At 29.2% G+C, this 72,089-nt stretch overlaps 3 protein-coding genes across 5 annotated transcripts; 2 read left to right on the top strand and 1 right to left on the bottom strand.

Moving 5' to 3' along the window:
* Nucleotides 1–36,237: 36,237 nt before the first annotated feature.
* On the top strand, nt 36,238–48,372 carry LOC100206000 (uncharacterized). Of its 3 annotated transcripts, none has more exons than XM_065815094.1 (6): nt 36,242–36,438; nt 36,603–36,710; nt 36,868–36,906; nt 46,465–46,554; nt 47,038–47,206; nt 48,131–48,372. In XM_065815094.1, exons 1-6 carry the CDS (start codon nt 36,346–36,348, stop codon nt 48,223–48,225), a joined length of 594 nt encoding a protein of 197 aa, XP_065671166.1. In that variant the 5' UTR covers nt 36,242–36,345; the 3' UTR covers nt 48,226–48,372. The 3 variants fall into 3 exon arrangements, with proteins under 3 accessions (XP_065671168.1, XP_065671166.1, XP_065671167.1); XM_065815095.1 differs by having other exon boundaries at nt 36,243–36,438; nt 48,143–48,372; XM_065815096.1 differs by lacking the exon at nt 36,868–36,906 and having other exon boundaries at nt 36,238–36,438.
* Nucleotides 48,373–51,038: 2,666 nt separating this feature from the next.
* LOC136089896 (uncharacterized) lies at nt 51,039–51,923 on the bottom strand. The gene is made up of 2 exons (XM_065815992.1): nt 51,764–51,923; nt 51,039–51,643 (listed from the first exon to the last, which is right to left on the bottom strand). Exons 1-2 carry the CDS (start codon nt 51,921–51,923, stop codon nt 51,039–51,041), a joined length of 765 nt encoding a protein of 254 aa, XP_065672064.1.
* A 5,551-nt stretch (nt 51,924–57,474) lies between these two features.
* On the top strand, nt 57,475–58,967 carry LOC136089319 (uncharacterized). The gene is made up of 2 exons (XM_065815276.1): nt 57,475–58,455; nt 58,598–58,967. Exons 1-2 carry the CDS (start codon nt 57,496–57,498, stop codon nt 58,766–58,768), a joined length of 1,131 nt encoding a protein of 376 aa, XP_065671348.1. The 5' UTR covers nt 57,475–57,495; the 3' UTR covers nt 58,769–58,967.
* The last annotated feature ends 13,122 nt before the right edge of the window (nt 58,968–72,089 follow it).

Consider the following 72,089-nt stretch of genomic DNA (forward strand, 5'->3'; position numbering starts at 1 on the left):
TAGAGCATATGAGTATTTTGCTATGTGACGAAGTTTGTATGATTGTTTTATATGTATTGACAACAAGTTGCCAAGTTTATATGTATTGACTACAAGTTGCCAAGTATAAGGACTTTAACCCTGCTGAGATATATTGATAAAACTTTTTTTTTTGCTTGAAGCAACTTTTGTTGGTGTTTTTTATTGTTGGTGATTTTTATTGTTACCATTTTTAGCAAAAAAAATTAAAAATACAGTTATCTTTCTAATATATAAATATATACTTTGTCATGGTTCTGCTTGTTATTGATACTATTTAATATTACATAAATATTCTTAATGAAATTTGAAATACGAAAAGCATGATTATCTTTCAACAATTTTTCGGTTTTCTTTTTATATTTCCGTTTTTACTAGAGATTATTATTAAAAAACATAGACTGCCATTACACCCTACCTAATATAAAAATATATCAACATAAGTAAAAGTGAAAGTTTAATCGGCCTTCAGTTTTTACGGCATTTTGCGCGATGTCAAGGCCTGTTATTATAGAAGTCTACATCATTGAAAAAGTAGGTTTTTACATTTTTGTTTTTGTTTTTTTGTTTAACTACTTATCCTTATTGATCACTTTTTTTCAAGATTCTCCTCAGGGGTTCAAGCTCATTACGCATAATATGTGTTCAATTACGCATAATACGTTAGTCATTGTAAGTAATAAATTAGGAAATATTGTAGTTATTAATGACTTCAAACTGGCTAATAATTAAAATTGCTTGACTAATAAGGTTCCTTATTAAAATTGCTCTCTCTCTCTCTCTCTCTCTCTCTCTCTCTCTCTCTCTCTCACACCATATATATATACAGGGTGTTCGGGATAAATTTGACATATTTATAATTGATTATATTTTTTTGTAGATTAGAGGTATTAATACACACTACAGGTCATTTAAAAGTTTGAACCCTTCTTCATTCATATACAAGATGTCAGAAAGGATGGATGACTGGAACCCACCTGAATCATGGAAGAGAATAACTTGCATCATGATGATTCGTGCCGGCCATCAAAATAAGGATATTATGACTGCTGCCCAATGCTCCCTGAACACTGTAAAAACAATCAGGTATGAACTAGAGACTTGCAATGGTGACTACGAGGATGTAGTAAGAAGAAAGATCCCTAGCAGACGATCTGATTGCGTTCGTACAGCAGAATTCCTCGCAAGTCTTCAGGAACAGGTGTTGAAGAATCCTCTACTATGAAGCTTGCACTCAATGAATACATTCGCTACTACTCATACAAGCATCCAGAGGATGCAACATTAATTTCACGTGACAAAACCCGAATTCCAATGCCAGGGTTCTTCAACACCTGTTCCTGCAGACTTGCGAGGAATTCTGCTGTACGAACGCAATCAGATCGTCTGCTAGGGATCTTTCTTCTTACTACATCCTCGTAATCACCATTGCAAGTCTCTAGTTCATACCTGATTGTTTTTACTGTGTTCAGGGAGCATTGGGCAGCAGTCATAATATCCTTATTTTAATGGCCGGCACGAATCATGATGGTGCAAGTTATTCTCTTCCATGATTCAGGTGGGTTCCAGTCATCCATCCTTTCTGACATCTTGTATATGAATGAAGAAGGGTTCAAACTTTTAAATGACCTGTAGTGTGTATTAATACCTCTAATCTACAAAAAAATATAATCAACTATAAATATGTCAAATTCATCCCGAACACCCTGTATATATATATATATATATATATATATATATATATATATATATATATATATATATATATATTTATATATAATTGTATTTATATTTTTTTTTTTTAGAAAATGTTTGAAGAAAGTTAGAAGATACTAAAAACCTTGGTATTATACAAGCCGAAGCGATTTAATTAATTCAATTGACAAAAAACGGCGTGTAAATCGCAAAAGAAAAAATAATATTTTTAATATTCGTTTTGGATGTATTGATTAGTAGCATTTATTTTTAAATAAATTTATTTTGCAACACGTTTTTTAATTTTATAAAATTTTGTCATAATAGTTTAAGGTAAATCCCACATAGGTTATAGGTGGAAAACATCACATGTAAAAGATCAAAAATGCTACACGTTTTGAATACCAAATGGGATAAAGTAGCAAATACCAGATTAAGTTCGGCCTCTCTGAAAGCTTCGATGATTAATTTTAAATTACTATTTAAGTAATTTTTAAATTAAAAGAATTTTAAAAACTATCATAGAAGCATTCGGACTTTCATTTGTCTAGTATTGACTACTTTTATACCATTTGGATTAAAATATGTGGCATTTAAGATCTATAACATGTAGTATTTTCCACCTAAATCCCATGTAGGATTTACCACATAAAACCCATGTGGGATTTACCATATGAAACCCACATGGGACAAAATAATAATCCCCATATGGGTTACATATGGTAAAAACCCATGCGTATCCCATATGGGATTTACCATATGGAATCCGTGTGGGATTTACCATATGAAACCCACATGGGACAAAATAATAATCCCCACATGGGTTACATGTGGAAAAAATCCACGCGTATCCCATGTGCGCTTTTTCACTGGGAATGATTAATAAAGTGAAAAACAAATGAATTTGAGTTTTTATTTTAAGTATTAAATGTTATATAATTAAAACTAATTTAATAGTTATTTATTTTACAATTTTATTAAAACTATTTTATTAAAATAATTTTGAAATAAATAATGTTAAGAATTTTATTTTAGCCTCTTCTTTCTTTGTAACACACCTTCAACTTAAGAGTCACTTTTCAGCCTCCTAGAGAATTTTAAAAAGATTAACAATGTACCTTAATCTTTTTATCTCACTATTTTCAAGAAGGGTTCCCAAGTCTTGAATACTAAAAAATAGTAAGGACAAATGTGTGTATATATATATATATATATATTATATATTATATATATATATATATATATATATATATATATATATATATATAGTATATATATATATAGTATATTATATATATATATATTATATATATATATATATATATATATTATATATATATATATATATATATATATATGTATATATATATATATATAGAGAGAGAGAGAGAGAGAGAGAGAGAGAGAGAGAGAGAGAGAGAGAGAGAGAGAGAGAGAGAGAGAGAGAGAGAGACACACACAATTATTTTGTACAAATAATGCTTTTATAAGATTTGTGGCTATGAAAATAGCCGTTTTTAATTCTTCTTTTGATGAGTTCATTTTTTTGTTCCAATTTCGGCGTGATAATTTCTCTTTGGTAAAGGTCTTTGGTTCAAGATTAATATCAAGACTTTTAGTTCCTATAATTGGTTTGAAAGTACATTGGTTTCGTATCGTATTGTTATTATACCCAATATCATGTAAAGATGGGTTATCCTTTCTTCTTCCAATGGCTCGTTGTTGGCCAAAATAATTTTCTAATGAATCTTGACATAGCTGTTCAGTTAAAACATATTGGACACCCATATTAAAAAGGTATTTAATTAAATCAATAACTGAGAGAACAGTAATATTGATTCCTTCATATGTTGGCCAGGATAAAAACATATTCCCGTATACTTTGCAACAAGACCTAAACAATAGCGATTAATCATCGGGTTAGAAAGAATTCCATGTTTTAAAGTATTTAAGTATTTTTGCTGCTCATCCCAAAATAGCTTCATAAATGGATTGATTGTTCTATAAGTTTTTGATATAAGTGAAACCAAGTCTTTTGTAGGTCATCACTGACAAGATGAGAGGATTTACTTAATTCCTTTTGCATTTCTTTTATGCTCTCTTTTAGCAATTTATTTTCTAAACGATAATTTTGTAGGGTTAATTTTACACGTTTTAGTGCAGTTTTAGAAATTGGAGCTCTAAGTTTAGCTGGAATAGTAACTTATCACTATTTTTTTGAAAAGGTATTTTTTCTTGACACTGAAGCCATTGGCATGCCTTACAAATTTCATCCTTAGTAATAATAACTTCGCTTGAAAGAGATATGATATTTTCTGTTTGATTTAAAGGTAAAGAATAACTATTAAATAATTCAAAATTTTTAAGTATAACATGAATAAGATATCCATAAGAACTAACTGATTTATTTGTAATACCAGGGCATACCATATATGATAACAAAATTGAAATAAGGTTAGAAATAGTTGTTTTAAACATTGATCTTTTTAAATGCAAGTATATTTTATGATTATCTGGTTGAAGCCATAAAAATATATGAATAATAAGTGAGAGGCTATCATCAATGTAAATTTCGTACTTCGGAACAGTGTGAACATCACCCATCTTACTCAATTTTAAAAAGGTTTTTGAAGGTTAATACGTTTAACCAATTCCTTAAAAGACTTATATGACTTACTATTAACTGCTTTATCAGATATAAAAGCAAAAGCTGATCTCTTTAGGGATATAGAAGAAGCTGATCCTCGTACTTTGGGAATAAGCAAACATGAAGAAGGGCAATGCAATGAAAAGCTTTGAACTGGAAGATTTAATGTAGGTAGTGAACCAGGCTTCAGAGTAGTATTAATTGGATTGACAATGAACATGTTAGCCTCGTAATGCTTTTCGCAAATAAAATTTTTTTATTTGGGTCTTTAGGCTTTCGTCAATTACTCTATCTTTAGTTATAATGTGTATAAGTTTTTTTATCCGTTCTTTATTGAAATCATCATCGGTGGATGGTAGCTTAAAAATTGAAACACCTTTTTTTTCTCCGAAAAGTACCACAACCGAAAATTGAACAATTAGCACCAGACATTTGCAAATACCAAAGATAAAACAACCATCTTTTTGTAAATATTATTCTTAAGCGAGTCTTTGTTTACAAACAGTGTGCACTAGTTAGTAGTCAATCCCAGTCATTTTTTAAATATCTAAATTTTTATTTTAATTAACGGTGCGAACAATGTTTACTCAAAATGGCTGCTAATTTTTCCAATTGCCATCAAATGGTTTAGTTTTAGTAATGGTTTAAGTTCAAATGCTTTAGTTTTTAATATCGGAAGTTTAATTATTTTATTAACTTTAAACTGTAAATATAGAACTAGTGTTTTAATAAAAATTTTCGAAGTATTTATTTAAATAATTGTTTATCTTAGGAGTCAAAACTGACGCTGTCTACGTTCTTGCAGAGCATAAAGATGGAACAGCGTCCGCTCTTAAAATCTTCTGGATTTAAGTTTGCTGATGACCTTTCTGGTTGGGACGTAGTAGGCGCTTTAAAAATTACAGAAAAGGCTCTATCAGAATAGAAATTAGTTACTTTCAATGAAACTCCACTTGCATTAAAATCCATTCCAATCCCAGTATGCGAAAGAATTATTCTTTCAAACGAAAAAGATACTAAAAAAGAAACTGGAACAAGGTAAATGCTCTAATGCCCACACGATGTACAAATGGAAGTAAAAACACTATGTACAAAGGGAAGTAAAAAGGCAGATTAATGAAACTAATATTGAGGCGTTTAGAAATTATTTACTCAAAGTAAACTGGAAACAACTCAATAATTGCAAAGATGCTAACATAGCTTATGATTTTTTTTACAATGAGTTTATTAATGCTTACAATAAAGCGTTTCCGATGGAGGAAATAAAAATTAAGCTTAAAAACCTGCAAAGTCCCTGGATTACAAAAGGGCTTATTAAATCTTCAAAGAAAAAATAAAGACTATATGAAAAATTCTTAAAAAAAAAACTTATCAAAACGAAAAAAATATATAAATTTACAAAAACCTGTTTGAAAACCTGAAAAGAAAAGCAAAATAAAATTATTTCTCAAAATCACCACAAAATAATATTGGTAATAACAAAAAAACTTGGGATATGATAAAGGAAGCATAGAAAAAAATAAACAAGATCATGGTAATACTTTACCAAAATATGTATACACTGAAGATGAAAGAACAGTAATTAATGAATTTTTCTGACCTTTTAAAACCGGAAAGAGCTGTTCCAATTTTTAAAGACGGGGATATTTTTAAATTATCTACCAATAGACCTATCTCAATACTTCCATGTTTTTATAAAATTCTAGAGAGAATAATGCATAATAGGCTAAACAATTATTTTATAAAACATAAATTGCTTAATAATAATCAGTACGGATTTAGAAAAGGGCACTCGACAGAACATGCAGTAATTAAATTAGTTAAAGAAATTTTAAACAGATTTGAAAACAACCAATATACTCTTGGGGTTTTTATTGACCTCTCAAAGGCCTTCGATACTGTGGACCATAATATTCTTCTTTACAAACTTAGAAATTATGGTGTCAAAAATAATAATTATAAATGGTTTTTTTCCTATCTTAATAATCGCAAACAATGTTTATTTTTTGAAAAAACCTGTACTAAACTAGAAAACATTTCTCGGCGAGTTCCACAGGGATTTATTCTAGGGCATTTATTATTTATTATCTATATAAATGATATTTACTTATCTTCTAGTGTATTAAATTTCAATCTTTTTGCTGATTCTCAGGTTTTTTATACCCACACTCAGGTTTATTATACCCACTCAAACATAGAGTCAATCTTTATCACTATGAACTGTGAGCTCGACAACCTCAATGAATGGTTGAAATCCAACAAACTATCTCTAAATAAAACTAAAACCAAATATATTCTTTTTTCTAAATCCTCCAAATCTGAAACTTTGCCCCTAAAACTCCTAAATTTTTTCAATAGAAAAAACTAATTTACAACGGACATTCTGCATTAAATTTTTAGGCTGTTTTCTTGACGAACAAATAAGTTGGAAAGACCACATTAATTTAATAGAAAATAAAATTTCAAAGAGTATTAGAATTATGTACAAGACAAAACATATGTTGGATAAAAACTGCTTAAAACTTATTTATTTTCATTTATCCATAGCTATATCAGTTGTTGTAATATTGCGTGGGCCAGCACTTATCCATCAAAATTAATGCGTATTTTAAATAAACAAAAACAAGCCATCCGCCTTATATTAAATGCTAATAAATACAGCAGTGCCAATCCACTGCTTAGAAAGCTTGGAGTGTTTAATATTTATCAATTAAATATTTACAGTATTATTTTATTCATGTTTAGATTTAAATATCGTATGCTGCCAAATATTTTTGACGACCTTTTTGTTATTATAAATCATAAATATCAAACAAACCATTCATTGCATAATTATCATTAAAAAATTTATACTTTTCATTTATACATAGTCATATTAACTATTGTAATATTGCCTGGGCAAACAATCATTTATCTATCCTAAAAATTATTTATACAAAACAAAAGCAAGCAAGTAGATTAGTTTTGGGCGCAAGTAGATACGAAAGTGCCGAGCCGTTACTCAAGGAAATAAATGTACACAAACTAAATATATACCATAACTTGTTAATTATGTTTAAACTTCAAAATGAAATGATTCCAAAATATTTTTTTAAAAGTTTCACTCGAATTAATCATAAATATAAAACAAGACATTCAATGAGTAATTACTACATCCCACTAACATCACTCAAAAAATCTGACTTCTCGACTATATGCCGGGGACCACGCTTGTGGAATTCGATTCTTGACGAAAATATAAAAAAAAATAAAATCTATTGCTACATTTAAAAGAACTATAAAAAAACACTTACTAAATTTAAACATTACGTACATTCTCTAATTTTTTTTTAAAAAATTGAAATAATTTTGTATTTTTAATTTTTATGTACTTTATTTAATTTTAATATTGTATTGAATATGTATATGCATATGAAGCGAATTAAGTTTTTTTTTTTTTTTTTTTGTTTATTGTCTTTAATACGTATACGAATATGTACAGATTTGTAATTTTTTATTTGTTATTTTATATTTTAACTTTATCTTAAATTTCTTCTTTTTTTAACTTTAAGTTCTTTTTTAACCTTCTAAAAATTTCTAACCAAGAAACCTTTTTTTTTTAAACTTATTAATTTCACTCTTTATATAATATTGGAAGATGTAAAATTTTATTGTATTTTTTTGTATTTCACATAGGGGCTTGATGATAAGTCATTTTGACTTCTACTTGCCACAGTCAGCTTGTAATTATATATATTTGTTTAAATTTATAGATAACATTTTAAAATGTGTAAAATGACGAAAATAAATTAAAAAAAAAAAAAAAATCAGGTACCAAAAACCTTAACAGTCTAATTTCTCAATAACATACCGAGGGTATGTTATTGAGAAATTAGACTCACTCCTTCCAATTGAAAGTAAAACTATAACTTCACTTCAAACTTTTGAAGTTATTTTAAAAAAACAGTTACTTGATAATGACATCTCAAATTCTATTTTATTTTTAATATCTTCTTTTTTAATTCTTAATATTTTTTTTCGTTTGCTTAAAAGCAAAATATATATTTTTTTGCTTATTTGCCTAAATTTGTATTTATTTCCTTTTTTTTTATACATATATATTTTTATGTATGTAAAAATATTTTTTTTTTATGTATAAAAAAATGTAAAATGTTTATTTAAAAGTATTTATTTTGTTTTATTGATACTGTAAAATTTTATAATAGATTTATGATAGTGTAAACGATACAATGGGCCTAGATGATAAGACTTTTGTCTTCTGCCTGCTCCGGTCATATCTTAACTCAAAATATTTTGTAAATAACTTATTATGAAAATGACGAAATAAAAATTATAATAATAAAGGTGTGTTGAATCGAGTTATAGTATTGTTAATTTAATATCTGAAATTAATTCAAAACGTATAATTCGAGACCCCTTAGCTATCGAAGCTGCTGTACTAGGAGCTGGTAAAACTTTCCTGGTTAAAAAATGGTTCAATTGCACTGGGAAAAAAGATACCACTGTTATTGTTTGCCCGTGGAACGCTCTCGTAAGTCAACTAGTAAAAGAAGGTTTCCGAGTTATAACTCATCATGAGCTTTGCGGGCGGTTTGCAGCTGAAACCGAAGAAGGTAGAAACTATAAAAAAGCACATTTCGAAGAAACTTATTTATACCCAGTCCACAAAATTGGCTGGATAGCCGAATTCATTTCAAAAAATTCTTATATAAGATGAGCTTCACGATGGCTGGAGACCCGGGTCAGCAAGATCCAGTCTCACAAAAATTATCTTTTAATAGTGGTACTTGGTACGCGCAAGCCTTCGCGTCCCACGAAGAATTTGTCTCCGCGTGAGTAAGCGAGTTAACGATCCAGCAGAACGAGCAAGGATGTTGTAATTTTGCAATCAGCTACGCTCAAAAAAAAAAGCCAGTTGCCTTTATTCTGCAAGAAGCCAAAAAATAAAAATTAATTTTGAAAATCTTGTCAAAGAAGAAGCGCAATTTCCACAAATTACTGCAATGAGATCACATATGGCTTGAGTTGATCACTGGGCCCACCCGCTTATTGGTAAAACCGATGTCGATAAATACGCCGTTGTCTAAGAGCTTTTGGTTTCAATAGCTTTCATTGCAAGGGTGATCAAATTTCAAGCAACGAATCTTATTCCGTTGCTTCAGTCGACGAAAATTTTCTTACTTTAACCTCTCCTGACGGAAATAAGCAAGAAGTAGCTTTAGCAGTAGCAAAACGGTATCTTAAACGTCCTTTTTGTAAAACTGCTCATAATGCTTAAGGGCATAGTCTCGGCAACAAAATATTTATACATAACTTTTCAAGCCACATGGTTTCGCACAGGTGGTTACAAACTATTGTAAGTCGATGGACCACTTAATATAGTCTTAGTTAAAAAATCTACTGGCGTCTGCAAGAGCCAGCGCTCTTGCAAAACCCGCATCAACGCCCGTCGAGATGCAGACCGTGCTAAATATTTTGTGTGGAATAAAAACGATTACATTACGCCAGAGTGGATTGCTACTACCTTAATTCATCGTCGATACAGCTGTCCTCTATCTTTTGAACCTTTAAACATTGGCTGGAGCATTGACAGAAAAGCAAATGACCTTCCTCACATTAAGGGAAACTGTAAAATAGCGTGCCACGATTGCCGATCTGCAAGTGCTCACCGTATTTAAATTTAAAAAAAATAAACAATATAAAATAGCGAGTATTAAAAAAGTTTTTGAAAATCCTCGAACCACTACAAGAAACCCTGTAATTCTTGCTAATCGCGCTGTAGTATCTTACAAATCTGCATTAGCTTTCATTCGAGAGCTTCTGCCCAAATAACTAAAAAAAATGTAAAACCTTGTAATATTGACTACACCCCAACAGAAAGGGTTCGCGGAGAATATCTTGCTAATGTAATTTGTTTAAAAGATTACGCTGGTGTAAATAAAAAAAGAGAGTGTATTTTAATTCTCTTAGAAGTAAATAGCTGCTTACGCGCGCAGTATAACCAAAGCAACCTGAGCAAAAACCGCAGAGGCCCTTACCAATATTTTAACACAAAACAAAGAAGATTCTCGCAGTGGAATATTTGCGCCAATTTTAGCCATTCGAAGCGATGGTGGACCTGAATTTGCCGGAGAATTTGCTTCCCTTTCAATCACTAAACATAAAACACAAAAAAGGCTAACACGCCCGGCTTGAATGATTAGATCGATGCCACGGTATCTTTTGCCATTAGATCAGAGAATTTTTCGCAATGCGTAACCTGCAAAACCAATAAGCAGTGTTCATTTTTTCTACAATATCATTATACGTTTGTAAACTCATTGGTGGTGGAATATTCATGACATTACAAAATGTCTCTATGGCACTATGTCCTTTACCAATCTCTCGAAAAGCTACAGCTGATCTAGTATTAACATCAAAGATTTTCCTTCCTCTCTTTGAATCAGAATTGGCAATCTCTTTAGAGCTATACAAGTTTTTTGACCATTTACATACAGCACAATGCAAAACAAATAAATGTGACAACCCTTTTTTAGATTCAGTATCATGAGCAAGATACACTTTTGATTGACAACTGGGACATATTCCGATAAAATTAACAATTGTTTGCAATATATCTGTGTTATTAAAACATAACATTCAATGTCATCTACAGTTTCAGTTTCTTTTATAATTGACGATCAGTTTCTTTTAAAATTGAAGAATCTGAATGCAGCTTCCTGGCTGATGCTGAAGCGGATATAATGAGTGGTGTTGTTGTTTGTGTTGATGTTTTGTTTACATCTAGAGACAATCCTGTTTCTGAAGAAAGATATATCTATTGATTTTTTACGTCCCCAATACATTCGAACAGATGTTTTTTTTTCTTTTCTTTTAGAAGTACCCATATAAAAATACTATAACAAGAAAAAATAGCTCTTAAGAAATACTGTTTCTCTAAAACAAGCGTGATAAGTGGTTTGAAATTATATCGCTTTGTCATTATATAATAACTTAATATAAAGCTACATACACCCTGTCTTTATAAAGGATAATAAATACAGAATCAATACAACAAACTACTTTTATAGGGTCAATGTAAGGGTAAAATGTTGTTGCTAAGGGCGTTACTATGATTTAAAAATAAAGTACTTGTATAAACTTCAAATTATTAAGCCTTTAGGAGGGTTTTATTAAAAGACATTGCGATAAATAGAATCTAGAGTAAATTTTGAATATAATAAGTATAGTTTTCAATAATTGATTTTTTCAGTATTTAACTATATACCACCACTTAAATGAAAAAACATTTGTATCGTTTGTATTATTTGTATAAAGCATTTGACAATGACCTATTTTTCCTGTAGTATTGAATCCAATTTATTATTTTAGGGGTTTTATGGAAAAGTGTTTTAACCCACATTTTTAAAATTTTTCTGGTAATCACTGCCAAAAATACAACAAGTATGTAGTTTGCTGTGGAAAGAGTACCGAATTCCAAAACCCATATAGTGCTACTACCCAGTCCACCTACTAAAGCCGGTACTGCTGCTACCTGTAATCATATTTACTTTAACAAAAAAATAAATTTTGAATTATGGAAAAGTTGCCTTTCCCACAATTAACGTATTTATATAATTAATGAAGCATTAAGATGTACTTTTCATTGAGTTTATCATACAATAATATAGTTTCCAGTCTCAATATTGTTTAGGCAGGTTTTTGTTTTCTTGTTTTTCAAAACTAACATGTACTTTTTTATTTTTTTGCCATAAACATTTCATACCGTAAACATATGTAACTTCAAATAGCAGGGGCAAGAAGAAGACAAATTGTCTTATCGCCAAGACGCCTAATAAAAAGTAAATTGGGGGTAGAGTAAACAAAAAATAAAAGTGAGCGGTTTAGTAATTTTTTTTTTTTTTTTTTTTGCAATGTGAGGCACCGTATTGTAGAGAATTTCGTGCTCAAACTAAAGGTGTAAAAATTGTTTTGAAAAATTTATTTTTGCTTTAGCAAATTTTAAAATTCTTACGGTTGTAAAAATCGAAATTTTTTTTTCAAAAAAATCATCTCCAAAATTCCCAAAACTAAAGTTAAATTTTACTAAACTAAATTTGAATTTTCAAAGTGCGGAAAAAAGTTATAAGCGAAAAACCGTTATAAAAATTTTTCGGGGGAAGAGTAAACATGCACTTATGCATTAAGAAAAGCATGGCTGATTTAGTTAATAGTTATTAATTTAGCCGCGAGAATCTTACTGAAAGACTTGAAGGTAATTTGAATAAGTTGTATAGCGCCTAAACTAAAACAAGACGATTAGGCCAAAAAATCAAAGCAATTAAAGAACAGCAAGATTCACTTGAGTGAAGCTTTAGATGAAACTCACCAAATGCAACATTTAAAAAAACCCAGACAAGACAAAGACATCAAAAGGTTACAGAAATTGCGAAGAAACATTCCCAACTCAAAGCAACATGTGGTACCAATGTAAAGATTTTAGTTTTGTGATTGTGTTTACCCAAAAAATACAAAATTGGTGAAGAGTTTTTTTGCATGAAAAAATGGCGTAAACCTGCTTCTGACGATGATGTTTTGCATTAAATTTGTTAAGGATTGTTCAAGATTTAACTTCAGTTGTAAATATTTTGTTCCATGCCTTTGGTCCTCTTATTGAAATTAAATTTGTTTTGAATAACAGGTTAAAACTTATTTATTTTGAATAAAGCGTTAAAAAATTTTGGAATAATACTTTTAATAATTTTGAACATAAAAATTAGGAGATGATAAATATTTATTTGGTAGATATTTAGTATATTTAACTTAATAAAGGTTGAGCGGATGTATAACGGCTTTCATTGGATATAGTTCTCATTGCACGTTTTTACATATTAAAGAGTTTTTTTGATTTATTTTTATTGGTATCATGCTATATTAGGGTATTTAAGATAGGAATGAATAAAGGAGAAATATAAGAGTTTTTAACCTAAGAATATCGTAAAATTTGTTTAAACCTCGAAAGTTCTTAAAGTTTTACGTGTTTCTAAAAGAGGGAACATATTTGTAAAACATATTTGTAAAAATAAATGGCATTTTATCTGATAACAGATGAAAATAAAACCATACGAATCTTTAGAAAGCAATCTATTTGAAATTGAGCTCACTACTTTGATTCCTGACTAAGTTACTTAAGTTGGACGGTTAACCCATCATATTGCATGCTGAGGAAATTATAAAATCTTATCCAAATTATGTCACATCATTATTTGCAAACGAATACTGTAAAATCCCATAAACATAAACCCTGAAAAATTGGACTTTTACTAAGTCGGACAGATTTTCAATTCTCTCGAACTTCCTCTATCAAATTAGTATAAATCATCCGCTTAAGTCGTACTGTTTTGTTACGTCCCTTTGGCAAAAAACTTTGCTTCACTAGGACTTTTATTTTGAACTGCATATAAGTGCACATAATACAATAATAAAATTTTAAGAAAGTTAAGAATAATAATTAAAATTCAAAACTTACAGCGTTCGAAATTTAAATAAATATTGCATCAATCATAACTCATCAAACTGAAGATTTTCATTGTCTTTTCTGATTATTGGTAAGTCTTTTATTTCTTTGATAATATTGCTGATATTGTGTTGATACTTTTTAAGTCACTTATCAGAATAAGTTGGACATTTTCTAAAAATCTGACATACCGAAAGCTTCGTTTAACTGGGACATTCGTTACGTGGGACTAAATATATCTATTACCCTTGAGAGTCCGACTTAAAGGTATTCTACTGCACTTTTATTTTGCATTTTTGTTTAGCTGCTATCTTTTTTCTGAAATTTGAATTAACAGTTTTTCTTTTTTAGATTTTGTAAAAATTTTACGATATGAAGAAAGTAAAATACAGATACATTTTGTGCGCCAACGAAAATAATGTTCAATAATATAAACTTTTACTTCAGATTTGTATAAGAGTATAATCATAATAATAGTTTTGCTACCAGCAATGGGTTTATTAAAGCAAAAATATCAGGATGCGAAGGCTAGCGTCACTTTTTACCCAGTGGCTACGATGAATTAAAGATGACCTCTTTTGTATCAGAATCTTGGGTAAACAATATAAAAACTGCAAAAAGTGAGTTACCTAGATTCTAAGTGCATCAAGGGCAAATCCAGACTTGCTACGAAATCTTTTACTACGAAATCTTAAAATCTAAAAATCGTCCATCTTTCTACATGGTCTAGCTTTTGCCCTTGAAGTGTATTCAATTTAAAAGAAAATATTTTTTAGTTCATGGAATTGTGAAATAAAGTTTCACATTTCCATGAACAAATTATTACTACGTATTTTTCCTTTGGTAATACATGCGCGTGACGTTTTAGTAGGGAACCAACAAAACTTACCAAAGACTACCAAAAAAAAAGTAATACTTAAAACTGCTCTATTTAAACAAACAAAAAAAAGTCGTCAAAAAAATAAGGGGGGGCATGGTCTTTTGGCCCTACGTTGTCGTGGCCCACTTGCTCAACTCTTTTTAAAAAAGAAGGCCTAAGAAAAATATTATTATTTAGAAAAATGCATAGATGTTAAGTTGGTCTGGGAAATTCTAAAAGTTAATTATAGAATAAGAATTTGTATTTTTCTAAATAGCCATAAACCCTTATAATTTTAATTACCTGTTATCTTATCAATAAATAAATAATTGTTTTTTCAATTAATTGTATAAACATTATAATATTTATCTATTCAGTAAAAAAATAGAAATTAAAAAGCTGTTTCAAAGACAACAAATGCTTTACAATTAAATAGTTTTGAACTTTAGACCCTATTTTTCGCTAATTCTCTCCGACGACGTTTTTTCTATTTGCGACACTATTTTGTTTTTACTATTTGCGACACCATTTTGTTTTTATTGTTTGCGACACTATTCCGATTTTAATATTTGCGACACTATTTTGTTTTTATTTTTTGTAACACTATTCCGTTTTGACTATTTGCAAAATTATTCCGTTTTGACTATTTGGAAAACTATTCCGTTTTGACTATTTGCGACACTATTCCTTTTTTATGTTTTCGACACTATTCCGATTTTACTATTTGCGACACTATTCTTTTTATTATTTGCGACTCTATTTCTTTTTTTTGTCTTCACAAATTCATTAAATTAGTTTGCAACACTATTCCTTTTTATGTTTTAGACACTATTCCAATATTACTATTTGCGACACTATTCCCTTTTCGCGTTTTCGACACTATTCACTAAAAAGGCGTAAAGAAAAAAAGTTTTCTGAGGCTTTTTTCAGCTTTGCGATCCAGAAGGGGAAAGGAAGGGAAAACTCCTTCGTTCACTGGGAGGGCGGAGGTGCCCCATTTACGACGACTTGATTTATAAAAAGTATGTAAGCATCAAAGTGTAATTAATCTAATAGTTATCTAATTACTTTTTTTAGCAATGCTAATAATGTCTTTTGTGTAACTGAGATTTTAATATATGTGGTTTTGTCAAAATTTATAATCCACATTTGTTAATGATATGGGTCTCCAATTTCCTATTTTGTTTTTGTTTCGGTTTTTTTTGATATTTTGAAATTTTTTTTGTAATATTCAATTGTTAAATTTTCTGAACCAGGGGATTTATAACTTTTCATTTGCCAAAGAGCTTGTTTTACCTCGCTTTTAGAAAATTATTTTTTCGACATTTTGTTTTCTTCTATAGTTATTTTCTTAACTTTGGCGTTTGAGGACAAAAATTTCCGAGAAGGTTTTTCATTTTCTTTAAACTTGCTTAAAACTCTATGAATATTTTAAGATGCTACACAATATCTTCAAGTTTTAATTTTAATTCATCGTGTAACTTTTTCATATTATTAATTTGATGGATTTTTTTTATGCATTTCTTAAAAGTTCGATAATTTTAAATTCTTTTTTGTTCTTTACCGGCTTCCAACTAGTCCTTAACACTTCTGTAAATGTACTTTTGCTCTCTCGTTCCAAACCTTTTCTGTAAGAGTATTTAATTGTTCATTTTCAAATGTTTATTGTTCAAAACCCATATTCTTGGCTTAATAAAAATATCATTCACGTTTAGAGTCACTACTTGAGCTACTAGTGGTCCGTTAATATGGTTGGTTCAAAAAAAGTTTTTATATTTTGTGCATATACTTTTTCCTGACATAGAAGCGATCTAATCTTGAATGGGAAACACCGTTAGTGGCTGCAAAAGTATACTTATGCTTGTATTAAAAAGGATTAAAATGTCTCCAAGTGTCTTCCGTTTCTGAAGATTTAATAACATTTTTAAAGTTTTATTAGAGGGACATGCACTTCTAAACATCGCTGGGTTACTGTCCTATTTCAACAACGTCATATTAAAATCTCCACCCATAGCAATTTAAATATCATTATTGAAAATCTTTATTACTTTTTTCTTTTTTTTTAATATATTTTGCTGTTCATATAAAAATAAATAATAAAATTACATTGAAACTTTTACTTTATACAAAGAGTTTATATAAAACAGACAGGGGCTCAAAGAAGATATGGATGACTGGTATTACCACAATCTTTTCAAAGAACCCCTTTAAAATAACATTTAAAGCCCTCATGGCTTTAGTAAGTTTATAATAAAATAATTTTTCTAAAAAATGCTACGTGAAGAATATTCGTTAAAAACTCGTATGTATGTGTATGTATATGCATACATACACATATATACATATACACATAAACAGACACACACATATACAAACATACTTACATACATGTCAGAAATTACGGAGATGCAATTTCATTTGCCGTTTAAAAGAGAAAGTGCTGATCAAATTTTTATTCTGTTATTTTTTAATTGATTCCATAATGAATTCCTTTTTTTTTTAGGTGCCATAAGAAGTCTTTACGGTCTTCTCACAGAGCACCGTGGATACGGCGGTGCTCTGTGATACAATATTTTAATTTATCAGGATATATGCTATTCTAAAATGAAATTGCTATTAAATAAAATAATGCTTTACTTATACTATTCATAATATAAATAGCTGCGTTACTGGTTATGTCGTTTTATCCACATGACTTGTTACGCGTTTTTTTGTTTTGCGTTTATTTATTTTTCCATTAGATATGGAAAAATGAATAAGTCACGGATTTCTCTCCCAAGTATTTATCAAACACTTTAGTTGACTGAACAATGTTAGGTGCAATTGAGGCGCTTACATTGACAAAATGTTTGTTAAATTTTTGACATATATTTTTTTCACTTGTTATAGTTTTGCTGTTAATAGTTATTTATTTTGGTAAACAAGAGAATTTTTTTTCTCTCTTCCAGTTACTTCATTTATAATAGACCAAGTTTTCTTGATATCAAACTTATTTTTATCCAGCTGGTTAGAATAGTACTTAATTTTAGTTTGTTTGAAAATATTTTGAAAAAACTTTTTATATGTTTTGTACGCATTTTTGTATATGGCGTTATCAGCACAACTATTCTAGTACTGATAACTCACACCATCAAGACATGCTACTGCAGTTCTCCCACACACGTACACTACATAGACTATTTACATTACATACACAGCTATAAGAACTCAAAACAGTTCACAACTCTCACTAACCCTTGTTATACTGCAACAAAGAACTGCACTTATCGACACTTACGTCTAAAAAATTACTTACAGTTGTATGAAAGTTGTACTGAGCCCCACTAAGTGTCCTCTAGTCTCAATGTCAATTCAGAAGTCTGTGGCTTCTGAATTGACAACTTAAAAAGATACCCTGGTGTAGACCCAGAATGGAACTTTTTTTGGGATACCAGTCTCGGGCGAAAGTTGGAGGTCTTCTTGTGTTCATACTGTCCCATAAGGCGCGAATCCATACTGTACTCGAGACACCCATGACACACTTATATCTATAATGTATGCTAATTACCCTAATACTAATACAAATTACATGATAACTACTTACAAAACGAATAATTCTGCTACATCACTGATACTGTTTATACATCACACTTACGCTCGATACTAACGACAATTTAGTAGAACAACAATTAATGACTCTTACTTATCTCGACTATTGTTTATTGTTATTGTTTACTTTTACAACATTTTACTTAGATCAGTTTTTTAGTATTTTTCTTCTTTGTGGCTCTTTGTAAATATTATTTATTAAACAACCTATGCCATTAATTTTTATGGCCACCTAGTGATAATTACCTTTCAAGTCATTACCTGAGATATTTGGTTTTTTATGGTTTTGCTTAAATAAAATTTCATTTTTCACGTGTGGAGAAGGAAATAAAATTTCAAATTTTATTTCCTTCTCCACACGTTACAACTAGTGCGCGTATTTTAGCTTTGTTGAGCATTTCAAAATTGTTTTCTGATTCTGAGTCGTTTTTACTTGTAACTTCTTTATCTTCTTTTGATTCCGCGTTTTTAATTTTAACAGCGTTATTGTTCATTTTTTTGCTGTTTCTTAGATATCACCTCTACAAAAGGTTCCTCAACAATTATTAATTTCTCTACTGGATGCGATGCTTTATTTATAGCTCCCTCAACCCCTTTTTCTCCAGTTTTCTCTGTTTTGACTCGGCGTGCTTTGTCGAAAGCCGTTTCGTTTTTTGTTTTTTTTTTATTTTCTTAAATTTTTCTTTTAACTTCTGCATGTTTCTGCGAGAATGGTTAAATCAATCTGAATATCATCTAAATCATAAAAAGTATTATTAGTTTTTTAGTATAAATTGAATTATTTACCTCTCCTCTTGGTTCTGTTTTTTCTCTAAATTCTTTTTGCTTGTGTTTTATAGGAACGAGATTTGACTCGAATTTTAATTGAGTTTTAGTTGTAGGTGCGCTGCTTTCTCCTGGTACGTGAGATCCTCTACATAGTTTGCAAAAAAATTCTTTTCAGACAAATATAAGCGCAATTCTCTGGCTAAATAAGATAAACTTTTCGCAATTAGACACGACAATTTCTGATCTAGTCATTGTTTTTGCAACATTTATTATTTTAAAAACGACTATCCATTTTCCATCTTTGTGATACGTAAGATTTTCAATTGTAACTTTACCTATTATTACGTATATTCCATCAATAATTTATTTCTTTCGTTTATATATCGAGAGTTTCCAACTTGATGATAGTCCATTCGTAAACGAAACACAACAATACGTTCAGTTATATCGATATTAGTTCTTGTTGCACTTGCGAAAGAGGTAAGTTTGGTATTACAGAAAAAATTTGATGTAGTCTGATTTTTTACAAAATCTAGATGAGTAGGAAAAGCTTTTTTTTCAAAAACGCCATTTTTTTCTTCAAGTTTACTAAGACTACTTCCTTACACAATAATGACATGAATTCTTTGTTAACTTTTCTTCTCGTTCTTTAACACAATGTGGCTATAATTTAAAATGTGGCTATGATTTAAAATTTGCAATTATTATATGCAGTTCAAGATTTTACATGCAGTTTAAAGATTTCATATGCAATTAAAGATTTCATATGCAGTTTAAAGATTTAGCAAAATCCTGGATTATTTTAACTCTGAAAATCTCTCTTTTACAAACCCAAACTTATTAAGAAATTTAAATGTAAGTTTTTTACATTTGGAAATAATTACTTAGTTTTGTAAAAAAAATATTTAAAGTATAATAATTAGACATGCCCCATGAAAATGATGTTAAACTTGCACCTTGTGACGCAAAATGAAATGACTCATTTGATTTTGATACAAGTTTTTCTAATAAAAAGTTATATATGTAGAATTTAAGATATTATTCTGGAAAACAAAAATTATTGAAATCATAAAACTTTAAAAATGCTGTGAAAAGGTAAAAACAATTAACAATATTGAGGTGCGTTACTGGTCGTAATTCTATTATAATTGTTAAAATAACGTATTAAAAGTTTGGTCAAACTATAATGAAGAATTTCAATCTTATAACAATAGTTATAAAACACAAAACAAGTTATGGTCTAATTATAATGCAAAATGTTCATTTATAATGCTTACGGTATATTTTATTTGTTATTATTAATCTAAATTATTTTCTATATGAGAGAAAGCCATTGGTGAGCAATTTTTCTGTGGTTCCTGAGGAAGTCTTTTAAGTATAAAACCATAAATAGTTAGTGAAAATTAAAAAGTTGAACATTGATCATCATTTTTACTTTTATACAAAATATTGATTTTGTTAGAATTTGGAGAATAATGCAGGTGATTTTTATTCATTGCTTATTTGCACTAACTGCTTTCATAAGTTGTGAAGAAGATAATAAAGCTGAAGATTACACTCATCCGTTTACATGTAAGTAACTTTTTTTTTTCAACCAAAAAGGTTTAAACTTTAAAACTTTTTAAAACAATAATAAAGTAAAATGAGCATATAATTTTCTATATAATTTAAAATTGTCATTTTTTTTTTTTAATTTTTTTCTTTTTTAATTTATATTCTTAGAATAGCAACAATATTACGAATAAATATCTGTTTAATTGTTTAGGTGATTATAAATATCTGTTTACCTGTTTAAGTGATTATAAATATCTGTTTAATTGTTTATGTGATTATGGAAAATATGTGTGTGGATATAAAAAATGCTGCAAGTCTTATTCAGATGAAGAAAAGCCATTTAAATGTATTTAAAATGTGTCCTTTTTTTTATAGATTATATTCTCTTTTAGTAATAAAATAATAAAAAATAAAAACAAAAAAAGTCAATAATTACACTTGTTTAATCAGTCGTAGGAAACATATATGCTATAAAATTAAATAAATCTGTCTTTATGAATTCTAGGCGACTCTGGAAATCATGTTTGTGGATACAAAAAGTGCTGCAAAATATAATGTTTGAAGCACTTCTTGTATCAACATGATGAAATTACAAATATGGATACGAATAATCCATATGCGGATACAATGAAAAAACGTAAATATCATATTGTAGTTTATTTCTCTCCTCCGGCGTCTGCCTTGTAGAGATATTAATAATGAATACAATGGCATTAATTATAAGACGGTCCACTGTTCCACTACTAAGTCACATATAAAACTCACAAGAAAAACACACAAAAAAACGTAAATATAAACGGATTCATTTTGTATAAAATCTTTTAAAGAACTTATCTCACAAGATATTACACTAGCAAAAACTGTCTAAATTGAACATGTTTATAATTTAGGCTACGACGGTTATGTTTGCGGGTATAAGAAATGTTGCACAACAATAGTAGAAAAACCTTTCAAATGTAAGTTACAGTTTTAACAATAGTGTTTTTGTATTTATTTTTTTTAAAAATGTATGTTGTGATTCTAAGATAACAGTTTGTTTTTTTTACTGTACAGGTGACTACGGAAGTTTTGTTTGTGGACACAAAAAATGTTGCACGGCTATCGTAGAAAAACCGTTTAAATGTAAGAGTTTAATTTAAATGAAATGTTTGAAATTTATTATTAAATGATATTCTAAATTTTTATTGCGGGTTTTTGACGTATTATTACAGTTTTCAAGTAGTTTATGACATAAACTAAATTTTATCAAATTTTAGCAGACTATAAAATATCGCAGACTTATATTGCTAATCACACTTCTTTTTTATTCTTGAATACTTGTTTTAAGTATGTGATTATAATTCTAATATTTAAAACTTCTAACTATTGGAACGCACGCAAATCCTAAAACCTTTTTTTACCGAATCCAACATAATGGTTTTTTTAAATATACAGGTGACTATGGAAGTTACGCTTGTGGACACAAAAAATGCTGTACAACTATTGTAGAAAAACCATTTAAATGTAAGTCATATGTGATAAATGTTGCTGATTTTTCTTTTACTAATTTATTTGAAAAAAGTTATTAAGTTTTTGATACACAAGAATGATGGTCACCTTACAATTATAAAGTAAACAAATACGATGTTAACCAAACTGTTTCAGTTTAATTTTTAAATTGCTTGTTGAATTTTGAATTCTAGGTGAGTATGGTAATTATATTTGTGGATATAAAAAATGTTGTCCTAATAAGTACTCAAAATGAAATTCAATATCAGGTAACAATTTTAGCTACGTTTCACTGCTTTTGATGTTTTAATTTTGATGTTTTAATTTTGATTTGAAATTAAAATGTGAACAAAACAGTTGAAAAAACATATTTTTATGATTTCTTAAAAGTTTTTTTATTTTTTAGGATAAAAAATCAAGATATCGCATCAGCAAAAAAACAGACATATTTTTATTCGTATTTGTACTCTTTTTTAAAATGAAAAATATTCTAAATAGAATTGTTGCTTAATGATAGTACTATTGACGAGTTAAAAAAAATACAGAATAATTCTTCTCTTGTAACTTTTTTTAATTTTGATTTTTATTAATACAAAGTATTTCGTCGTAGAGCAGACCGAGGCGATTTCGCTACTTTTGCTACTTTGTTGTCTGTTCATCCTGATACGCTTTAACCTTATACCCGATAACTGAAGAAAATTGAATAAACCATATTTAGTTTGACCGCGTTTAAAAATTAAAAAAAAAAAACTGTTTATACTCACATACAACAGTTTGTATTTAACATCTTTATCGAGCGATTTCGCCGATGTAAAAAGAGTTAAATCTTTATTATATTTTATCGAATTAAAAACATTCTGTGCACTTGTCAATGCAAAATCAGATTAAACATTCACATCCATGACAAGAAACACGTTAGAGTCACTGATAAATCCACCCATGGTCAAATCGCACACATAGCAATGAGTTGTTTTTTTTTTGCTCTTTGATTTAATCGGTTGCGTTTGATTTAATAATGATTTCAAACAATAGGATTTCCTCTTCTTTGGGCGACTTGCTTTTGTTTGATTGGGCAAAAACGTCCTTTTGAGCCTCTTGCTTTTTTTTTGTTTGATAGAGAACTTTTTCTTCGAGTCACTTGGATTGGAAAACACATCCAGAGATTTTCTATTCTTTATTTTCTTTCTTTTCTCTTTTCTCTTGAACATTTCAATGTTTTTCAACGCATATAACATGTGCAAAATGAGGTTTTGTGTGAGTTGGGTTTGCAATCTTTTTCGGAGAACAAACGATTGTTCTTAGTAACAATTGTTTGTTCTCGGAACAAACGATTCACACAGCCAACAATAAGTCCTCTTTACACAACGATCTTTTCTCATACACTGTTAAAAACAAGATGGAATTAATCGCGAGGTAAAGAGATTGTTGATCCGTTAGAAAGTTTTCTGAAAAAAAGTCTCTAACCATTTTTGTTTTATTACCTTATTATAGTGTGTATTCAGCGAACGATTACTTCTAGGTAAACATACTACTTCAATGTTATTAAGGAAACAGAATTCAACAGCTTCCGAATAAATGTGACTTTGATGGTCATCTAAATAGAGTTTTTTTCATATCTTTTGTCGGTGATTATTGAAATGTCTTAAATAACCAATAAAAAGTTTTATTTAACCTAATTTACTGCATTTTAAAGAGGTTTTTTTTGGAAACTTAGAAGCATCAGGAGAAATTTTTCCCCTAAAAATCAAAAATGGAGGTAGACTGTCCCCTGAGGCATTAATAGTTGCCATTAAAGTTGTTAATGTTCCTCTCTCAGCTATGGTGAGCTTTTGAACTTGTTCTTTGCCTTTTTTTAATAAAACCTTAGTAGTAGATTGCACCAACATCAAATTAGTTTCATCACAATAATAAACAAGTACTGGTTTATTTTTAACATCAATATCAAGAGCAACTGTACCGCTATCTTTAAAAAATTCCTCAATTTGTTCTTTATTAGATGCTTCCGTACGTGCTTTAGACAATCCTTGCGGAGCGTAAAAAGTCAATTGAGGATATTTACGTTTGAAGTCATTTGATACTAAGTGATATTTATGCCATGTAGTAGGCAAATGTTTTTGAAGTAGTCATTGACAATGTAACTTTTCGGCATATAAATAAGCATTATACTTCAACCACTTTGTTCTTAATGGAAAACCACGATCTGCCATGAGAACTACCAAGTAAAAAACCTTGTTTAACTAATACTTTAATGCCATTTTTAACAGCTTGAATAGCCTGTGGAAGTTGGTATCGCTATAGGATTTCTTTTTTTTAGGGAGATACCTGCGTACCATTTAAAACATAGGTAATATAAGCAACATACCATCTGAAACACAGGTAACTTAATTAGGGTAAAAATGCAACAAGACAATTATTACGAGTTATTAAGAGTTGTATCGTAAAGACAGATATTGGTAACCATTTTCATATTATTTTTTTTTACAACAAATGCTGAAAGCTGTTTAAAAAACTTTTTTGTGATAAGACCATAAGGGCTTCTTAGGGCACGTAAAATAAGCATAAAAAAAATAGTTGATTTGACTAACAGTATTTATAAAAAAGATTTGATTCCAACAACTAGACACTGGGAGTTTTTGTAGATCTATTGAAGGCTTTTAAAACCCCAGCCGGCATTTGGTCTTAAAAAATCGTCCTTTGAATGTTCAAAAAACGTTCAGAGCGTCTTTTGAACGTTCAAAAGACTTCTTTTTCCGACCAAATGCCGGCTGGTACTATCGATTATGAAATTCTTCTCAATAAATTGCAAAACTACGGAATTTTGAACTTCAAGTGGCTTAAGTCTTATCTTCAGAATTGTAAACAAGGTGTTACGTATGACTTAGCTAGTACATAATTAGAAATTATTAGTTATGGTGTCCCCCAAGGCTCAATACTTGGCCCTTTGCTATTTCTTATATATATAAATGATATCCATTTATCTTCTGAATTCCTAAATTCTATTTCTTTTGCGGATGATACTAATATTTTCTCTTCAGGTAACAACTTAAAGTTTTTTTCTACTGTCAACTCTGAACTTGTAAATCTCAACGACTGGTTTAAAGCTAATAAAGTTTCCTTAAATAATGGTAAAACGAAATATATTTTATTCACAAAACTCTTAAAATCTGATATCTCACCCCAGATAAACAACATTAAAATAAAAAATTGAAATCTGGCTAAAATGAAAATTTTAGCCAGATTATTTTGATTATTATTTGGATTGAAAGAGTCATATTAAATTAATAAATAATGAAATCTCTTCAACTTTGGGGTTCATGTTCAAAACGAGGCACTTTTTGAGTAGTATGAGCCTAAAATGTTTATATTTTTCATTTATCCATAGCTATATTAGTAATTGTAAGCTTGGGAAAGTGAGTCATTCCATGTCTAGTAGTCCAGAGGTCCCTACTCAACCATCTCAGATGGTTTTTTTCAGTATGTAGCGAAACATATATAATGAACATTGCCAAAGTTTCAGGTCAAAATGTTTGTTATTTCGGATTTTGTGGCACTTTTTGTAAGGCTAACCCAAATTTTAATATCAGTCAGTAGCTAAAAGTCGTATTTTGGGGACCTTATATTTTTTCAATGAAAGGGTAGTAGTGTATCTTGTTATCTTAGTAAACCAAACGTGCAGGTTGTAAATTATTTAATACAACACTTACATCATGTCGAGTATTTAGTCTATGGTTTAACAAATAGTGTCACAAATTCAACACCGTAAATTTTTATTGTTGTTTGAAAGGTCATATTTCCAGAACATAAGGTTTTTCAGTATTGTTATTTTTTCTGAAGGTTCTACGTACTAATATAATGATATGGATAAAAAATCAGCTCTTTTAAAAATGCTCATGGTGAGTTACTCTGAAACCAATATGGTGACAAAAGTAAATTACCCTAAAACAACATGTATTTGAAGTCCTAAAACTTAAGTTGGGCAAATTTTTTTAATTTTTTAGTTGGATCATTAGAAAGTTCTTATTTTACACTTCTAGAGATAATGAAAATCATGTTGGAAAGATTTTTTCTATGAACGAAAAAAACTAGGTCAATATATAGATTTTTTAAGTTTTTACGATTTTGTATTAAAAATAAGGATTTATTATACTGCATTAAAAAAAAGCCTGTTCTACCAAAAACAAAAATATTTTGATATTCAAAAGATATATTTTGCTTGAGTTTTTTCAAAAAAGTAAACAAATCTGCAATATGTAAAGCGCAATATTAAAAGTAGTGCATAACTGCAAATAAGTAAGTTTTTTGACAAAGTTCAATTTTAAAATTTTTTTATAATTTGATTCAATAATTAATTCATTTTAAGGGGGAGTCCATTAATTTTATTGCGATTTTGCCTTCCCCTCCCTCTTGTCAAAAATTTGTCAAACTTTCAGAGTAGTCCCTCCCCTATGAAATTACGACAACAATTAATTATCACCCCTCCTTGAGAAAAATTAAAAAAAAATTTTAATTCAACTTTTAATTAATGAACATTTTTTAAATATATATAACCATTTAAAATTAAAAGGCCTGCTCTGAACAAAAGAGGAATCAAAGTAAAAGTGATTGCTACATGCAACACTCTTGGTATAAACTTTTTCCAGTGTGTGATAGAATGAAAAGGAATTAAATTCACGCAACCTTTCGAAAAACTACAAGTCAATTTTATGTCAATAATAAAAAAAGAGAAACATTAAAATTTTGATAGAGGAGAATATTCCTCGGTGTTTTCCTGAAATTCTTATTATGATAAAGAAATCGTAACTATTGAAATTTTGACAAGATCTTCAAGTTCTTCTTTCACCTAACAAGTTTATATTTTTAAGTTGTTATATTAAGATTAATAACTGCAAACTTGGTATTTTTAAAGCACTTTTTTAAACACGGTTTAAAATTAGTGGAAATATAGTTAGTGCCATTAATATACAGAAGGTTGAGTGAGTGTGTAACACAAGACTACAAACGCTGCCTAATTTTTCTTTTTTTAAGTAAGTAAATATATTTAAAAAAGTGACGTTGTTGACGTCAACTTTTCTTGACCTCCCCTTTCCCCCTTGTCAAAAATTGTCAAAAACTTTTTGATTTTAAAAACTGACCATTCAATGCAATTTTCACACTCCACACTGGCATTGCTTAGAGGTAGGGTATTATTATTTGGTAATAAACCACTAATAGCAGCTATTTTTTCAGCAAATAAATAACGAGCATGATCTCTGTTACAAACACGTTTTATTCTTAAATGGAAAATTCCAATCTCAGAAAGGCTAGTATTAATAGTGTCACTTGGCGATATTAATGACATAGATGATATACATAATATATCATCTATGTCATCAATATTGTCAATTTTTCACTTGAGTTTGCGGTTGAACAAGCTTTTTGGCAGATCGGACACAATTTTTGACCTGGACAAATGGCTTTATTTGTTAACTTTGAAAGACAGTCTGCAGTTTCAAGTTCAACACATCTCAACCCTTTAAGTGAGCAACGATTGGCCTTACCAAAAGGATTTAAACATAGCGCTGTAAATTGTCTATACTACCACAGCAAACAGTTCAGGAGTCTGGAGCCATAGCATGCCATGACATGAGCAATCAGCTGACAGGTGACAGCACACAGGCAGAATTTCGTTGACAAGTGCCATTTTGCAGCGGACAAAACAAGTGCAACTTTTTTGGTTTGTTTCATTTTCTTAAGTCTGGTCCGTGTCAACGTCACGGAAATTTTTTAATAATTAAAGGAAGTATCTAGAAGCTTCCAGAAGAAGCATCTGGAAGCATCCTGAAATATACAGAAACATTCAGAAGCATCCAGACGCATCCAGAAGTTTCCAGAAGCATCGAAAAGAAGCATCTAGATCTTCCAGAACAGGTTCACACAGGTTCATTTTACTATATAAGAGACATGTAAATCGACATGTAATTCATTCAGTATATGGAAGTCAATCAGTCAGTATTATCAAGACAGTTTATCGAAGTGAGTTTCATCAAAGTGTTTTATCGAAGAACATCAATAGAAGAAGTGAAATACAACAAGTGTTTCATTACATTGATACAGTCCACATCCAACCAAGACGTTGTGTTCCACAGAGCATTATTGTATCATCACAAGGTAAATGTAACACGGTAAGCCTTGAGAAGCGTGATTATTTATTTTTATTATTTGTATGACTTCAAGTGCAAAAATGGCTCCCGACAGTCTTGAATTGGAACTAAGAAAGAAAATTGTTGACGATTACGTAAGTGGAATGTCACAAAAAAGTATTTGTGATAAATATCGCGTGAAAAAACGGACCGTATCAAGACTATGTTCCAAATATCGTTCTACGGGGAAGTTGGCAGCAGATAACAAAGGTGGAAGACCGCGTTCCACCACTTCTAGAGAGGATTCTATGATTGTCAGATCCGTCAAGAAGGATCCCTGGATATCATCTGTCGAGATGCAAAAGCAATTAGAGCTGCCTGTATCGGACCAAACAATCAGACGACGTGCTGTTGAAGCCGGATTGTTTTCTCGACGCCCTGCAAAGAAACCGCTGATTTCACTAAAAAACCAAAAGAAAAGACTCCTGTTTGCTACATCTCATATTGACTGGAATGTGCAGAAATGGCGAGCTGTCTTGTTCAGTGATGAATCGAAGTTCAAAATCATTGGGAGGGATAGCATTTGCCGTGTACGTCGACCGACCGAAAAACGCCTCGATTTACGTTACTGCCATAAGACCGTGAAGCATGATGGAGACAATGTAATGGTCTGAGGGTGTTTTTCTGCTAACGGTCTAGGTCCAATACATCGAAACGATGTAATAATGGACCGTTTCATGTATAAAAATATCCTGAAAGATGTTATGTTACCTCATGCTGAATGGAATATGCCAATAAAATCGGTTTTTCAGCAAGACAACGATCCGAAACACACTGCAAAAGTAGTCAAGCAATGGTTTCAAGACAACCTCCTATCGGTGATGGATTGGCCGCGTCAATCTCCGGATCTCAACCCTATCGAGAACTCGTGGGAGATCGTCAACCGCAGAATTAATCGTGAAGGTGTTCGTAATAAGGATCAACTGTTTGAACAAATCAAAAAGGCCTGGGCAGCGATTCCACAAAATTTCATTGATCACCTGATCGAATCTATGCCTCGAAGATGCAAGGCTGTGATTGACAACAAAGGATTCGCCACGAAATATTGATAGCGAAATACAGCTTGGTCAACATTTTATCGAGTTGCACTTGTTTTGTCCAGAAGGAATTCAACTTTTTTAATACTTTTGATTAATTCATTAATTTTCGTGTACAAATAATGAACTTTGTGATGAATAAAACTTGAAGAACTTTGTCTCTAAAATTGAAAAAATGCACCACTTTTATATAAAGAAACTAAATTAGCATTATTTGGTTGCACTCGTTTTGTCCGATACTGATATATATATATATATATATATATATATATATATATATATATATATATATATATATATATATATATATATATATATATATATATATATATATATATATATATATATATATATATATATATGTATATATATATATATATATATATATATATATATATATATATATATATATATGATATATATATATATATATATATATATATATATATATATATATATATATATATATATGTATATATATATATATATATATATATATATATATATATATATATATATATATGCATATATATACATACATTTTTTTATAGCTTTGCTGTTTAAAACATTTGCTAACAAGTTTATATTCTAAAACAAATCAATTTTGGAAAAAAAACTGCTTGTTATTGCTCGATTTTAATCAAAAATGCCGATTCTAACCAAAAAATAAAATAGCACCACACACTATTTTGTTGTATAATACATTGTGATAACGGTAAAAATAATTGTGAATAATTTTGCTGTTTTATTCGTTTTATGTTAGTACGTATTATTAGGAGACATTTACATATGAAAATGGGACGCGGAAAGCATTGTAGTGCAGAAAAACGAGAACTGATCCGAAAGTTGATATCAGCAAGGTAATCTTATAGAGAAGTTGGTCGTTTAGTTAAAATGATAAGAAATGCCATAAAATTTAAAGAAAAGCCTGAAACACGTGGTCGAAATTGATCTATTTCAACATTGCTGGCCAATCGCTTAGTCTGACAGGCTAAAAAGGAACATTTTAAAACAGCTACCGAGCTGAAAAAGGACTTCAACATTGATGCAACAGTACAAACAGTTCGGAGTTGTCTGCAAGTTAATGGATTAAAAGCCTGTAGCCCCAGAAAAGTTCTATTTCTAAGTGCCAGACATGTTGTAAAGCGTATTGCGTTTGCTAAAAAACACTAAATTTGCCACTCAAAAAATGGAGGAATGTTTTATGGACAAACGAAAGTAAGATTGTGCTTTATGGTGATAAAGGCTCTCGGGCATATGTCAGAAGACCGCCGAATGCAGAATCCAATCCAAAATATACAATCAAAACTACTAAACATGGAGGTTGTAGTATAATGATATGAGCATGCTTTTCTTATTACGGAGTAGGACCCATTCATCACATTACTACTATTATGGACCAACACTTTTATGTTGGTATATTGGATAAAGTGATCTTGCCGTATGCAGGCTACGAAATGCCGTTGTCCTGGGTGTTCCAACAGGACAATGACCCAAAGCATACTAGCAAGAAGGCGAAGAATTGGTTTGAGGAATATAAAGTGAACGTTATGGAGTGGACTGACTTAAAGGAGGTGGTTGCTGCTGCCAAACCCACCACGAAGGAGTCACTTTGGAGCGTAGTTAAGGAGACATGGAGCAAAATTCCGCTAAAGCGATGTCAGGACTTGGTTAACTCGATGCCAAGACGTTGTGTAGCCGTCATTGCCAATAAAGGTCATGCTACAAAGTGCTAATATGTTAAGAAATAACTAATATTTATTGTAAAATGTTTAAAACAATTAATCTCATAATATTTCCTTATTTTAAAGTACACATTAAAGCTGTGGTACTATTATTTTTTTCGCGTTTTATAAAGCCATTTTACTTTTAAATGTGTATTTAAAAGACTTTCAAATTATCAAAAATAGTTAAAAATTCTAATTTCAACCAATTTTTGGTGGTGGTGCTATTTTATTTTTCGCAGCTGTATATGCATTTATATATATATATATATATATATATATATATATATATATATATATATATATATATATATATATATATATATATATATATATATATATATATATATATATATATATGGAAAACCTAAGAAGATTGAATCGGTGCTTAAAAAGAAGGTATATTTCTAAAAACTTGTTTGGTTCAGTTTATACATCAAATAAAAAAGATTTACGTGTATATATATATATATATATATATATATATATATATATATATATATATATATATATATATATATATATATATATATATATATATTTATATATTTATATTATATTTGTTTATATATTACAATTTATTTTTTTATATTCTTAAATTATTATCAACAGTATGAAAAGCTTTTCTAAATATTAATATTATAACGCAAATAATATATACTTAATTTTATCGAATGCTTAAAAAAATTCTTAAACTTGATGTCAGTATGATAAAGATATTGCATGTTATTTTCTTACACTGTCATCTAGGCTTCTAACTAACTTTTAACCGCTTAAAGAATATTGCTACAAAACAGCTGAAAAACATGTAAACTTGTATCCCCGGTATCTTGTCACAGTCTGCATCATATTCTTATTCATGTTTGGCAAGTTGCAGAGAGAATAACTTTGCTTATTGGCATGCTCAGTGAAGAGGCACAAAAAGCTCAAACTAAAAAATTTCAGAGTTTTCGTTTCATTTTTTAGAAAGTTTTCGCGTTCCAAAATAAATGAAGATTTATCAAGGCGACTAATATGTTCCTTCTGACCCTTCAATAAGTAGTTGAGAAAACCTTATCCCCCTAAGAACAACGCTATTTTAACTGGCGTTCTGGATGTACTTAAAGAGGTTCCAATTTTTGACTAACTATAAATTTCAATAGCATTGTTTTGATTTTAGTTGGAAATCGAGATGGTGTTCCCTTTTATTAGTTTTTATATTTTATATAATAAAATAATGCATGTTATGTAAATAAATGTTTTTTGTGAATATTCAAACTTGTTTGTATTCTTACATATACTTTATAAAGTATTCTTTAGGTCTATTTGTATGAAAGCTTATTGATTTTTATTAGGTTGCCAAGTACAATCAAACTACATAGACACAATTAATTTAAATATATGTATATATATATACATATATATATATATATATATATATATATATATATATATATATATATATATATATATATATATATATATATATATAATACATATATATATATATATATATATATATATATATATATATATATATATATATACATATATATATATATATATATATATATATATATATATATATATATATATATATATATATATATATATATATATATATATAAAACACGTGGCTACTAAAAATTTGCACCAAAAAGATTTGCTTATAATAGTCATTCAAATTATATTATTGTTTCATAACTGATCAAATAAGTAAAGATAGCAATAACAGATCATCTTATAACTGAAAGTGTCCCATGATCAACAGCGTAGCGAATTTTAGTCTTAAACGAGCAAAGAAGGTTTTCAAAGTATTCTGAACTAAAATCTCGTAACTTAAGTTGAATTCTTTTTTTCAGGTGGTTAAAATTTTTGCTTTGAAAACATTGGAATAGACTTTCTGTTTTTGGTGAGCTCAAAATGTCTCAATGGGCCTTAACATTGGTACATTTGGTGGATTATCATCCTTAGAAACATAGGTTATATTAAACTTCTTACAAGTTTCAATTGTTAGCTTTGCATAATGACAGCTTGAACCATCAGGCAAAAATATATATTTTATATTTTTATGATGCGAATTGATAAAGGAAGCAATTTTCATTTCAATGCATTCTTTGGAATACATTCTTTTATCAATGGCATTATTCTTAATTGCAAAGAAAGGCTTTGATTTACCAAATCTACTAATTGCAATCCATACTAAAACTTTCGCTTGAAACTTCGATTTAAACTTATATTTAATATAATTTTCAGTTTTGTTTTTATCTTGACTATAAAAGCCATCATTTCCTGTTGTGCTTTGGCTGCCTAATGTACAATAGGACTCGTCATCCATGGTAATTTCAAACTTATTTGACGGTCGGAAAAAAGTTTTCGAAAGTTTTAACACTCGTTGTTTTTGCTTAATTATTTAAATTTCAGAGCTTTCTGATGTTTTCTTTTTTTTGAAATATTTAAGTCCATGATGTTAAAAATTTTATTAACATAACTTCTATGAATTCCATATTTTAATGTAAATTCTCTGGAAGATTCTAACTTTATTTTCAGACTTGTTAATGAGTGAAGTAATTTTTCTTATGTCCATTTTGTATGGTTTTCTGCCTCTTCTCGACTTTCTTTTAAGGTCAATATTGTCGTCAACTCTTTTAATAATAAAATCAATTGTTCGCCTTGCAACTTTCATTTGCATAAAATGATGCACTGTAAATGTCTTTGTCTATGTTATCTAAATAGAAGTTTCCAATAAGCTTTCGTTGGTCGTTTTCTTTAATACCATCCATTTTATTTATATAATTTTAATTACCAAAATCAGTATCAGATTATGAAATAAGAATGTCTAGTGAATATATTTAACTTCGAACTGCAGAAATATTCGAGTTTGTTCGTGAGTTCAGAACGTTTAAATTTTGTGCAACTTTTTAGAAGCCTCGTGTTATATATATATATATATATATATATATATATATATATATATATATATATATATATATATATATATATATATATATATTATATATATATATATATATATAACACGCGAGAGTGGCGGTCGTAACATTTATTTATTTTTTTTTTTTTTTAGGTGCCCCAAGAAGTCCTAACGGTCTTGTCACAGAGCACCGCGGAAGTGCATTTAACCAGGAAGTTTACGCCTCCTTCCTTACCGCGTTGCATTTGACACTAGTTAAACTATTAAAAAAATTTTTAAACATTTGACACTTTCTAAACTATTAAATTTAACCAAAAAATAAAAATGACTTGAAACTTTCCAAAAATGTGAAATACTATCATATAATTTAGTATGCAAAAGTTACAGTATTAAAGTCTTAAACTTATTTCGAAAATTAACTCTACGTAGCGTGACAGTCGTGACGTTTACTTTTTACCACTTCTGAACAAAACAATTTTGTCAGACTTAATCCAGCAAACAGCATGGTTTAAAAAAAATTATTTGGTGTGCGTATTTAGCACACATTGATAATGTTATATGCTTAGTTATATAGTTTTTACATAAAGTTTTACAAGTATTTTTATGTTGTTTTTTTTTGTCGTGACGGTCGTAACGGTGACGGTCGCAACGAAAAATCCAATATTAAAAAACAGCAAATAAAACAATCCAATCAATAATTTAAGAAAAAAGTATAAATTATGTTTTAAAGCCATGTAAATTATGTTTAAAAAATGCATTAAAACATTATCAAGTTCTCAATTATGGTTTTACGATACAATTTTTAACGCTACCCAACAGAACTTTAAATAAACGTCTTATTTATCATTACCCAACAGAACTTTAAATAAACGGTTTTAAAGGTGTAAGGATTGTAAAAACACGTTTTTACAATCCTTACACCTTTAAAACCATGTTATAGTATGAAAAAATAATTTTCTTTAATAATATTTTTGCTTAAAAGTACTTTTAAATAGTTAAAAAAAAGAGTTATCGAGCTTAGTATGTGTTTTCGTTACTTTTTTTCTTTTTTTCTTTCTTCCTCTTTCTCGCGGAATTGTCCATATATTATATATATTTATGCAGAAGCGCTTTTATGGGTGTGTGTGGGGGAGGAGGTGTTCAACCCCCTCCCCTCCCTGATGAAGGCGATTTTTAAGCTTATAGCCGGTTTTTATACAAATTTAGTCGGCTAGTCGGGTACTTTGACACAATTCAGTCGGGTATGTTTAGTTTTGAGGACTTTTTTTTTTTTTTTCTAAGAGGCCAGTATATAAAATACGTTTGTATATGCATATATAGCATAAATATAAAATATATATGTATATTAGGGGTTGAAACTTTTTTACAGTAAACAAATCCAGGTATCGCGATTTTTGTAAAATCAAGACCCGATTATAATAAGTGCTTAAATATCGAATTCGTTTAAATAGTGTCTTAATTACAACAAATTTTACTATAATATATTTAAAAAAATATTTAGTAAAATAAACCTAATCTATCCAAAATTATTATTAGAAAATAAGTATATATGGCTTAGAAAAATTTAAATAAATAGGGTCATGATTTTATAAAAAACACGAATTAATAAAAAACGCGTTAATATACACTTTTAAGGCATCGACTATAAAAAAAAGTTAGACTTTAAAAAAAACCTTTTTTTTTATCTAATTTTATAAACAAATATTTAACAGCTTTTAATTTACTTATAAAGTAATTTAATAATTGATCATGAGCCTCTTGCAAGAATAAAAAACCAGCAACTGCACATATTATCCTTTAGAGATGTTTTGAAAATCAATACTCGCCTTTCATCTTCTTCAAAATTATATTGCGCGTTTCTCGACTATCAAACTTAACGAATACTGAATGTAGTTTGTTTAAATCTTGAGATCTTAATCGTATGACTTAATTGTATGATTTTGTCGGTTTAAACATTATTTAGATTCAAGTCTTTGATGATTTCATTTTATCTTTATCATCTTCATATTTATCATGAATATAATTTTTGAAAACAACGGTAAATCAAAAACTTTTTCCTTTTCTGGATATTTCAACTGGTTATTGAAAAACCATATTTATCAAATTGATTTGCTCTGGTGATCTAGATTTAGCCCCTGCGACATTACTAGACCATGTATTACCAGCATTAACGATACCATTATTTAAAAAACAGCGTAATTTTTGATTGATTATAAAGATTATAATACTTAATTAATTTAATGTTAAACTTTTGTATACTGCATGTACGTAATCTTTATAAGTATTCATTTAAACAGACGCGGATGGGTCAAAATCATCGAGTTACTAGGATAAAACAATACGCAGCAATATTCGGATAGTTGGACTTGATATTGATTCAAATGAGCCTAAACATTTTACTAGGATGTACTGGTAGCGTAGCGGCAATAAAAGTACCAGAACTTATTGAATGTTTGAAAAAAAAGTGGAACAATGTTAGTTTTTGTGTTACTTTTTGTTTTAATTTTAATATCTGATATAAGAGTTTTGAAGAAACATAAAGTTTATTTAAGTTGTTTTATTATTTGTTATTGTTGGTATTTTTTAATTATGTATTAAAAGTTTCATTAAAAGTAAAAAGTTATTGAAAATTATTTAGGCTAATATTAAGCTTGTGCTAACCAAAAATTCGGAGTTTTTTCTTACAAAAGTTTTAGAAAGGACCACATCAAAAGTTGAATGGTATAAGGATGTTGATGAATGGAAGGTAACAATAAACTTTTAAAACTTAAAATATGATAATAATGATGATGATGATCATGATTGTGATGATCATGACTATCGATAATCATTCCAATAGTGATAATCATTGGTAATTAGTTATTGTTGAATATAATTTATTTATATGGCTTTTTTTGATTCAGGACTGGAAACACATTGGCGATCCTATATTGCATATCAATGTTAGTGATTATTATTTATTTTCGTGTAAAAATAGATTTATGTAAAAATGCCATTTATGAATTGAAAATTTTCTTTTATTGAATATTTGCTTGAAGAATATTTGATGTATTATCATCCTTAGGAACAAATTTGATGTTATTAGCTTTCATGAAGTCAATGATCTCAGTTGCATAATGAGCACTCGCTAAGTTTAACCAAATGATATATTTGTGTTCGTTATACACAGGGTTGGAAAATAACCAAACGGTTTTTCAAAAAAAACTGACCCAAATGTTTTTTTTATTGTTTTTTTGGGTTTATGGGATTTTTGTTTTTTTTAAAAACTAATAAAAATTCCAAATTTTATTGTTTTTTTTTATGTACAGTTTTTTTTTTTCTTTATTTCATAAATTTACCTCCTTATTGCTCCAGTGTCCACTTCAGTCAAGGAAGCAACTCATTTTTTTAAAATATTTTTTCTCAATCTTTAATTTAGAACATAACATTAGCATTTTTACAAACAAACAACATTAACAATTAACATTTTTAAACAAGGGCGCTATGAGAAGAAATAGATTGAACACAGTAATTTCAGCAGAGGTGATTTGAACCTCAACATTTTAATTGTGAGCCAAATATTTTACTACTAGTATACTACCTTATTATATCTACAGTGCACAAGGAAACTCCTTCAACTTAAATGATGTTAATTTATTGCACTAAATTAAAAACATGTTCAGAATATTTTATTAAAAAAAATCACAATAAAAATTATGGTAACTGAGTTATTCAAAGCTGGTAAGACAATATAAATGTTGCCAACTAGTTTTTATACTAAAATGTTCAACTTGTCACTTCAAAAACTAGTTTGCACATGTTTTCAATATATAATCTAAAAGTTTGAAACATGATGTTGCAACCTTGTAAATTATCGTCAATCTGGACTATGAACACTTTTTAAACATTTTTGCATTATGGAGGAAACCTTTTGACCTAATCGCTACCTTTTTTTTAACAGAAAATTATACTATCCAGCTTCCTGGAAAAGTTCTAGGCCTGATCAACACTATGCAGTAATTATCTTAATCTTCTTATTTTACCATATGACCATAATCTTTTTTTTAAAACTGAATCGAAATAATTATCAGCCCATTTGGGGTGACATTGAACACTCCATAATGTTTTTATTTTTTAGATTATGGATAGATTCGTTTTGCAAGTGTATTTGTGCCTAAGCTTAGATTGTTCATAAGAATATCTAAAATAGATTCATTAAGAACCATTGTAGTGTCTTCACTACCAGGTTCTTTATTTTTTCCTGCAAGATGTTTTATAACCTCAGTTTTGCAACTAAATCAAAGTAAAACAAGCTCTATCGTGTTTCCTCACCTTTTAGTAAACTTTTTACTGATGTTCTTTTTCACCCTGCTGTTCATAGTCACCCCCAGTACATGTTGTAAACTTGTAGCTGATATAAAATATTTAAAACCTGTAGAATAAACAGATGAGCATGAGTATCATTTTCACCAAAAAATCTTGTCCTTGTGAAGTGCATACAAGTTTCCAACATGTTCTCTCACTGAATGAGCAAACTCGTTGAAAACTTGCATGAACATAGCATATGTTTTTTATGTTTTAAGGTTGTATGCACTTAACAAGGACAAGCTCACAGTCTAGTAAACCGTAGCATAATTTTTTTTTGCCTAACATTTTTTTACTTGCAGACTGTGAATAAAGTTCAGCAATTTTTATATATAGTGTTCTGCTTGTGGCTTTCTAGTGAATTTTGCAGTTTATAACATAAACTTTAAAAAATAAAGATAAATACCAATATAAAAGGACAGATATAAAATGCTTGTTTGAAAATATGTTCTAATAAATGTAATATTATTTAGGTGTTAAGCATTTATTGATATAGCACTATAAAAATAGATGATTTTTCTATAAATGGTTCTGAGATACCATCTTTTGAAATCGCAATCTAAACTAATACCTTTATTTATTTCAATTATTTATTTATTAATTAGTTATTATTAGTTACATATATTAGTTATAATTATTAATTAGTTATTACATATTAGGTATTCAATTATTTCTTTTTCTTTTTTTTTTGTATCTAATATTTTCCTTAGCTTAACTTTTATGATCATTATAACAACCATTATTACCTGCTATTTCACTGTTGCTTAAAATCAAATATTTTTCCATTATCAATAATTATTGTTTTTGCAACAAAAAATTTTGTTGCTAACTTTCTTAAGGATAATTTTTGCGCATTATTTTTCGCTTATTAACGGTGCTTTAACTTTTTTTCCATATTGAATTCCTTCTTTTTTTTTAAATATCAACTCTATTTTGTAAAATATTAAATTTTTTAGCTTTAGTTCTCCGACTTTTTCCATCTTTGTTTTTGAAAGATTTTACAAGTCTTTTAACTTTGTCAGGCTCTAGTTTGACTGGGCGGCCTCTTAGTAAATCTTTAGTTGTTGAAGAATTTTCATATTTTTTAGTTATCAAATAAATTGTTCTTTCATTTATTTTTTTTCTATTTAAAGTGCTTAACATTCATGTTTTTTTACAATTATTGATAGAATAAAAATACATTTGTTCTCAAGAGAGATATTCTTGTTAAAAAAATTTTTAAAAATGATTATAGTTTATTATATAGCATCACAAAAGCGTGAAAAATGTGGAGTATAATGAGAATGTTCAAATTGACTTGAAACTGACGGAAGAAAAAGCTTCGTAAAACCTGCTCGGATCCAGGAGGTTTAGTAAGAGGTGCATTTATGCACAAATAATATGGATGTAAAAATACATGTTTGCTATTAACATATTAATATAACCTTTAGTATTTATATAGTATAGTATTTGCTGAAAAAGAAGATGATGATCAAATGAATGTGTGGTTTGACTCTAAAACAACAAGAAAAGAAGTCACAATCTTAGACAGAAATAAGAAAAAAATTGTGCTGAACAACGTTTGTCAGGGAAATGGTTTGGGTATTAGGTAGAGTTAGAAGTAAGAAAACTTAGATAAAGTGCATTACATATGGAATGAATGCTTTAGTTCAGGAATGAAGATGCTTGAGATTTTTATATTAGAGAAGCAGCATAAAATGAGAAGGCTAAAGCTTGATGATGATAATAATAATCATGATCACGAGGATGATGATCATGTTGATAATGAGGATGTTTATAAATAAATATACATGCATATATGTATAAAATATATCATGAACTTGGAATAAAAAATATGTAGTTTAGGATATATCAATGTTTATGTAGTCCCGATCACAAACACTGCCCTTACCTTGGCTATATTTTATCAAACCCAATCCTGGTCAAATTATAATTACTTACTACTACCAGGCCAAACCTTTCAAAAAATATGAATGTTTTATAAACTTAAATGTTCATATGAACTTGAATCTTTTACAGGATTTAAATGTTTGAGCATATAAGAAATTAAAGCAATCTGCCTTGTTTCCCAAAAACTTTATCTAAAAATTCTAGATCTTTAAAAGGTATGGTTGTAACGGGTGATGCGGAAGTTATCGGACAAATCCTAATTTAATTATTTGAGCATAATAATTAGTTTTTGTGGTTTTATGCGTAGGCATAAACGTTCTATAAAATATAAACTTTATTATTTGAAACACAATCATTTAAAATGAGGTTAAATGCAGCTGAACGAGAATCTTTTCGAAAGCGACTAAAAATGTTTTTTGTAAATAAACCTAATATTAAAAAAAAAAAAAATGTAAATCGTTTTGAAAAGGAAGGATTTGCTCGAAGTACAATATATGAACCTAAAAAGACTTGAAACTGTTCAATCGTTTTCTGATAGAAAGCACCCTGGTCGTCCAACATCCTGGACTAGAGAAAAGAAAGCCGAATTGACGAGACTTGTCAACAATCGAAAAGGGGTCAGTCAGAGAAAAATAGGTATTAAATTCGGTGTAAATCAATCGACAATTGGTCATCCGTTAAAAAAAATGAATAATATTGATAAATAATTAATATTGATAAATAAATAAAATGAAAAATATAGAAAACATGAAAAGACTCCAAAATACACTATAGAACAACAAATAAAGGCAAAGAAAAGAATCAGGAAGCTAGTTAACCAACTCAATAACACAAAATCGCTTCTAGTCATCGATGACGAAAAATACTTTTGTTTTGCAAGGGACAACATGCCTGGATATTACACAAACAACAAAAAGACATGCCCAGAAAGTGTTCGTTCAATAGGAAAAGAGAAATTTCCAAAAAAATTATTAATGTGGATAGCCATATCTGACCATGGTATGTTCGAGCCATTGTTTTGCACTTCCAAGTCTGTAGCGATCAATTCATCAATCTATATTAATGAATGTTTAGAAAAACAACTTCTTCCATTTATTCACAAGTATCATGGAGACTTTAACTACTTATTTTGGCCAGATTTAGCAAGTTCTCATTATTCTAAAGATTCTCTAAATTGGATGGACCAATATGTTTATTACGTTGATAAAGAATCCAATCCCCCAAATGTGCCTCAAGCACGACCAATTGAAAATTTTTGGGGACATTTGGCACAGAAGGTTTACGAGGGAGATTGGCAAGCTTCAACAGAGCAAGTTTTGATTGATCACATTAAACTAAAACTACAAGAAATTGATTTAAACTTTTTACAGTCGCATATGAAAGGCGTCAGAGCAAAATTGAGATCAATTGCAGATGGTGGTGTTTTTTCATATAAAAAATAATATATTTTTAATAAAAGATAAATGCTTTATTTAAAAAAAAATAATAGTAGTTTGTTTTTTTATTTATAAATAAGTTATTGACGTTTTTATTTTGTCCGATAACTTCCGCATCACCCGTTATTTAGTAGTGTACCAATTGCACATTTTAGACCAATGTCAATGGACAAAAAAAGGCCAGTACCAATTAATTAACTGAGTATAAGAATAATCAATAATATAAAGCTAGATATTACAGGTCAGGTCAGGATAAAGATCATTCTGATCACCCAGCTACTGGTAACATCAACTATAAACTGATGTCTTGCTACCTTGCAACTCTGACTTAAAATACACTCTGCCTTAGGGTGCTTGGTTGAGTTTAGGTTAGTGATGGCGTCATAAGAAAAATACTACACTCCATCTCATCAATAGACAGGCATAGATTTAAAGCTGTCTTACATTGTTTCCTGCCTTGGATTATGAACACGGGATCATCTTCACTCTTTTTTTGTTACTCATCTATATTAATGAACTTCCCAACAATGTTACACCTAAAGTGGCTTCATTTGCTTTGGTCAAAAACATGAGGTTTTAATTGCTTAGAAAAAGTAGCTGATCATGAATGCGATCTCTTTCTGACAGAAGACAGCATAGTGGTCTTGTTTTCTTGTTCCTTGTTTCAATCTATAGCTCTATAAATCTCTTAATTATCATCATATGGAATACTGTTAAGGTTGATTTCAACATATCTAAAATGGTTGTGCAACTGTCGCATCCATGTGGAAACAGTCATACAACAAGTTTTGTTATGCAAGACAATTTGTATGACAATTGTTGTGCAACCCTAAAATATGATTAGTTGAATATTTCGAAAATGGAATTTCAAAAAAAATAGGCTTTCACATATCAACATAACGTGAACAAGAAGGATTTATCAAAGAGTTTAGCAAAAAAAGCTTTATGCAGAAAGTGCAGAAGTATCCTGTGCTGCACGACAAATTCAGTACTGAATTTAAGAACAATATTATTGAAAAAATATTATTGCTTGGAGAGTCATTTGTATTTTTTTGGTTTGACTGACCAAGAATGTGAATCAAAATACAAAAACTTAAGGTTGGCCTATGGACACTTTTTAGGGAAAAATAAAGTGCACCTTCTAGGTCAAGGCAAATTGTTTTCAGTGAAGAGTATGATTTTTTTGCAGTGGTTAAATATTTACATTGACCATAGAGATACCACAGCTAATGTTGGAGATAAAGCAACAACAACAGAATCATCTATATCTTGTATAAGTTATGATACTATGAACTATGACGAAGAAGTTAGTAATCAGGCAGAAGTATTAAATGAAAATTTAAGTGAAAATACAAGTGTTGAATTTTTCTTCCAAAACACACAAATCAAATACATTTTGTAATCAACAAAAATTGTTAAATGAATTAAAATCTCCTATAAATATGATAAAAAAAAGCAGTTTCAAAGATCTCTATCTGATGAAAATATAAAAATCAAGATACAATACAATTAGTATTATGAGCAGTATTAATGCAACATTAGGAGTTGGTGCACATGAAGAAAGTGACGATATTTCACATTTTTCTGAATCTATTTGTGCTACAATCAAAAGACTACTTTCTAAAACCTAAGCAGTTGCTAAAATAAACATACATCGATATTTAGCTGCTCTGGAATTTCCAGATATTGTTGACTGACATACAATTTCTTTGTTTTTGTTAATAGTTGTTTAAGATTTTGTTATACATAATTTAAACCGTTATTTCAATATATTAATAATATAAACAAAAGATTGCTTTTTTTCATTGTTCCAAAAAAAATCTATTTCCTGCTAGATTGTGCCCACAGCTAGTTACATAATTACATTGACATGATAAGGATCCACTTGGATAATTAAAATACTCTGTTAGCATTAATCTTACAGTTTTAACGTCTGTTGTGTATTGATTACTTATGCATCAATATGTAAAGCATTACCATCAAGTGTTATTTTTCTCCATTCTCCAGAAATAACTTCACCAGAATTTGTTTCTAAATCAACAAATCCAGATGGTACATACACGCCGAGATTGATCCTTAAATAATTATGTAAACAAATTGTAGCTTTTATAATGTTTTTAAATTTTCTGGGGTTGCTTTTATTGGACATCTAAACACTCTCTAGCTACAATAATACCAAATGTGTTTTCAACTGTTCATCTAGTCCTAGATAATCAATAGTTAAAAATGTGTTCTTTGATTGTCAAATATTTAGCAGAAAAAGGCTTCATTAACCATGATTTCAATGTGAAAATATCATCACAAACTAGTACCGTTGGTACTTGTGTGCCATTTGATAGCTGTTGAGTTTTAGAAAGTTTGTTCTTGAAAGCTTTACCCATTTTACTTTCATTGAGTATAGAAGTATATGGCCCCAATACAGTTAGGAAAGTACCAATCATTTTCAAATTCATTTGCTAATTTTTCCCACTCATTTGATGTACTTGGTGCCTTTAGATAATATGGTTGTAACACATCCTAAATGGCCTTTGTTGTTTTATTTATAATGTTGTATACTGTTGTTCTGCCCAGTTTAAAGTAAAAAGCTTGTGTTTGTTGTAAATCTCTAGTAGCCAAGTATCTCAGTGTCACAGACAATTGATCTAAGGGTTATATAGTGTGGCGGCTTTGACATGACTTTTTTGTAATGGTAGGTGCAACCATTAACAATAAATGTTCATAACTTTAAGGCAACATTCTGTAAAAATGATGAAAAAATTCTCTGTCATGAAGTTGTAGCTTAGAAATAAGTGTATTAAATTTTCCTGGTTTACAACAATTTTTAAACAATGAGTGAATCGAAAATTTGTGCTTTCTTTTTTTTTTTTTATTCTGCAATGTTCTAAGAGCTAGTAATGTATTGCAAAGTGCGAGCTGGCAGTTCAAGAGATAATATTTTTTATTATTTGTCATTGTTCTAAAAATCAATTGGTTCATATAATTAGTTTTCTTTTTTTAATATTACTTTATTACTAGAATTAGAAACTTATTATTAGAAAAAAGTAGAGTTATTAAGAGAAAAATTCTCGAATAGTATTAAAGCTGATGATCAAAATCTATTATTTTTTGGCCGGATATTAGTATTGTTGGGTATTTGGATAACTATTTCTTAACAAAAATTAGTTGAACAAGTTTTTATGTTACATAAAACTTTTGTTCAACTAATTTTTGTAAAGAAATAGTTATCCAGATTCCCAACATTGTAGATATTTTATCTACATTGTAGATAAAATATTGCGGTATAATAGTGCGGTAGTGGTGTAGTGGTAAGAGCGCTCGCTTTGTAAGCGAGAGGTTCGGAGTTCGACTCCCACCACGTCCCTGGAAGTACCGCGCTCAACTTACTTTCTCCGCGCAGCGGCCTTGCTCGGCAAGGTTCGTGTTTCGGAGTTAAAGAGTTGAGAGAGGGTTGCACCACGAATAACAACTAAAAAATAAAAACACAAAAAAAAAATGAGTAGCCTCCTCGACTGTAGTGGCCCCCCTCGGGCCTTGGGGAGGTGAATAATCTAAAAAAAAAAAAAAAAAAAAAAAAGATATTTTTAATGTGGTATTTTTAAATAAATTTTTTTAATGCTAAAATTCTTCAAAAAATTTATTTAATTTTTTTAAATTTTGATTCTTGAGAGTTTTTTTTTTTTTTTTTAATCTTTGTTATATTTATAGTTTTTTGTTATCATTAGAACCTGTGTATACTTTTCATATTTTTTCATATTTTAAAAACATTTTTTTTTACAACAATTTGTAGTGAAGATAATTAAAAAAATATTTAGCTAAAAGCACATATTTCATAAATTCAGTAACAGGTTTATAATATTATAATAAAAAAAAAGGGGAGAATTATTTGCTTGACATCACAGTCAAGTAAATAATGCTCCCTTTCCCAAGTGACAAAATAAAAACAATGGAAATTTATATTTGCAAAATTATTGGAAACATTACAAAATTAATGGAAACAGCTGGTCATGCAACAATTATTGCAGATGTTGTTTTGCAACAGTTGTCGCACGACTGTCATGCGACTATATGGAAACCAATCTTTATCTTGTTTGGGGTGGTTCTTCTAATTATGCTTATTCTCCTTTAGACATAATCCAAAATCACATTGTTAATGTGGTTGTTCGTGCTCTTGTTCCCAAAATTGTTCTTCTATCCCATTTGTCATAAAAATGAATCTTTTTCTAATTTCTACAACTTCTACTATGGCCACTGTTCAAGCCATGTCACCTCTTACGCATCTCTTGTTTAATCCCAAAAACTTTTTCTAACACATAACTCTTGCTTTACCTAAACCCAATCTCATACAACTTTGCTAAATAATGACTCACTATTTAGCAAAGTTGCATGCTTTTACTGTAACTGTTTCACCATGTTCAAAAAACTTTTATAAACTTAGTTTTTTAACTCAAACACAATACTTTAAAAGTCTTTATCTTCATATTTTCTTTTCTCATGCAGTTTACAGTTTTTCAAGTCCTCTATCAACAGTTTTATTATTATTTTTAAACTGATGCTGATTGGTACATTGCTAGTTGTATCTTGATGCTGATTGGTACATTCCTAGTTGTATTTGTGTAATACTAACTATTCCTGATATTATTAACTTACAAAAAAATGAGTTAAGTCTTTGAAGCAGTTTGCAAACAAAAAACTAACAAAAAAGAGTAATAAAAATATAATTTTGGCAAATAACTAAAATTTATATTTAGACTAAAATTTCAAAAAGTATGTTTTAATTTAATTTATAAAAAAATTTGAAAAATATATATTTAAATAAATATTTGAATTTAGTTAAGTAAATGGGCTGATATTTTTCTGATATGTCCTCTGGATGCCAATACAATGGCTAAGCTTGCAACTGGTTTATGTGACAATTTATTGGTAAGATTTTATATTTTTATTTTCTAATATGAATATTTTTTTTTATATATTTTATAAATTTTTTTATATTATATTATTAAAGTAATACTAAAAAATATATATAAAAAATATTGTATGGAAAAAAAAAGTTTTACACCTATAGTATATAGAAATTAATAGAGATTCTATAGAAATTCTATAGAATTTCTATAGCCCATATGTTTTAAAAGTTTATAGGAATTCTATAAAACTTTTTTTCATGGGTAAGAAGTAAATATAACAAGATAGTAATGGAAATATTTATTTTATTAATAAAATGATTTTAATAATTAAAAAATTTATCTTGTTAATTAAAAGATTATCATTTCTGTGCTTAATAATGATAAAATAAGATTGATGCAGCACAGAATCTTCTTCATCACCACAAACAGTTGATGCACATATACTTATATGTTGAATATATAAACTTAACAATTATAAACTTATTTTTCTTGTTTACTTTAGACTTGTATTTGTCGTGCGTGGGATTTTAAGAAGCCTATTATAGTTGCACCAGCAATGAATACTTTAATGTGGCAAAATCCTTTATCAAGTCAACAAGTGGCTTTACTTACACAGCTGGGCTATTTTTTTATATATCCAATTGCAAAGTTACTTGCGTGTGGCGATACAGGTAATTATGATAATTATTTTTTAAATAATGTTTTATCATATTATTAGGACATATGAGTAAAAGGACCTCAGAAAGCTAGATGTTTTCTATTCTACAATCCTGTCAAATTTAAGAGATTCTGTCAATTTTCAGATTTCAGAATGCTTTATATATTAACATCCTATTAAGTTTAAGAGGCTGGTCGCTTGGCCATTTTTAATAGTTTGGAAATATTTTTTGCTAGATAGCTAAAAGTGTCATCCTTTTTTTTTGCTAGATGGCTAAAAGTGTCATTGGATAAATATTAAAGACTTTTTTCATTAGTGACCTTGTGGGATCTTATTAGGGAATGTCAGGTTACCTAATAGCCAATTTTGGTTAGATTATCATGATTTTCTGCATAAATGAATTTTTGTAATATAGTTTTTACCACATAAGGGAAAGGAATGAATTATAAATATAAAAATTTAATTACCTAAAGTAATTGTATTAGACTTATTAAAATAAAAATTGTTTATATTTTTAAAAAAATAATATTTATTTTAATAAGTCCGGAATAAATTTACTAAAAAATTAATAATAACAATATTAGCCAGATGGCTACATAATTTTTAATTGTTGTAATTTAAAGTGTAATACAGTATTGATACAGGTTTGAAGTTTGTTATTGTTTATTGCAGGTTTGAAGTTTATTTTTGTTTATTGCAGATTTGAAGTTTATTATTGTTTATTGCAGGTTTGAAGTTTATTATTGTTTATTGCAGGTTTGAAGTTTATTATTGTTTATTGCAGGTTTGAAGTAATAGTTTAATATATTGTTATAACAAAACGAAAATTTGGAGAATTCTCAAATCTTATCACTCTACTGACATCTATAGCTTTTATTAACTATGTATATTGGCGTTTATGCACATGCGACAATTATAAAAAATTTTCGTTAAAAAGTTTTGTTTTTAGGTATTGGTGCAATGGAAGAAGTAACTTTAATTGTCGAATTTGTTTATCAGCATATTCAAAAATTTGATATCGTTATTCATTAAATTTTTGTGTAGCAGAATAGCATTTTCTTTATTTATGTATATACAAACCGACCGGACTAATATTATAATTGGAAAGATAACCAACTGAAATTCTTCCGGATTTTTAAAACGCTTTTAAAAAGTTTAAGAAAATTTAAAAATTTAAAAGTTTGTATTTGTTGTCACGTTTATAATCTAATATATTCGTTGTGAATCGTTCATAAAGATTAGGGGAGAAGTGGGACACGAATTTTTTTTTCAGGGTAATTGCAATATCCTTTTTATTTGATGTAGAACTGAACCAAACTAGTCTTAACAAATAAAGCAGGGTTTGGGACACCGAAACCATCCCCTAATATTGACAGAATGTTTTAATAAAGTATATATTTTTTGGTTTAAGAAGAACCCTGCTGTTGTGTTCATAATATATTCTCTTTAAGAGCGGCACCGATATATAAGATAGGGCCGTATATATATATACATGTATAATAATATGACACATGTCCCTAATAAACAAACTATATATATAAATGTCAAGAAATCAAATTAACTCATAAATCTTCATAATCGAGTGGTATTTTATTCTTCGTCCACGACTTGATAATCGAATTGTTTGATCTTCTTTTGTATTTTCAACTAAATTGTTCTCATTAATTATTTTATTATTCTCGGTCTCCAATTCCAATGACGTTGTACCACTATTGCATTCTTTAAACAAAAGAGTAGTTTCTCCTCTGTGCATTTTAGCCACATTATCCCGAATCAGGCATGGAGCAGATATAGCGTAAACTTTTCTAAGTTGAATCTGATTTCGACGAAGGATATGTCAATTGTGATTTAATTTTACTTCATATGATCTAGGGGCAACGCATTTCATTATTTTACCTTTAAGACTCCATTCACGAGTTACTTCGTTTTGAATTGCAACAGTTTGGCCTTGTCTATAAACGTATGGTTCAAAAACACCAATATTTTTATCATAGTATTTTTTAGATTGAACTCTCTCTTTGACTATATCTCTTGCAAATTTTGACTGTTCTTTATTTCGAGATTGAAACCTGGGTAAGTTATCTCTCAGTTGACGCCCATGTAATAGTTCCGCTGGAGATAAAGCACATTTTATTGGAGTATTACGTAAAATTAAAATACCTTTATAAATGTCCTTATTTGACATAGCATTTCTTTATCAACAGTTTAACTGATTTTACAGTTGCCTCTGCTAAACCATTCGATAGTGCATAGTGTGGACTACTTGTTATGTGCTTAAATTAACATTGTTGAGAGAATTGGCGAAACACTTTCGAACTATATTGTGTACCATTATCTAACGCCCACTCCTCAGGGATACCATTTCTAGAAAAAGAATCTTTGCATGCTTGTATAACATTTGCTGATCCAGTACTTGAAAGCAGAAACACCTCTGTCCACAAGCTATAATAATCGACAATAATTAAATAGTTTTTTTTAGCCCACTGAAACAAATCAGTTCCAAGTTTTTGCCATGGTCGTGTTGGGACATCAGGAATTAGGAGAGGTTCTTTCGGCTTTGATGGGAGATACTTCATACATGCCTCACATTTTCGAATTAACTGTTCAATTTGGTTATTTAAACCTGGCCAAAACACACTCTGACGTGCACGACGTTTGCATTTCTCCATTCCCAAGTGACCTTGATGCAATTTGGAAGGAATTTCTTTTCGCATACTAACTGGGATTATTATTCTATTTTGATATAATAAGAGTCCATCAATTTTAACTATTTCATCTTTAATATCCCAATAAGGTTGGAGATTCGCCGGACAGTATTTTTTGGAATTTGGCCATCCAGAAATGATACTTTCTTGCAATTGGTTTAAAAGTTCATCTTCTGCAGTTTTTTGCTTAATTTCTTCTAAACGACTCTCTGTAGCAAGCATACTTTTTATTATAGAATTTACATACACATTAAGATCATTTTCTGCAATCTCATCTTCTTTTGTAGGATTAGATACAGGTGCACGAGACATTGCATCTGCATCAGTAATAGATTTGCCTGCAACATGTTCTGCAGTAAATGAAAATCTTAATAACTTCATTCTTAAACGTTGAATTCTTGGAGACATTATCAATAAGTGAGCGATAATTTAATATTGGAATTAATGGTTTGTGATCTGTTTCTAATATAAAATTTGGCAAACCATACAAATATTTTGACATGCGTGTGCACCCCCATGTTACTGCTAACATTTCCATTTCGATTGGATAATAATTTTTTTCAGTTGTCGTAAGAAATCTAGATGTAAAATCAATTGGTTTGTATATACCATTATGATTCTGGTAAACTATTACGCTAAGTCCATTTAATAAACTTCCATCTGTTCTCACTTTTACAGGTTTTTTAACATCGTAGTGTGCCAAAATGGGTGGATTGGTTAAACTATCTTTTACCTCATTGAATGCTCTAGCATGATTTTCAGTCCAAAACCATGCTGATCTTGAACTCAAAAGATCTCGCAAGGGTTCAGCTACTTTAGCAAGCGATGGATTGAATTTTGCTAATTGCTGGGCCATTCCAAGAAAACTACGTAAAGACGTGATATTTGTTGGTTTTTGGAAAAAATTTTATTGCTTTAACTTTTTTAGTCAATGGTTTTACTCCTTCTGTTGAAATTTCATGACCTAAAAACTCCACTTCTGTTTGATCAAATAAACATTTCTCTACATTAAAGGTAACTCCATTTTCAGCTAATCTATTTAACAATGCTACAAGGTTTTCGTTATATTCCATTTCTGTATTTCCAAAAACTAAAAAATGATCCATACTTTTAACCACTCCTTTTAGACCATCAATAACTTTATCCAATTTTTTTACTAAAAATTTCAGGGAGTGACGTTAATCCAAATGGACCCCTCGTTGGGCAAAATTGCCCAAAAGGTGTTGTAAATGTACATTTTAACTGACTTTCAATATCCATTGGTAACTGCCAATATCCTGAGTTAGCATCTAATATTGCCATATATTTACATCTATTTCCAAGTTGGGCCAATGAATCGTCTACACTTGGCAGTTCATAGAATTCACGCTTGGTGTCTTTGTTTAATTGTGTTAAATCAATACAGATACAAAGTAGTCTATTTGGTTTTTTCACAATTACTATTGGATGACACCAGTCTGTAGGTTGATCTACTATTTTGATAACACCCATCTCTTTCAGACGCTCTAGCACTAGCTTCAACGGTTCTAGTAGTGGGAACGCTACTCGCCGTGGCGCTCCAATGTGGTATGGTGTTGTATTTTCTTGTGTTATATGTACAGGGTCACCTTTAATAGTTCCTAACCCTTTTAATACTGAAGGAAACTGTTCTACAATGTTACTTTTTGATTTTGAAATCATAGCACACATGAATCGTTCAGGAATAACCACTTTAACTAGGTTAAACTTTTGTATGGCAGGTCTTCCTAATAAAGCAGTTTGCACATTATCACAAACATATATAGTAATTAATTTACTGTTCTAACCGTTTTTAGAGAATGATTTTTTAAACTATCCAAGACAATTAAGTTGCTTATAATCAGGACCAATTAGTTGTTTATTAGTAGTGAATAAATGTTCAATTTTAATTCCAAACTTTTTTAAATGTTTAGTTCCTATAACTGTGACTTCAGCGCCTGTGTCAATTTTAAATGTTATTTTTCCATATTTTACTTTTCCTAAAAACAACGCACCTAGATGCTGCATAGTTGATAAATTTTTACTATCGTTCTATTGATCAACATCTCTATCAGGAATATTTGGTTTTGCTTTTAGGCAAACTGAACAATTTGAAAAGTGATTCATAATGCTACAGTCTCTGCACTTTTTACCCCATGCTGGACATGATCCACGAATAAATGGATGCTTTTTTAAACAGAATTTACATACCAATGAATTAAATTTAAAATCTCTATTATCACTATTCTGTGTGGGTGAATTAAATTTATTTTTACTGTACAATTGTTTTCCAATACGATCTACACTTTCGCTTTTATTATTTCGCAACTCAGATAAACCATCTCGTGCTTTTTCTGAAGGACGACAAATTTCTACTGCTTTATCTAGTGTCAAAGTCTTTTCAGAAAATAATTTCTCACGTACTTTCACAGGTGTTGAAATCTACATCACAGGTTTCACAGGTGTTGAAATCTACATCAAGGTCACTGTTCTATTTGCGTAATATGTTTTTCCTCGCATTTTTGGATTTGAGAACAACAATTTTTTTACCTTTTTTTGTTAAATACTTCATCTTTTATTCTTAAAATTTCTGGTGTTGATGTGGCTATCATACGCCCTCCCTTTTTACGTCTACGTCTTAAAATCTTTCGAGAAGATGCCTGCAAAATATATATCATAGTATTATATAATTATAGAATTTAAGGAAAACCTAAACTAAGAATATTTAGTTTAAATTACCTTTCGATAACCACGTACAATCTCAGGAGAAAATACAGATAAGTTTTCTTTTACTGCTTCATGTTGCACACTTGAACCTGAGATATCTGAAAGAATAGCACTTGTATTAATTTCTCGCATGAGCCTTTGTTGCATGGTTCTTGAGGCACATCTTAATCTGTAACAACTGCTTTATGTTGCACATCCAAATCTGAGATGTCTGAAGAAGTAGCAGTTGTAATTGATTTCTCACATAAGTCTTCACTGCATGGTTCTTGAGGCACATCTCTATCTGTTACAACTGATGGTAAAAATATATCATTCCCATATACATTCTATCATAAAGCCAAATTCCTGTCACGCAAAATCCTGATATAATATTTGTTGGTGTGGAAGATTTTTCCCATGCTTGTCGAATGAGACTGACCATCTCATAAATTGTAATGGCTTGTCCTGGATTGCTAAGCATCCAGCTATTGGAAGCTGCATTAAAATATGTTTTCATTGGACCAAAAATAGACCGATCTAAAGGTTGTGTCTTATGTGAAGTATGTGGTAGCAAAGTCATCATACAAACATGGTCTTCTTTTGCATATTCAAGTGACTGTAGTGAAAGGTGGCTTTCATGATTATCCGTAATCAATAAAACTTTGTGATCTGCTGTTGGGCGTACAAACTTAGCAAAATGTTGAAAAACATTTATAAATATTTCAGTATTTATCCATCCAGATTAATTGGCTAATCCAATAGATCCTTCTGGTGCTTCATTCATTAGTGGGTTTTTAAATAATTTTCTTGGAAAAACAATAACAGGGGGTATTTCTATACCAGCTGCGGAGACAATGCAACACACTGTTACTAATTCACCTCTTTCTCTAGATGTTATTTGCCCGACTAGCTTTGTTCCTTTTGATGCAATGACACAAGGAGTTTTTTGCACAGTAGTAAAACCTGTCTCATCAAGATTAAAAATTTTAAATGATGTTGCTTTAGACTCTGGTATACTTTCTTGTAATTTATTAAAGAAAATATCAATAGTATACCAATTAAATACCGATGCTCTCGCAATTTAAGTTGCCTCTGGTTTTGTAACAGATAGTTTTGGGTTTCTTTTTAAAAATCCTGTTCGCCAATCTTGACCAGCCTTTTTTTGCTCTACCAACGCAAGGGACATTTTATTTTGTTTGCTTGAGCCATTTCAAAAGCTGGAGCTCTTACTTGAACTGGTGGAAGGCCATATAACATATCAGAACATGACTTTAGATGAGTGCTCAGTATTTGTTTTTGTGTAACAGAGAAAATCATAGAATGTTGATAATTTGGTTGAAGAATAGCAGCTGGGTATTGACACTATTTTTATACACTTATGAAGTGCAGACTTAGAAATGCCAGCTGAATATGCTGCTTCTCTAAGGTTTATCCCATTTTCCGCTTCGGCTACAGCAATTTTAAAAATGTTTCCTGAAACATGTGGAATTTCACCTTTTCTTTTATAAACTCAAGGCATGACCTGAAATTTAAAAAATTAGGTTTGATAAAAAAATATCTATTTGTGATGGTATTAAGGTCACTTTTATTACTATATCTTATATCAGACTATTATGAAACTATGATTTTATTTAAGATTAAAAAAACTTTTATGCGTGCCTTTTGCTTTTCAAATGCTTTTAAATTATTGATGTAAAAAGAATTATCAATTTGCTCTAAAAAATAATGATGAATCAAGTCAAATTTATCTTTAATGAAGATCTCTCTTTCCAAATTTTGTTTTAAATCCACTGCATAAGAACTAAAACTAAAATTAGATATATTTCAATTAAACGTACCGTAAGATTGGGTGGCTTTGGCCCTACTGACTGACTGGCCCTACTGGATGATTTTAGCCCAAGCAAAATTTTTGTTTAAAAATGGTTTAAAATCGATATCTCAAGGTATGCCGGTAATGTTTAGTAGCAAATTGTGGGAAATTTATTATTTATTTATTCTAACTTAGTTTACTTAACTCGAGTCTTTGTGATACTATTTTAAGTTGCACTTTAGAAGCACCTAAAATCCGAATTTTTTTAGGTGTGTAAACTTTTACATCAATAGCAGTACCTGGAGAAGGTTTTTTATTGGAATATAGGGTAAAGGAAGGTATGTTCGTGATATATGTAATTTCGTGATATTTCGCTCGGCATTTGTAGCGAACATACCTATTAGTCAAAAACATCGAAATTGCGTCAAATGGTACCCCGGGGTACTACTGTCGATTCACAAATAGTCGTTGGGTGCGTGTGATACGTCAATTGTTTACTATCAGTTTGTACATTCTTTAGCATTATTTAACGTGCGTTCAGCACATTTGTTTGGAGTACTTGTCCAACATTTTTATTTCCAGACTTGTGTTTTAAGGTAAGTAAATTATTTTTATTAAATATTAAACTAGAAAAGATGCTTGATTTAATGGTAAAACTTTTGTTTTTTTATTAACTTCCTATAACTTATGATTCCTTATCGCAGTTACACATTTTCTTAACGTTTTCACCTCAAATGAATTTACATTTTTAATCATGTTTCTTTTATTAAATATAATGACATTAAAAATTGTTTTAAGCACGATATAACTATATAGTTAAATGATAATAATATCTTTCTCTATACGAATCTGCAAATATTTTTGCAACCACTAGATGTAGGAATATACAAGCCACTTAAGTCAAACTGGGCCACTAGCTTAAATGACTTTATGAGGGAAAATCCTGGAGAAAAACCAAATCGGACAACTTTTCATACAATATTGAATCCAGCATTTATGAAAAGCTTTTCTAAAAAAAATATAGAAAATGCATTTAAAAAAAGTGGCATTTGCCCTTTAAATAAAAATGCCATTCCTCCAGAAGCAATAGCTCCATCTCAATTGACAAACAGAGAGATTCAAAGTACAGAAATTCAACCACACAGTAATACTGCTATACAAACATTGTTAACTATTCCATCTGTAGAGCCAACCACACCTAACCCTAATAGGCCAAAAAGGGATTCAAGTGCAAAGTGTCTGACTCCTCCTGATCAACCTATTCCATTAACTTCAAAGGATTCTATTCCTGTATGTTCTAAAAAAAGTAAAAAAAATAAAAATGCTTCAAAAGATGATGATTGGGAGTGCGGTGTTTGTAAAAAAAGTTACAACAGTGATGTAAAAAAAAAAAAAAGGAAAAAAATGGGTGCAGTGTTCCTATTGTTTAGTACCTTATCATGAGAGTTGTCAAACATATGAGGACATTGGTGAAGTATTTATGTGTGATACATGTTGTCAACAAGAATGTGATTTAGAAAAATAAGTTAATCAGATATAAGTATGGTTAATATTATAGTTATTATATTAAGAGTTTTTTGTAGGTCTGTTATTTTATTTTCTAAGCTACCTATGTTAAAAGTATATTTTTTTTATATATAAATATAAAGTAATGAAAGTATTATTATAATTTTGTTAACTTATAAGCCTGACTATATTTATATTTTATGAACTTAAAGTCTGATTGAATAGTTATGAATTCAAAACAAGTGTTGATATTTTTTGTTATATTATACCAGATGTTATACTTAATTAATAAAGAAAAATTTAAATATTATTGTGTATTCACGAAATTACCTAACCACTATCACGAAATTAAATATCATATCACAAAATTACCTAACTTTTCTCAATGACTTTTGAGCTTTTATAAAAACTTATCAAAGGACTTAAAATCCCAAAACTGCATAGATTCTAGTAACTTTACTCTATGTACATCAAACAATTAAAGTAATTAAGTAAAATTACTGAAATTGACTTTGTAATTACACATCTAGTTAATTTATCACGAACATACCTTCCTTTACCCTACACTGAATTAATTTTAAACCATTAGTGTTTGATTCTATCTTGTTTTGAAAGCTTAACAGTTTATTACTTTTTTGCAATTGAGATTTTAAAAAATAGGTTGTCTTTGGCCCACTACATAGGGTGACATTAGCCCGGGCTAAAGTCACCCCATGTATTAGAGTAAACCTTTTTTAGTGATCATTTATAGATATTATGGTAGTTACTATGTTGGAATGAAAAATTTTGTAGTAGTAATGCAATAGAAAATTAGTATAACAGTTTGTATTAGTAAATAGCGAAATTTGTTTAGTTCTTAGTTTAAATATGCCACAATATTACAAGCCAAATCGTGGAAAAAGAAAATATGTTACTTATGCTTTAGAACAGTTAGACAATGCATTAAAAGATTTAAAGAATGGTTTAATTACTCAACAACAAGCAGCTTTGAAATACGATATACCAAGATCAACATTAAAAAATAAAATAAAACAGACATATCCTAAAAAGTATGGTGGTCAGCAAATATTTACACCAAAAGAAAAAGACATGTTTAAGGCATATGCAATAAAATCATCTGAGTTTGGTTTTCCTGTTGATAAATATGATTTAAGATGCATAGTAAAAGGGTATTTAGAGAAAAAAGGCGTCGTTACACCTCAGTTCAAAAATAATTTTCCAGACGGCGATTGGATTCGATCTTTTTTAAAAAGAAATCCAGAATTCACAGTAAGATTTGCAAGCAACATAAAGCGAAAGAGAGCAGAAAAAGGAACGACTGTGATTGATAACTACTTTATAAATCTATCAAATTAAATAAGTAATATATCACCTGATAATATATGGAATTATGATGAAACCAATCTCAGTGATGATCCAGGTAAAAAAAAAATATTAACAAAGCGTGGATGTAAGTATCCTGAACGCATAATTAAATCTACAAAGACCTCGTTCTCTGTGATATTTTGTGGCAATGCTAATGGTGAATTGCTACCACCTTATGTTGTTTATAAACCTGAGTCGTTATGGAATACATGGATGGAACATGGGCCACCAAAAGCACGTTATAACAGATCAAAAAGTAGTTTGTTTGACTCAACATGTTTTGAGGACTGGTTTTTCTCTTTACTTCTTCCAAGACTTAAGAAGGCTCAAGGAAGAAGTGTCATTATAGGTGATAACGTATCTTCACATTTGAGCATTGCAGTACTGGATGCATGTCAAAGCAATAACATAGGATTTGTGGCATTACCAGCAAACTCTACACATCTCACGCAGCCATTAGATGTTGCCTACTTTAGACCTATGAAGATTAACTGGCGCAAAATATTATGTGAATGGAAGGAGAAAGGAAAAGGAAGGAGAGTTGCTTCTCTTCCTAAAGATGAATTTCCTAGACTTTTAGACCGTTTAATTACCAACTTAAATGAACATGGGAATGATAACCTTAGAGCTGGTTTTCGCAAAACTGGAATTTTTCCATTAGACAAGTCTCAAGTGCTTTCACGACTACCATGTTGTAATGTAGGTTTAGACTCAACTACTGATTTAGTAAGCCAATCATTTTTAGATCATTTATGTAAGTCACTGGATGATCCCTCAGATAAAAAACCAAAGCGACGTAAAGTATGTGCTGTCCCAGGTAAAAGCTTATGTTCAACAGATTTATCATCTTGTGTTATAAATGAAAATAATGGATTAAATTCAAACAATGTAGATACACCTATCAGTATTATAAATACAATTGATACCAACAACATTGACTTTGCTGGCCCAAGTACAAATACTGGATCTACTGAGACTTCTAATCTAATTTTTGCGGCTGTAAGTTTAGTCATAAAAAGTCATACAGAATCTTTAGATCATTCAGCATTAGACAAAAAGAACTTTCAAAATATTGATAAAACAAAAAATGTTTGTAAAAAGGAGAAATTGTTAAATCTTGAAGAGAATTGTTATGTAATTGTTAAATGCAATGGAGAGTTAAATCCTGGACAGGTTTGTTTATTTATTTTGAATTATTTATATTTAGCTAATCAATTAGTAAACTTTATAACTAATTATTTTAATAACAAATATTATTTAATGTAATAACTATTGAATAATTTTAAAGTAACTTTCGAAATTTTTTTTTCTGCAGTTGAAAAAATTAAGAAAAAATGGAGCAGAAATTACTATTATGAAAAAAAATGGACTTAACTGGAAATGGTCACTACCAGCAGTGCAACTTTTTTTTCCCCAGTCTGAAATAGTCGATTTTATTGAGGAACCTAAGAAAATTTCGAAAAGAGGAATTTATTCAGTTCCATAACTTTTTCACTAAATTTTTTAAAACATTTATTTAGTCATTTTTGTTAACTTTATACCTAAACTGTTTTGTTTACTTGGTACCTATACTTGTTTAGTTTGTACCTATATTTTATTTACTGTATACAAGAACTTTGTTACTAAATTTTTTTTTGTCACTTTATTTTTGTAAATTTATTTTCTTTGCCTAAATATTATTGTTTTTATTGCTGTTTTGCTTCCTTTAGTCCCTTTTTACAGGGTTGGGCCCATGTTACCCCAACACACAGGGCGACTTTGGCCCACCATTTAAACCACCCAAAAGATACTTTAGGTAAATAATTTTTAAATGGGAGACAGATAGTTCTAAATATCCTTTCTATGTACTTCTAATAGTACTTAGTGTTTGAGGAAATAACTTTTGTGGCTTTCATGCAATAGACATTAAGGTGCAAAATGGGCCAAAGCCACCCAATCTTACGGTATTAATATTTTTATTTTGAAAACAATAAAAAATCGTAGCTAAAATGTTCTAGAAATTTCCGCAATAAAATAACGCAAAACTGTTAAGGAGAAGTAGGACAGCAACTTTTTTCTTTATTCCGCTTCACCCATATGTTGGGAAGACGAAATAAAACTAAAATTACAGCCATACTGTTAAAGCTAAATATAAATTGAATTGCTAAATGTTAGATGATAAGTGCATTTCCCTATAAAATCGAAAATTTGGTGCAAAAACAGTCGAAAATGAATGCATACATGAGTTACTAGACTGTCAGCAAAAGTACTTCTTGGGGTATTTTCAAAAAAAAGAATTTTCACCGTGCGCAGCGAGGGGAAATGATGTCAACTAAAAAGAGCACATGAAATCTATACGTTTACATTAAGTAACAGTAATTAGGCACTACTGCGAAATAAAATTACAGGGGTGTCCCACTTCTCCTGCGTCCCACTCTCCCCTACTTAAAAATAAATAGAGTAGTCGTGCGTTAGCGAAAAAAAAGGAATGGTTTGCAAAAATTGCGTTTTTTTAATTCTTTTTTTAATTCTTACCATTTCTCATTAAAAAAAATTGTTTGCTTTTACTTATCAAAACATCATTTAAGATTAGAATTTATATTTCTTCAGAATAACGATTTTTAAGAATTTGTAAATGAAGTTATAATACAGCTTTTGTAATGATTAGCGACAGATTGGAAGTTGTTTCTTTGTAATAAAAACACGTGTTTTTGTTTACACCACGTAAAAAAATAGTGTTTTGCTAGGTATTTCCCTGCTTGGTTGCAATTTAAGGTGGCTATTGACCGTAATTGGATATTACGCAATTGACAGTAGCATAAATGCATAAATTATTTTTTAAGAAATAAACGATTTTAATATTTTGCAAATTAAAATATTTATAATATTATTATATGCCATTTAATTAATTTGGTTTATACAAATTAACTAATTGACTTTACTTTTGATCTAAAATTTATTACGAAAGCTGTATAAATTTCAAAGAATACTTCAAACTATAACAATAGTTCTGAGAATAAAACAAAGTTTAGTTTATCCTAATATACATTTTATGGTTCCAGTATTTCATAATCATGAAGTGCATATTCCTTTACTTTACGAAATATTATCCCACAAAGCAATGGGGAAGACAGTGATTCAAATGACATCATCTTTTTTTGGAGCAAATTGAGAATTCTTTTTACATCAATAATTTGAAAGCATTTGGAAAGCAAAAGATATGCATACAAGTTTCATAATTTTAAATAAAAAGTCTGAAATATAGTAATAACAGTAACCTTAATACCATTACAAAAAAATGTTTTTTTATCAAACTTAATTTTATTTAAATTTCAGGTCATGCCTAGAGTTTATAAAAGAAAAAGTGAAAATCCACATTCTTCAGAAAACATTTTTGATGTTAATATTTTCTTTAACAAATTACAAGAAGGCATCTTGGACTCTAAAGCAACATCATTTAAAACTTTTAATCTTGATAAGACAGGTTTTACTACTGTGCAAAAAACTTCTCGTGTAATTGCATCAACAAAAACAAAGCGAGTCAGGCCAATAACATCTAGAGAAAGAGGTGAACATAGTGTTGCAATGTCTCTGCAACTGGTGTAGCAGTACCCCCTGTTATTGTTTTTACAAGAAAATTATTTAAAAACCCATTAATTATAGGAGCATCATTATGTTCTATTGGATTAGTCAACCTGGATGAATGAATGCTGAAATATTTATAGATGTCTGAAAGCTTTTTGTTAAGTTTGCTCGCCCAAAATTATGAAGGCTACTTTTCTCTTCAGTCACTTGAATATATCAAAAAGTAATTTACTTTTACATGTAAAAGTAAGTCACATGAAAAAGCTATTTACTTTTACATTAAAAAGTTAATTACTTTTGAAAATTACATTACATAATATAAAAGTTCCTCAAACTGTAAATTATAACACCTGATGACTAAAAAATGAGACAACTTTAAAATTGTTATTATAGCCATAGTTACATAGCTATCAAATTTAATTTAAAACAAATTTATAAACAATTATATGATATTTAAAAAAATATATTTATTGGTTTTCAATAGCATCATTAAAAGCAATTCGACCTCGACGAACTGAAGTCATTGAGGCATAACTTTTTGCCGCTTCCGGATCCATTTTGTTAAGACAATTTATGATACGCCGTTTGAGTTAAGGAATGCTTGTTGCTTGCCAATTATCCTCGTAGACTAAGCGTTTCAACTGACCCCAAAAGTCTTCAATTGGTTGAGCTTCTGGTACATTGGGTGGATTTTTTACCTTTAGCAGGTATTTGATGTTATTGGCATCGAGAAAAGAAACCACTTCATTTGCATAGTGCGAGCTAGCTAAATCTGGCCAGAACAAGTACTCTTCATATTTATAATGTTCATCAATGAAGGGTATTAACCGCTTGCGGAGACATCCGATGTATGCTTGTTTGTTGATTACCTAGCTACTTTCAAAGAACATTGGTTTTGAAGTCCTTTTGGGCGATATAATCAAAGAGACTAGCACCTTTTCCTCGTACTTCTTCTTTCCTTTGAATTTGACGTTGCTAGTTGTAGATGACATGTCGCTAGAATAGAAGCCATCGATGCCAGCCAATGTTGTATTCGCGTATGTGAAATATGATTCGTCATCCAAGACAAAATCAAAATTCTTAAAATTGCGATATATATGCCGACACAAAGGTTTGATTCGAGCTAGTTGGCTTTCGCTTCGATGTGGAATCTTTTTCTTCTTGTAATATCTAACATTTGTCTTGTTTTTAAGAATTTTAGATATATACGATTGGTCACATTCAAATCTTCGAGCTACTTGATGTTGTGAAACACCGTGATGATGCCTTTTTCAATTGGTCTATGTGCTTTTTGTCCATTTTTTCGCCTTTGGACCGCTTCCTTTTTTTCGTTGATAGCCTAAATTATTGTCTACACGTTCTAGAGCACGATATATGGTCGCTTTCGATGCTCCTTCATCTAGAAAGTGTTTTACTGTGAAGATTTTTGGCTTTTCCAGATGCGAATTTCTAAATTCGCAAATGCGTTTTCTTAGGTTTTCTTGCAAACTTGTTTTATACGGAGCCATTTTAATTAATATTTTTAAACTATAATATAATTTTAATAGTGTATTAAATTCCCTATAAATATACTAATTTATTTCAATTGCATGATTATGAATAGCATACATAAGTTGATTTAAATGTTGTCTTATTTTTTAGTCATCAGGTGATATTTACCAATAAAATTAATTAAAAAAAAATTATATTAAAAAATAACTTGCATAAGAGAGTAAATTACTTAAAAGTAATATGCTACCAAATGTAAATTAAATTTACAAATAAAATCATATTTTTTAAGTAGGAATTTTTTATTTTAAAAGTAATAACAAATCTTTATTAAAAATAAATTATATAAAATAAAATTTAAATTACATAAGCTTACATTTTATATAATTTGTAAAGTAAATTAATAGTAATTTATATAAAGTAAGTAAATAAATTCACTTATATTTTACTGTAACTTTGACAGGATCTTGTACAAAAGTAATGCAAAAAAGTAAAACTTCAAGTCACTAACATTTAGTTTGCCGCAACATTTGATTTGCGCGGTTTCTTCCCTGTAAAGTTTGAAAATATCAATAATGGGTTTCTGTCCATGATTAAAACCATCTCTAGGTCCGGTCCATGATAGTTTTAGCTATAATAACCATTCTCTGAATCAAACCGTCTCAAAAATATTCACTCTCTGGCCAACCATTCGAAAGGTCTGGAAATTAGACAAAGCTGAAACAAGGCAATTAGCAGAAGGCATATATATATATATATATATATATATATATATATATATATATATATATATATATATATATATATATATATATATATATATATATATATATATATATATATATATATATATATATATATATATATATATATATATATATATATATATATATATATATATCCTTATATATATATAAGGAAAATAGTTGGCATAATTGTTAGTTCTTTTTTACAAGTTTTTTGCGCAAATGCATTTATTATTTAAAAACTAAGGAGAGAAAGTTTAAACCTGTCCTGATTTATGGGGGCTATAACACCATGTCCTGAAGATTAAGGCTCCCCAAACTTTTTAAGAGGACACTTTATTTTTGTAAAGATATTTTGCCACTTTGATACGATAAAAGTCCACCTGCTCAAGAATATCCTTTGACTTTAAAATTCTTGGTTAAAATAACTACGGTAATTTTATATGGGCATGAAAAATTTTGGAATTTTTCACGTAAATATCTTTATCTGCGTGTAGTATCAGCGGCCTAACTGCTGCAAGGCTAGTATAAGCAAAACTTACGGTCCCACAAGCAACTGAACCTAGAGCCGCAAGGTTTAGGAGCCCTAAGATAAATTTAAACTTTAGGAGCCCTAAGATAAATTTAAAGAGTTTTTTTTGTTTTTATTTAGAAAAGTTATTGTTCCAGAGAAACAGAAATTGGGCACCTAGACCAGTATGCCTACTAGCCAAAAATATTTTGCTACGCCACTGTGTAATATACGTATAACCCGAGCTGTAGCTAAGCAATGATTTATACGTAGATTAAGAAATAGAACTTTTGGTGATTGAAACTTGGAAAGAAAAATACCTTAAAACATTACCACCCCTACCCGAAATATTTTCTTACACTAAATTTAAGTCGACAGGTTTTAAAACTCAAAACTCAAAGGTTATGGTTATATAAAGTTTACACCCAAACCGAAATAGGTGGTTTTTTAAACATTTTTCTAAACATTCTAATGTGATATAAACAAGAACATACTTAAGTTTAGCACTTAAGTATGTTTTATTCACTTGGTTTATTTTATTTGGATTTTCATAATTATATTAATATTACATCTCAGAACTTTCGCAAGTAGATATCATTCTATTATTGGTTACCATAAAGTCTTTATATGAGTTAAATATAGTTTTTAACAACACATTAAAAGACTTCATTTGTACGTAACTATTAATAATACTATTAGTTAAAGATGCTGTTGATTAAGTAATTCTAATCGGTTTGATGATAAAGGAATCGCTGCATTTTCAAATTATGAAACCTTTTTACATTGCTTTTGACGTACTTGTATTTAAATTTACATTGCTTTTGACATACTTGTATTTAAATCAATACAAAGTTAAATCTTGTATTTTGTTTAATTTATATTTTCTTGGATAATATTTTTTTTTTTAATTTTATTTATAAGTTAAAAAAATAAAATTATTCAAAACCTCTGTTATTTATGCAATATTTCTTCTGTTTTAGTATGCTATTTTAGAAAAAGATTTACCTTTTTCTAAAATAACATACTAAAACAGGAGAATTTGGTATTTCAGCGACATATATATTAATTTTTTAGATATATTCCCAAAAAATACAAAACTATAATTTTCAACTAAAATAAACTTATTAAACTCAAACTTCAGAAAAATAAATGATCATCAATTTTTAATGACAAGTTTTTAATGACTTTAAGGGTGGAATGCAAGAAGCGAACTTGAGTCAAGTTCGACTTGAACTTTACATTGTAACCAATAGCGGCAGAGTATTTTTTGGGGGAAAACCCATACTCTGCCGCTATTGTTTAAAATGTAAAGTTCAAGTCGAACTTGACTCAAGTTCGCTTCTTGCATTCCATTCCTCTTCGGAACGACCCTTACAAAATCACGCTGATTAAGAGAAGCAAAAAGCAGCAGCATAGCTACAAATATGCCCGGCTGCGATAAATTTTTATCAGGGCCACTAACTTATTTCCTCCCGACAAAAAAATTAATGCTAAAGCAAATAAATCAAGAAAATGCCTTTTCAAAGCTTTTTTGAGAAAAATCTTTCTTTCTAAAAAGTTATAAACCCTAACTTTAAAGAAAAACAAAATATTAGAGAAAAAAAATAAGGGTATGATCCAACTTGCCCAGGAAACAAATTTAACATGCATGTTTATCAGGACTACACAAATGCTGTCAAGATAAAGTAAAATCAAAGTAAAGTCTGAAAGATAAAGTAAAATTTAAAAAAAAAAAAGAAATTCAAAAAAGCGGAGTTCTCCATTTGGCTCTGAAAACAATTTTAAGATGTACTTTTATTAAATTTACACAAATGCTGAAAGTTTCAGAACTCTAGCAATTCTGGAAGGTAGTGAAATATCAATCGCAAGATTCTGGAACAACTGATAGCCGACAAACACCTTGTGAAGTCAAACTAACGTTTGAAAAAAAATTACAAGTTTATTCTAAAGCACTATTTTAATTGAATTAGATTTTATTTTTCTAATCACTCTTGTGCGGTTTGGACAACGCAATAAAAAGGAGGTTATTAGGGTGCCCACAACCTATAGTAGAAGATTGAACAGCTTTCCTTACCATCTTTTTTCAAATAGTTTATATATGATAAAACACAATAAAAGATTATATCTGATAAACACTCCTTTAATCATATAAATTATATCAGATAGTTTAAATGACTTATAATTTTTTGAAAACTGTTTTAATAATCGACGTCCTTGCGGATACCAAAAATATTATATTGCGTCATATTACCATAACAAAGTACTTGATTGAAAAGGCAAATACAAAGAAAAAACTTGAGAAAAAGCGCGCTCTAACGAACAGTGACTTAGTCAAGGTTTAAACATGCATGAACTACCCATAGTATAGAAATTATACCCCTTCCTCTCTCCAACAAAGTTTCATTATGGCCACTAACCTATTTCTGCTCAACAAAAAAAAGAATAAAAAATCAATGATTATTTAGCATCCCCTATTAGCACTCCTGCGGCAGGGAGCCCGTCTCCACACTACTGGTATACTCGCATGTTGACTATATTTGCTCCTAATTGTAATAGAACTATCCATTATGATATACGTGAAAAAAAATCCTTTCCCGATGCCCCACCACAAACACTGCCCACATACATCAGAATATTACCTGAAGTATTACCCAGAAGTGCCCTCAAAAAGGGAATGGATTTGAATACGCTACCCTTCTCAAAATTTATGTTAAATCAAAATGAAATGACTTTTGAGTAAATAATATAACTTACATTTTACTTACTTACAAAGTAAAGTATAAAGTTTCAAAGAAAAAGTTTACTTTTATTTGTAAAAGTAAATAACAATTCAGATTATTTTTATGTAAGCTGTTATTGCTAATTAGTTACTTTACACGTAAAAGTAATTTGTTGTTATGATGTAGTTTTATTTTACTTTGTTAAGTAAGTGTTATGTTTTTTAAATATTATATTTACGTAAGACTAGTTCATATATAACTTTTTTTACATTTAAAAAGTAAATTACATTTCGATGTAAATTTTTTACATAATCAAAATTACTTTTCAAAGTAATTTACTTTACACGACTTACCATTAAAAGTAAATTCCATCTACAAGTAAAAGTAAAAATGTAAATAACTTTTACTTGTAAAAGCAAATTACTTTTTCAAGTAACAGTTACTCATTTAAAAAACTTAAGTAATTAACTTTTACGCGTTATTTATGTAAGAAATAACGAATTACTTTTAAACGTAAGTAAATTATATATTTTTATATAAGTTATGTAAAGTAATTTACGCTTGAAAGTAAATCGCGTTTTTTACATCAAAATAAATAAAAGTGCCATGCCTACTTAAATATGCAAAAGAGAACCATGTTTGTATGATGACTTTGCCACCACATACTTCACATAATACACAGCCTTTAGATAGGTCTGTTTTTGATCCAATGAAAACATATTTTAATGTAGCTGCTAATACCTGGATGCTTAGCAATCCAGGATAAGCCATTACAACTTATGAGATAAAAGTCTCATTCGACAAGCATGGGAAAAATCTTCCATACAAACAAATATTATTTCAGGGTTTAGTGTTTAGGAATTTGACCTTATGATAGACATGTATATGGTGATGACATTTTTTTACCATCAGTTAACAGACAGAGATGTGATTTAATAACCGTGTAATGAAGGCTCATGTGAGAAATCGATTACAAGTACTAATCTTATATCTCAGGTTTGGGTGTGCAACATGAAGCATTTGTTACAGATAGAGATGTGCGTCAAGAACCATGCAATAAACGCTCATGCGAGAAATCAAATACAAGTATTATTCAATCAGATATCTCAGGTTTGTGTTTGCAAAATAAAGCAGTAAAAGAAAACTTTTCTGTATTTTCTCCTGAGATTGTACAAGGGGTACAATCTCAGGAGAAAATACAGAAAAGTTTTTTATTCAAAGGTAATTTAAACTAAATATTCTTATGGCGTAATTCAAAATGTTTGAGATTATGTTCTTTGAGTAAAACACCATTTCTTATAGTGCAGGAAAAAAGAATATTAATAATTTAAAAGCCTCAACCTCTTGCTGGAACAACATCCCGAACAAATGCTGAAATTATTTATTTTATCACGTGAACTTTGGCACATTAAATGTGAAATAACTTTTTTCTTTTTTTTAACAAAGAAATTGTAATTCTAAATATGTACTCTTAATTTGATGGAAAAATGCATTGATGCATTGACTATTTTGTTTCAGTTAAATTAAACTTAACTTTAAAATCACAATTTGCTCAAATTAATATTTAACTAGTTATGGAGTCGTTTTTATATAGTCCCACTTCTCCCCCAAATGTCGCGCTTCTCCCGCTCACTAGTTCAACTTTATCTACACTTTTCCCAATTTACCCCAATTGCAGGGTTCCTCAAAAACCCAAAAAAATATATACTTTATTAAAACATGCTATTTATCTTAGGGGGTGAAATCGGTTTTTTAAAAGAGATATATCTTCTTTAAAAAATTAAAAAAATTTTTTTTTTTTTTTTTGTTAAGCAAACGCATTTTTTTTTTAATTAGTTATTTAAAAGGTACTCCCAGATGTCCCTATGGTCTTATCACAGAGCACCGCGGAAGAGAATTTAACTAGGAAGTTCACGTTCCTTATTTACCAATATTGCTTATTGGCCTAGAGCCGGTGTCAAACCTCAGACCTCTTTATTCTGAATCAGAACACTAACCACTGCACCACGGCTGCATTGTTGTATGTCATGCATAACAATGGCTTTAATTGGATTTCTGCCGTTGGACAGATTCCATTAGATTAACTTGTTATATAAAAGCCTTTAAAGTTATTCTATATTTTTCTCATAAGAACTATGTTTTAAAAAAAAAGTTCAATGATCTGCACATGTCTATTGCTAGTTAAAAAAATCAACATACAATAACATAGTACAAATGTAATAATGTATTTTGATACATACTTAATATTAGATGTTAAATATTTCCCACCTTCTTCAGTAAAATTCTTACTTGTTATTTTTATGGTACTTTATTTTTATACAAGAAAAGGCATAATCGGTTCAGTTATTATCAAATTATTTTCAAAAATTTAGCTTTTTAGGATGTTATTTGATTAAGGACTTAATCATACAACTTCAATTTCATACGATGTAATTATTGACATAAACTCTCTGACATTAATCAGACACACTTTGTAAGTTATCACACCCCGAAAAAGTAGGTTTAAACCAGAAAAATATGTCCCAGGGTCATGTGACTTTTTTGGATCTGTACTGACCACTACTTTCAGAAAATAACACTACGTAAAAAAAATTTTGGGACCCAAGAGAAAAAAGCAACATTTTTGTAAACGTAAGAAAAGCATTTTTCCTTATATTTACAATAAATATTTCATTTGATCATAAATTATTCCAAGACTGTTACATATTTTAAATGCTTTAAAATGTTCAAAACAGACATATTTTTGATGTGAATATGTTCTTATATCAATTATGGTTACCAAGTTATTGAACAAACATTTCAAAGAATTTTATTACTTTATGTTAAAAAATATTGGTCAAGCTCAATATCTTTATAAGGAGGTTTAAAAATGCAGGAATATAATATTTTAAATAGCTATTGAGACCTTGATATTTACCATACTGATATGTAAATACATATGAATGACAATAATAAGGTGTAAAATATGTATAAATCTTCTAAAAATATGTCTCCTTTAAAATTAAATCTTGAAATGTACCCATCTACTATTATAAACAATAACCGATCTCAGTATTTTTGATTGATACAGCATTTTTGATTGTACCCTTGCTTATAAAATTGTTTGAAGTCATAATGATTAAGAAGCCTGTTCTGACCAAAAACCAAGACCTTTTTTAGAATATTTTTAGAAATTTATTCCAAAAAAGCCGGTACGTAAATGACTATAACATCTACTTTTGGGGATGCCATATGTCCAAATTTAGACGAAAGCAAGTTTTCTTCACATTATTTAGTGCTTTCATTGCATTTCATTGCATTACAGTATTTTACCACCTACGTTATGTAAATAGTTTGTGCTTCCAGAAAAAAATGAAGCTCCATTGGAGGAAGGATTTCTGCAACAGATATATTTTCTGGTAGGTCTAGCAAAGGAGTTTAGACATAATTCTTAAACAGTGCAGCTGAGAGTTTACTTTTTTCACATAATACAATATTTTATTGGTTTCAACGTAAACTATTATTGCACATATGGTTTTATGTTAAATGACTTTAGGACTAAACTGTGCTTTCTATATACATATATACAGACTAAACAGTGCTGTCTCAAGATTATCACTGCGAATCGAAATATTGCGGGTGTGAGGTAAACCGCGTCAAACTGTACATAGACATCTTTGTCATACAGATATCTGTATTAGGAGGCGGCAGAATTGATTCAGTGGATACTAGTCTGCTTTTTTTTGATTTCTTCCTGATCCCTGGGAGATTTCCTTGCAACAACACAAATTGCACATTCACACATAGGTTGACTTCTTGTAATAATGGAAATTCATATTCTATAAAAATAGTATGGTGCTGGATAAGCTTGAGGTCCTTTTTCAATGACCTCCAAAAAATTTTTGTCGTGCAAATAGATACCAGAAGGATAATGTTCCTTAGTCAAGAATAGTTTTGGGATAAAATAATTTTGAAGTCTTCTATAGGTTGGGCCAGTTATTCTCTAATCGTTTTGCCTTTCTCAAAGCACACAATGCAAACTTTTTTTTAGTTATTTTCGTGGTTTAATGCCTGATTAGGCATCGTTGAAGTACTTGTGGCATAAAATGTTGAGTTTGGCGAATATATTAAAGGAAATATTGGGTTTAGTGGTTGACTTTTGTAGTTGGTTTTCATAGATTTCCCTAAAACTAAAAGAAATCTATGAAAACCAAGTACAAAAGTCAACCACTAAAGTTTAAAATTTAAGTTAAATATATTGTAATAATTGTTATAAAATAAATTCCCCCAGGATAATCATTTCTAACACTCGTTTAGAATAATGATTAATGATTACAACACAAGCAATTCCCTGATTAATCTTTATGAATGATCTATAATGATTTTTAAACTATTTCCTCAGAGATTAATTTCACACGAAGAATTCTTGCTTGGATGGAATAGAATTGATTGAACAGAATATTAAATAGAATTGAATAGATTGGAAGCCGTAGCACTAGACTTAATTTGATTTGAAATAACCATACGAGAAAACTATATTGTAATAATTATTTATATATATGTATTGAATTTTAATTATATGAATAATTATATATATATATATATATATATATATATATATATATATATATATATATATATATATATATATATATATATATATATATATATATATATTATATGTATTGCATATATATATATATATATATATATATATATATATATATATATATATATATATATATATATATATATATATATGTATTGCAATAATTATCTATGTGTATTGAATTCAATGCAACTATTACATATGTAAGAAAGAACTATTACATATGTATTCTTGATAAATGCTGACACATAAAAAAAACCATACTAAAATGTTTGCATGTCTGTTGTAATTATTTTAAACCTTTTAAAATATGTAACAGTCTTAAAAAAATTCATAATCAAATAAATAATTTATTGAATATGTAAGGTAAAAAATTTTTTGGTTTACAAAAATGCATTTTGTTTTCTTGGATCCGAAATTTGTTTCATTGGTGTTATTTTTTGAAAGTAAAGATTAGTACGAATCCAAAAAAGTATGACCCTGGGATATTTTTTTGGTTTGAACCTACTTCCACCGTGGTGTGTTATATTTTGTATATTTATATTTATTTACTTTACTTTAAAAAATCTTACGTGTAAACTCCGTTGTAGCAAAAAACTCATTCTACCTATCTATATTCTATTCTATCCTAAAGGCTCAATATATAATGATTCATGCTGTATGTTATATAGAGCCACCTCGTTCTGGAACACTCTAGATAATGAGACCATGTCCGCAAAAAGTCTTGAGGTGGTCAAAAAACATATATAGTATTGGTATGGTAATAATTGCGTTTGCAAAATTTGTCGTCTTTAAAATTTCGTTTTATTTTATACTGAATTATATCTTTAGCTAAGATTGTATTTTTATAAATATTTTTTTTTAAAGTTAAAACAATTGTAAATTTTCATAACATTTTTTTTTTTTTCATAATATTTTTGTACTATTAGGGGTGTACAACATAAAAAGTTAGTTAACTATGTTGAGTATCTCATAGAAGTTACTCGTATTTGAAAATCTAAAAAGCAGTGGTTTGAGGAAATAAAATAACAAATCTTTTATTTTAAGTATTTTTATTGAAAAGATAATAGTATTCAAACAAATTTAAAATAGTAAGTCATAAAACATAGTTTTAAATAAAAAAATGTTTATAAACCCCTTTGTATATTCTTTAACTTTTTAGTTTTACTTTTGATATTCTATAACTTTTT

This window comes from Hydra vulgaris, chromosome 13 (genome assembly GCF_038396675.1).
Source record: "Hydra vulgaris chromosome 13, alternate assembly HydraT2T_AEP".
NCBI classification, from domain to species: domain Eukaryota; kingdom Metazoa; phylum Cnidaria; class Hydrozoa; order Anthoathecata; family Hydridae; genus Hydra; species Hydra vulgaris.

Excerpts from the sequence above, each read along its gene's own strand:
- LOC100206000 (XM_065815094.1), top strand. The coding sequence starts at position 36,346 with ATGAGCCTAAACATTTTACTAGGATGTACTGGTAGCGTAGCGGCAATA. Across the intron at positions 36,439-36,602 it reads TGAAAAAAAAGTGGAACAAT|GCTAATATTAAGCTTGTGCT; the intron begins GTTAGTTTTTGT and ends AAAATTATTTAG. Across the intron at positions 46,555-47,037 it reads GTTTATGTGACAATTTATTG|ACTTGTATTTGTCGTGCGTG; the intron begins GTAAGATTTTAT and ends TGTTTACTTTAG.
- LOC136089896 (XM_065815992.1), bottom strand. The coding sequence starts at position 51,923 with ATGCAGCATCTAGGTGCGTTGTTTTTAGGAAAAGTAAAATATGGAAAA. Across the intron at positions 51,644-51,763 it reads TACTAATAAACAACTAATTG|GAAGACCTGCCATACAAAAG; the intron begins GTCCTGATTATA and ends CTGCTTTATTAG.
- LOC136089319 (XM_065815276.1), top strand. The coding sequence starts at position 57,496 with ATGGAACATGGGCCACCAAAAGCACGTTATAACAGATCAAAAAGTAGT. Across the intron at positions 58,456-58,597 it reads GAGAGTTAAATCCTGGACAG|TTGAAAAAATTAAGAAAAAA; the intron begins GTTTGTTTATTT and ends TTTTTTCTGCAG.